Raw genomic sequence first — 70,882 nt, 5'->3', positions numbered from 1 at the left:
GAGGAACATTCCCGCTGCTCCTCGAGAGACTCTCCCAGAGCAGAGACCCCGGCCTGTCCCCGCCCCCCACCCCCTTACTGGGACCCAGAGCCCTGCTGCCAGGCAGTGCCCCACGTGGAGAGAAGGTGAGACCTGCCCCCCTCCCCAGGGAGAGACGCTCCAGGTTGCAGCCTGTCTGCTGGGGGATGTCTCAGGCTGCTCCCAGCTGGGCTGCCTGCGATTCTCTGCATTGGGCAGAGGAAAGCTGGCTGCCAGCTCCCCTGGTTTGCAGTGAGTGTGAAGGATGGGGGTGGGACAGCGACAGGTGGGGAGCCAGAGCGGGATGGGAGCCGGAAGGGGGCTGAAGAGGGGAAGGGGTTCTGAGAGCCAGAGGGCATTGCGGGGGCAGGGATGTGTGAGGGAGCGGGATGGGGCCATCAGGATGTGGGGACGCTGAGGGAATCCACAGGAATCGAGGGGTAGGGGGAGGATTCTGGGGCTCAGGGGAACAGAGCTGTAATAGAGGGAAACTCTGAGTGGGGGGATAAAGGGAAGGAAATGCGGGATGTGGGGAGGCATGAGAGAAAGCAGAGACTGGCTGGGGAAGGGAGAGCCAGAGGGTAGGGGAAGGGAGAGGGATGGTGAAAGATACAATGGCAGCTCCCCAAGCCCATGGGGTGGGGGAGGGGGCTGTCCCGCCCAGCAGCCAGTGCGGAATCTTTTCCCCTAGATATGATCAAACAAGCAGGAGAGTAGGTAGGTGGACAGGGGATTTCCCCCTAAGAGCTCAGAATTTACAAGGCAAATACCCCCCCCCCCGCCGACCCTGCCCCCAATTTAGTCTTTAATTTTTTAAGACAATGTCACTATTTGGGGGTCTGACTCCTGAATGTTAAATGTTTGGACCTGACAGGATTGAACAGAGTCCTTGCTCTGATTTCTGTGCAGGATTCTGGGTCAAACAAATGTTACTGCTAGCAACAGCAGGCAAGGAATCCAACTGTATTTATTTTGGTTTGGTTCAGGTTCAGTTCCATTCACTATGTTCAGTTTCATTTCTGGTTCAAGCCACCCAAAAAACCAAAAATAAAACTTCAGTTACTGTTTTAAATCATCTTTCAATCTTTGTGGAGGTTAATTCAGAAAAGAGAGCTGCAACTTAAAATGGAAACTGTTTTCATTTTTGGCTCTTTATTTATTTTTTAAGTTTAACTTTACATGAGTTTTCCTAGTGTTTTTGTGTTGTCAAAAGAACACAATTTTTTTATTCACAATTTGTTTGAGCAACTTAAAATAACATCTTTGCCTTGTAATATTGGACCTCTGCAGTGAAAGGATACATTTGAGACCTGGATATTTTCTTTCAACACTCACTTGTGTTGCTGGAACTGCCTGTACAATTTTTAAGAGTTGATTTAGCTTGGGCATGACATTTTTCTGATGTTCCCAATAGTTTGCTCTGTTTTCTTTCTTATTGAGTTGTGGCTCATCTACAAATCAATCAAGAATTGTCCCAATCCTTTTTCGGGCTTTCCTCCATCCAGATATCCCTTCCTTTTTGGAGATTTCACAAACTTTCAGAAGAAGTTCTAATTCATCTTTCAATTTCAGACATGTCTGATATTGGTTCTGTGACATCATTATTCCTTACTTCTGACTGAAGTAGTTCCATCTTCTTCCATGTTTTGGTGTAATGAAATTTTGCCTTGCCTTTGTCCTCTGCTGAGAGAGGGGATTGATATCTAGCATCAAGATATATGTAAGAAAGAAATATATCTATCGGGGGGGGGAGGGTAGGAGGAGGAAGATATCAAACAGTGCCTTGGGAAAGCTGGGAGTGGGCCGTGCAGCTGGCTTCAGTGGGGAAGGGGGTTTGGACCATGAACCCTGCCTCAAGTGGGGCAACTGGAGGGAGGAGCTGCCCCAGGGGTTGGGGAGGGTGGGAGGAAGCCTGTCTAAGAGGAGAATGTTGGGGAGCCATTACTTTTGCCCCTGGACTTGAAGAGTTATGAACTTCAGGGCCCAGGGAGTATCCCACCTCTTCTCTCCCCAGGGGAGCATCTCAGAGATGGTTCCTCTACCTCTGGGCCCCCCTTCGGCCTCCCATGGTGTGCAGGCAGCTCCCAAGCTTCTCCTCTCCCTCTCTGTGCTTGTGGGATGGCCCCCTTCTATTCTCATTCTTTTCTCACTATCCTGGGGCAGGCTATTCTGGGAGCCATCACCAGCCCATTGGCTAGCTAGTTTATTGTCTTAAAATTAAAATAATATCACTGAATAATTTTTTTATATTGAGCTTAAAAAAATGAGGAATATTTATTTTAACCATCCTCCTCCCCCTTTTTTTTCAGTTCAGTCAGTAAATCAAAGTTATGAACATAAGAATGGCCATACTGGGTCAGACCAAAGGTCCATCTAGCCCAGTATCCTGTCTTCCAACAGTGGCCAATGCCAGGTGTCCCAGAGGGAATGCACAGAATAGGTAATCATCAAGTGATCCATCCCCTGTCACCCATTCCCGGCTTCTGGCAAACAGAGGCTAGGGACACCATCCCTGCCCATCCAGGCTAATACCCATTGATGGACCTATCCTCCAACCTTTTGAGCAGGGGTGGACTAGGTGACCTCCTGAGGTCTCTTCCAACCCTAATCTTCTATGATGCCATTAATTTTCAGAACCTTTTCCAATTCCAATATATATCTTTTTTTGAGATGCAGCGAACACATCTTCATGCAGTATTTAAGATGGGGGCATATCATGGATTTATATAGAGGCAGTATGATATTTTCTGTCTTATTTTCTTTCTTAATGATTCCCAACAAGTTTTTTTGACTCCCGCTGCACATTGAGTGGATGTTTTCAGAGAACTATCCGCAATGACTCCAAGATCTCTTTCTTGAGTGGTAACAGCTAATTTTATATGTATAGTTGGGATTATGTTTTCCAGTGTGCATTACTTTGGAATTCAATGTTGATAAATGTATCTGCCATTTTGTTGCCCACTCACCCAGTTTCGAGAGATCCTTTTGTTGCTCTTCGCATTCTGCCTGGGACTTAATTATCTTGAGTAGTTTTTGATCATCTGCAAATTTTGCCACCTCACTGTTTACCCCTTTTTCCAGATCATTTATGAATATGTTGAATAGGACTGGTCCCAGTACAGACTCTTGGGGGACACCACTATTTACCTCTCTCCATTCTGAAAACTGACTGTTTATTCCTACCCTTTGTTTCCTATCTTTTAACCAGTTACCAATCCATGAGAGGACCTTCCCTCTTATCCCATGACAGCTTACTTTGCTTAAGACCCTTTGGTGAGGGACCCTTGTCAAAGGCTTTCTGAAAATCTTAGTACACTATATCCACTGGATCCCCCTTGTCCACATGCTTATTGATCCCTTGAAAGAATTCTAGTAGATTGGTGAGGCATGATTTCCTTTTACAAAAACCATGTTGACGCTTCCCCAACAAATTATGTACATCTATCTATGTGTCTGACAGTTTTGTTCTTGACTATCGTTTCAACCAGTCTGCCCAGTACTGAAGTCAAGCTTACCGGCTTATAATTGCTGGGATCACCTCTGGAGCCCTTTTTAAAAATTGGTGTCACATTAGCTATCATCCAGTCATTTGGTACAGAAGCTGATTTAAATGATAGGTTGCAGACTACAATGGGGGACTTTCTCATGTGTCTGGAACCAGCCCCTAGGGCAGACCCGGGCTCTGCTGGAGACTCCAGGTGAGGAGAGAGACATGGGGGAAAGTGCTGGGGACAGGCAGGAAAGTGACTCTACACAAATGGCCCATCCTCACCCTGTCAAGGTTCCTTCCCCACTCTGAACTCTAGGGTTCAGATGTGGGGACCTGCATGAAAACCTCCTAAGCTTACTTTTACCAGCTTAGGTTAAAACTTCCCCAAGGTACAAACTATTTTACCCTTTTGCCCCTGGACTTCCACTGCCACCACCAAACTTTATCTGGGTTCCTGAAAAAACGTAGTTTAGACATGTCTTTCCCCCCAAAATCCTCCCAACCCTTGCACCCCACTTCCTGGGGAAGGTTTGGTAAAAATCCTCACCAATTTGCATAGGTGACCACAGACCCAAACCCTTGGATCTTAGAACAATGAAAAAGCATTCAGTTTTCTTACAAGAAGACTTTTAATAGAAGTAAAAAGGAATCCCCTCTGTAAAATCAGGATGGTAGATACCTTACAGGGTAATTAGATTCAAAACATAGAGAATCCCTCTAGGCAAAATCTTAAGTTACAAAAAAGACACACAGACAGGAATATTCATTCTATTCAGCACAGCTATTTTCTCAGCCATTTAAAGAAATCATAATCTAACACATACCTAGCTAGATTACTTACTAAGTTCTAAGACCATTCCTGTTCTGTCCCCGGCAAAAGCATCACACAGACAGACACAGACCCTTTGTTTTTCTCCCTCCTCCCAGCTTTTGAAAGTATCTTGTCTCCTCATTGGTCATTTTGGTCAGGTGCCAGCGAAGTTACCTTTAGCTTCTTAACCCTTTCTATGGAATCATAGAATAACAGAGTTGGAAGGGACCTCTGGAGGCCATCTAGTCCAACCCCCTGCCCAGAGCAGGACCAATCCCAACTAAATCATCCCAGCCAGGGCTTTGTCAAGCCTGACCTTAAAAACTTCTAAGGAAGGGGATTCCACCACCTCCCTAGGTAACGCATTCCAGTGTTTCACCACCCTCCTAGTGAAAAAGTTTTTCCTAATATCCAACCTAAACCTCCCCCACTGCAACTTGAGACCATTATTCCTTGTCCTGTCATCTGCTATCACTGAGAATAGTCTAGAACCATCCTCTTTGGATCCACCTTTCAGGTAGTTAAAAGCAGCTATCAAATTCCCCCTCATTCTTCTCTTCCGTAGACTAAACAATCCGAGTTCCCTCAGTCTCTCCTCATAATTCATGTGTTCCAGTCCCCTAATCATTTTTGTTGCCCTTCGCTGGACTCTCTCCAATTTCTCCACATCCTTCTTGTAGTGTGGGGCCCAAAACTGGACACAGTACTCCAGATGAGGCCTCACCAATGTCGAACAGAGGGGAACGATCACGTCCCTCAATCTGCTGGCAATGCCCCTACTTATACATCCCAAAATGCTATTGGCCTTCTTGGCAACAAGGGCACACTGACTCATATCCAGTTTCTCGTCCACTGTCCCCCCTAGGTCCTTCTCTGCAGAACTGCTGCCTAGCCATTCGGTCCCTAGTCTGTAGCGGTGCATTGGATTCTTCCGTACTAAGTGCAGGACTCTGCACTTGTCCTTGTTGAACCTCATCAGATTTCTTTTGGCCCAATCCTCCAATTTGTCTAGGTCCCTCTGTATCCTATCCCTGCCCTCCAGCGTATCTACCACTCCTCCCAGTTTAGTGTCATCCGCAAACTTGCTGAGGGTGCAATCCACACCATCCTCCAGATCATTAATGAAGATATTGAACAAAACCGGCCCCAGGACCGACCCTTGGGGCACTCCGCTAGATACCGGCTGCCAACTAGACATGGAGCCATTGATCACTACCTGTTGAGCCTGACAATCTAGCCAACTTTCTACCCACCTTGTAGTGCATCCATCCAGCCCATACTACTTTAACTTGCTGACAAGAATACTGTGGGAGACCGTGTCAAAAGCTTTGCTAACGTCAAGGAATAACACGTCCACTGCTTTCCGTTCATCCACAGAACCAGTTATCTCATCATAGAAGGCAATTAGATTAGTCAGACATGACTTGCCCTTGGTGAATCCATGCTGACTGTTCCTGATCACTTTCCTTTCGCCTAAGTGCTTCAGAATTGATTCCTTGAGGACCTGCTCCATGATTTTTCCAGGGACTGAGGTGAGGCTGACTGGCCTGTAGTTCCCAGGATCCTCCTTCTTCCCTTTTTTAAAGATGGGCACTACATTAGCCTTTTTCCAATCTTCCGGGACTTCCCCCGATTGCCATGGGTTTTCAAAGATAATGGCCAATGGCTCTGCAATCACATCTGCCAATTCCTTTAGCGCTCTCGGATGCAACGCATCCGGCCCCATGGACTTGTGCACGTCCAGTTTTTCTAAATAGTTCCGAACCACTTCTTCCTTTACAGAGGGCTGGCCACTTCCTCCCCATGCTGTGCTGCCCAGTGCAGTAGTCTGGGAGCTGACCTTGTTCGTGAAGACAGAGGCAAAAAAAGCATTGAGTACATTAGCTTTTTCCACATCCTCTGTCACTAGGTTGCCTCCCTCATTTAGTAAGGGGCCCACACTTTCCTTGGCTTTCTTCTTATTGCCAACATACCTGAAGAAACCCTTCTTGTTACTCTTAACATCCCTCGCTAGCTGCAACTCCAGGTGTGATTTAGCCTTCCTGATTCCATTCCTACATGCCCGAGCAATATTTATATACTCATCCCTGGTCATTTGTCCAATCTTCCACTTCTTGTAAGCCTCTTTTTTGTGTTTAAGATCAGCAAGGATTTCACTGTTAAGCCAAGCTGGTCGCCTGCCATATTTACTATTCTTTCTACACATCGGGATGGTTTGTCCCTGTAACCTCAATAAGGATTCTTTAAAATACAGCCAGCTCTCCTGGACTCCTTTCCCCCTCATGTTATTCTCCCAGGGGATATTGCCCATCAGTTCCCTGAGGGAGTCAAAGTCTGCTTTTCTGAAGTCCCGGGTCCGTATTCTGCTGCTTTCCTTTTTCCCTTGTGTCAGGATCCTGAACTCGACCATCTCATGGTCACTGCCTCCCAGGTTCCCATCCTTTACAGGTGAGAGGATTTTTCCTCTGGCCAGGAGGGATTTTAAAGGGGTTTACTCTTCCCTTTATATTTATGACACACCCCATCTATGCTTCCGGGGGTCTGTAAGTCCCAGAGCTGCTGCCCTCAGTACATTCTGTTTCACACTCCTGTTAGCAGTGGCAGTAGCTATTAGAGAGAAAAGCTCACAGGAATGGCAGGACAGTATCCTGCTCTTCCACGCAGAAGCGGGAGTGGAGAGACTGGAAGGGGCAGCAGGAGCAATAAATGGGGAGGGAGGTTCCAAGCTCCCTGCCCTGCCCAGCTCCATATCCTGCAGCACTTCAGGGCAGATTGACTTTGCTGGGAAGAAGGTGAGGAGCAGAGAGAGGAAAAGCCAGTTCCTGCCTCTGCCTAGTCCCCACGCTGCTAGGGGAATATGCTGCCCTGGGGACAGTGTCAGGGGGGATCCCCCAAAGTGGCTCCTTTGATTCTGCTTGTTTCTGGTGTTTGGCTCAGAGACTTGGTTACTGGGAGGGTGTAAAAAGTGTCTTGTGGGTTTAGTCCGGTGGGAGGGGTCTAGAGTGTCTGTCTGTAGGGAAAGAGCCTGGGGGGAATCAGGGTGTGAAATGGACTAACGCTAATTTCCCCAGTTGTCCTTCTCACCCTGACAGGCTGCAGAATAATGATCATGTTTTGCTCCAGATCATCCCATCTTCGTGGGGGACGGAGAAGCGAAATGGATGTGATGGATCCAGCTCAGGTAGGGGATATTTTGGGGGGAGCTGGTGGGGAGGGTTGTTGTAGAGGGGGAGGGGCAGGAAATACACAGGGTGAAGCAGGGAGAGGGACAGGGTGTGATAAACTTGCTGGGACATGCTCAGTCTAGGGCCTGATTTATGACCAGGCCCATTGGCAGGTTGAACATCCCCCCCAATTTCTGAAACAGGAAACAACCCCCCTGGATAGGGTAGGGAAAACAGACCAGAGTGCTGGAGCCTGAACCCACTACCCAGAGACTGCAGAGCAATACACAGGGAAGGTGCTGGGATTCCTGTCCCTGTCCCTGTTCCTTGTGTGGAGCTCTGCTTCCCACATCAGCCTTTGCCTAGTAGGTGTGTGGTAAATGAGAAGACCCTGCCTTCCTCCGTCTGCTGGGAGAGACGAAGAACTCTCATCTTCTCTCTGTTCCCTGAGGCTTCCTGGCCACTTTGAGCAGAGTGGGGTGGGATTCTGCTCCTCTGCCCCTCCCAGAGCTGTCCTATTTTTATGCTTCTCCCCCCATGAATAGTGAGATTGTGGCTGAGGCAGCAGGCACTAAGTGGTGAGCTCCTTTTATTTCAGATGCTGGTGACTTTTGAGGAAGTGGCTGTGTATTTCACCAAAGGGCAGGGGGCTCTGTTGGACCCCGGTCAGAGAGCCCTCTACAGGGATGTCATGCAGGAGAATTATGAGACTGTGACCTCACTGGGTAAGGATTCGTGTTTGTTGTTTGAAGCCATGGGGTCTGCATGTCTGAATCTCATCTGGGTCTTCTCAGGTCAGCTAGATTAGAGGGGAATGGGTCACATAGTCCACAGCTCCAGTGTAAGAGAGCCATTGACCTCCATACCCTCTCTAACAGGATAGGGGAGTCATGAGCTTAATGGACATGCTAATTCACACCCATCCCTCCAGCTCTCACAGGTGCAGAAGCAGTGTATTATCTTATCTCAGCAGTTCTCAAACTTCACTGCACCGTGGCCCTTCTGACAACAAACATTACTACATGACCCTGGGAAGGGGAAACAAAGCTTCAGACTGAGAACGAAGCCCACCTTCAGCCCGAGGCTCAGGCTTCAGCACAGATGAGGCGGGAGCTCGTGTTTTGGCCTCATCCCTGGACTGGGGGGACTCAGGCTTTGGCTTCAGCCCCAGGCCCTAGCAAGTCTAACGCCAGCCCTGGAGACCCCATTAAAATGGGGTTGCGACCCACTTTGGGATCCTGACCCACAATTTGAGAACCGCTGTCCTCTCTGCATTAATTCTCACTTGGACAGAATCTCTGTGCACCTCCCTTCCTGGGACTAGCTCCATCTGTGCGGAGGGCTCTGAGTTCTGGAGGTTTAGCCATAGCAGGGGTTTAACACCAGAGCTGTGTGTGTGCCTCAGCAAGTCCCCCAGAGCCCACAGATCCTGAGAACTCCTAGTGAGGGTGTGACAACTCCCCCACCCCTTCAGATATTGGGCTCTCCAAAGGGGGCTCAATGACCACGGTCCCATCAGTTCAGATCCCACTACCCCCTAGGAAATTATGGGGTCAGATTAAACTCAAGATGTGCCTTTGTGACAAATACTCCACCAATCCTCAGTGCACTCTGATCATGCCTGATTTCACCCCCTGAGCAGGATTTCCCATTCCCAAACCTGACCTGATCGCCCGGCTGGAAGCAGGGGAAGAGCCGTGGGTCCTGGATTTCCAGGCCTCGGAGGAAAGGAAACGCCCAAGAGGTACCCACACAGGTGAGGAGTCAGTGACAGGGACACAGAAAGTATCTGGCAAATGAAAAAGCTGAAAATCCCCAAAATGTGGCCTGAGGGCCCTCAGTTCTGCCTCATCTCACCCAGGTCAGTCTCTGATCAGCAGGTGTCATGTCATCATGGTAGATATCACTCATGGCTTCCCACCCACCCTGTTAGCTGTCGGAGTTTTCTTCCCAACTTCACTTCCTTGTGAGTGTTTGGATGGGATGTGGAGGCAAAATCCAATTTCTCAGTCTCCCCAACAATTACTGTGTTTTGTTTTCCCTTTTTGCTGTTCCCCTTTCTGTCCTTTCTACCAGTCCAAGCAATGACTCCTGCCTGGGTTCTCTCTCTCCCCCAGCAGGTGACGAGACAAAGAGTGAGAACGAGGAGGGGAATCCACAGCAGAAATGTCCTGAGCAAGTGGAACTGCAGGGGACATTTTTGAGAAGAGCTGAAGAGAACTTTTCCCAGTGCTTGGAACAGAGAAGAGCCTGGAGTAATTGGCGCAGGTCAGAGAGGAAGCTGGGAAACTGCCAAAGGAAGAAAGTGGATGAATCAATTGAATGTGAGGGTGCAGGCAAGGATCCCAAGGAAATCACAGCCCAGCAGACAAATCACAAGGAAAAGAAACCCTATAAATGCTTGGAATGTGGGAAAAGTTTCAGTCGGCGCTCTGGCCTTATTAACCATGGGAGAATCCACACGGGAGAGAGACCGTATAAATGCTTGGACTGTGGGAAAAGCTTCAGTCAGCGCTCAGGCCTTATTAACCACAGGAGAATCCACACAGGAGAGAGACCCTATAAATGCTTGGACTGTGGGAAAAGCTTTAGTCAGCACTCAGGCCTTATTAACCATAGTAAAATCCACACTGGAGAGAGACCCTATAAATGCTTGGACTGTGGGAAAAGCTTCGATCGGAGCTCAAATCTTACTACCCATCGGAGAGTGCACACAGGAGAGAGACCGTATAAATGCCTTGAGTGTGGGAAAAGTTTCAGTCAGCTCTCAGGCCTTATTAGCCATGGAAGAAACCACACGGGGGAGAGACCATATAAATGCCTTGAGTGTGGGAAAAGTTTTGGTGTACCATCTTCCCTTATTATACATCAGAGGACCCACACGGGAGAGAAACCCTATAAATGCTTGGACTGTGGGAAAAGCTTCAGTCAGCGCTCACGCCTTATTAGCCATGAGATAATCCACACGGGAGAGGGACCATATAAATGCCTTGAGTGTGGAAAAAGTTTCAGTGCACCATCAGTCCTTATTATACATCAGAGGACCCACACGGGAGAGAAACCCTATAAATGCTTGGACTGTGGGAAAAGCTTCAGTCAGCGCTCAGTCCTTATTACTCATAGGAGAATCCATACGGGAGAGGGACCATATAAATGTCTTGAGTGTGGGAAAAGTTTCAGTGTACCATCAGCCCTTCTCATACATCAGAGAACCCACACGGGAGAGAAACCCTATAAATGCTTGGTCTGTGGGAAAAGCTTCAGTCGGCGCTCACATCTCATTAGCCATGGGAGAATGCACACAGGAGAGGGACCATATAAATGCTTGGACTGTGGGAAAAGCTTCAGTCAGCGCTCAGTCCTTATTAACCATAGGAGAATACACACAAGAGACGGACCATATAAATGTCTCGAGTGTGGGAAAAGTTTCAGTGTACCCTCAGCCCTTCTTATACACCAGAGAACCCACACGGGAGAGAAACCCTATAAATGCCTTGAGTGTGGGAAGAGCTTCAGTCAGCGCTCAGGCCTTATTAGCCATGGAAGAATCCACACAGAGGAGAGACCCTATAAATGCTTGGACTGTGGAAAAAGCTTCAAACGGAGCTCAAATCTTATTACTCATCGGAGACTGCACACAGGAGAGAGACCCTATAAATGCTTAGACTGTGGAAAAAGCTTCAGTCAACGCTCAGGACTTATTAGCCATGGGAGAATCCATACAGGAGAGAGACCCTATAAATGCTTGGACTGTGGGAAAAGCTTCAGTCAGCGCTCAGTCCTTATTAACCATTTGAGAACCCACACAGGAGAGAGACCCTATAAATGCTTGGACTGTGGGAAAAGCTTCAATCGGCGCTCAAATCTTATTACCCATCGGAGACTGCACACAGGAGAGAGACTGTAAAAATACCTTGAGTGTGGGAAAAGCTTCAGTGAGAGCTCAAAACATCAGGAGAGGAATCATATAAGTCCCTCCACTGTGGGGTAAGTTTCATTCAAAGATCAAACCTTGCTTTATATCAGATAATACACACAAGAGAGAAACCCCGTAAGTGCTTGGATGATGGGAAAAGCTTCAGTAACTGCAGGAAAAAATTCAGTCTGAGCTCACACACTATTCCACATTCAGTAATTCACAGAAGAAAGACCTTGAATGTGACGGAAGCTTCATTTGGTGCTCACATCAGAGACTTCTCCACATAGGAGAGAAATTCTCTCACTGCCCTGACTAGGGCTGGCCTTAGTAAAAACTCCATTTCCCAATTCCCACACACCTCAGTGCATTTGACTCCCAGGTATCCTGCTGCACATCTCTGTGGGCAGGTTCCAGCAGCAGCTGACCCTGAGCTGATCAGGGACGCTCTGGCTTTGCCTTGTCTAAGCAAACCCCAGGCAGAGGAGAAGTCCCGATCAGCCCCTGCTCCCTGCTGCAGCCCTGGCTACTGAACTGATGGGCCTTCATGCCTCCTGGTAACCTGCTGGGGGAAGGGAGAGAGAAACTCCTCCAGAAGATCCCTCTGCCTGGATGAAGTTCCCCCATCTCTCTTCACTTCCCAGATGTGATGCCCCTTCCATGGAGATGAGAGGAGGGGTATTTGGGCCAGGTCCCACATTCTCTCTGGACACCTGTCCCCACTCCCCATTTTCCAGCAGTCCCTGGGCTGGATTTCCCCACTTATCTGGAGCTGGTCCCTGCAGGGTGAGTGTCCCTGGGGGTTGGCAACTCTTCCCCTCCCTAAATCCCCTAAGGTGCTGGGATCTGGGGAATCAAATGTGAAGGTACCAGGAGGGATGGGTTTTGGGGAGGAAACTGGGGGATTGTGTGGTTGGGTCTGGAGGATGTGGGATGCAGAGGATGCTGGAGAATCAAATGTTAGGGATCATGGGATAAGAGAGGAGAGTAAAGGGAAGAGAGCTGCTGCCTCTTATCACTCATCCCTCTGTCCCTTTTCCCTGCCCTCTCTGCATTCAGAAAGCACCACTGAGAGGACTGATTTCCACAGGGTCCTTTGTGGGATGCCTAAAGGCCTAGGGATCCTGTTACCCCAAAATTTAGACCCAAGGCGCCCTAATAATGGCCTCCCTATAACTGCAAATCAGTTGTGAATTTGGCTCGTCTCAATGGGTGGCCTGCCCTAGAGGAATTGCCTGCGTTTTATCAGGGAGTGAACCTCTAACCCTCAGCCAACTCCTCAGAACAAATTAGTTCTGTTAGCTCATGGGAGGATATGTAGACAGCCCTCCACACAAAGGATTGACACTCAAGCAGTAATTGAATAAAATTAAACACTGAACAACCCCTGCACTCTCCCCCAAACTCCATTTACAAACCTCCACTCAAACGCCAATGTTTTCAGCTCTGTTGGCTGACACCTGTGCTGCTGCTCACACTACAGTTCCGCAGAGGAGGCTGCCCAGAGTACTGTGGTAGGGAAGCATTGTCCAGTGCAACATTTCCGAGCTGTTGTTGAATTCTCTGTGTAATGTTACAAGCTGAGGCCTGACTGAATTTGCTGCTTGGCTGTTACTGAGGAGGCTCAGGTGAATTGAGGATGCTGAGTAGCATCAGCTTAAGTTAATGGAGTTCATGGAGTTAAAAGGGTGCAGAGGGGGGCAAATCAGGGGTGGGATGGTCAGAGTCTCTGTAGGGTGAAACTGCACAGGAGGGACAAACAGCTGGAGGCAGAGGGAAGAGAGGGGCCGAGAGGCAAAATCAGGGATGGGGTAGCAACCAGATTAGCAATGGGATACAGGTGCTGTCAGACATGGGCAGAGATGAAAAACCCTGGAGTAGGGAGGGGCAGAGGAGATAAAAGATACCCCAGATGGGCTGAGCCATTACAAAAATAGACTGTTAGAAGCAGAGGGGCTCCCCCCCAACCTTTCAGGGCCATGCTGCTCAGCAGCCACTTCCCAGGGCTGTTTTCTTAATGGCTCAGTGTATCCCAATGCCTAGACACGGCAGCTCTTCTCTGTCTGATATGATGTATTGAACTGCTAAAGGAGACTTGATTCCATGAAATAGTCTACACCCCCTCTCCAAAAAATATAATCATCAGACTTGTTTTTAGTGTTTAAATGAATCCCATATTAGCTTATATGCCAGCATAAAGCCTCATAGCAGTTCACAAATTCATCTTAGCTGCTGTTCTGATTGTCATCCTTTATAAATGTAGTTTTTTGCCTTTCAATTATCTACTTTTTTAAATGTTATTTTTATTACTCATAGCTCTTCATCATTTACCTTTGGTAACATTATGAGATGGTTGTCATTGGGCATGTTTGTAATAGCAAATATAGTAGAGAGAGCCTGTGGCACTGGGCCTGGTGCAAGATCTGAGGCCTGAACCAGAGGCAGTGAACCAAAGTCAGGCCATGTATCAAAGCAGATGCTCACAAGTTCGCTGCCCAGTACATTAACTTGACAAAGTTGTGGCTAGTGTACTAGGCACTAGAGATTTACGAAAATATATCCCAGCTAGTACAGATGGGTTAGTTTGACAAACAATGGATAGGGATGTTTTGTCCAAGATATAAGGAAAAAGGGGAGGTAAACATCTCATGAACCACATAAGGTGGTACATAAATTGTTTATCCCAGATTATGTGTCTTAGTCTATAAATGTTGGGGTACCTCACTGTAAGCCTTTGTCCAGCCTAGGGGGCAGCAGAAAGTCCTGCTGACTGGCCTGGTCCAGTGTATTGGGCATACATGTGATCGTGTACCTGTAGAATCTGTGGGGCGCTCGTGTGACACTGAGTGAGAAAGGGTTCGTCAGCTAGCAGGCTACATGACCCAAATCCAACTTTTAGAGACATATTAAAAAGTATGTAAATGGTCCTTAGGGCCATTCCATGTTAGATAAACTAGAGTTTTGAAATGTAGACTTCTATTGTTAGAGAATTAGAAGAAGATAGTGATTGTATTTGTCTGTGTTCACCTATATCTTGATAGAGGTTAACAATGTAACCTGTCTGGCACTATGTTCTATTGATTCAGAGATCAAAAGGGAATTTTAACATTTTGATGAAGCTTGGGTGTAACAATATCGTTATCTATATTTCTCTTTGAAATCTGTAGTAATCTGTCTATGAACTGCTTAATGGATAATTAATTACCTTATGCTGATGAATGCAACTAGTTACCTGTGTATACATAGAAAATAGGAGGTTTTACTTCAAAGCCACAATGCTTCACCCAAGGAATACCTGCTGCCAGAGAACTGTAAAAGGAACTCTTGGGCCCTGATCCTGTTATCTCAGATCTGCTTAAGCTTTGTCAGGGGAAGTTTGACTCGCAAGCCTGAGGTATCCATCTCCAGTCTGGATCCATCTCCATCCTGACATTGGACTATAACCTATGGAACTAATTCTGAAAATAACTTTTTGCAACTCTGAAGCTTACCATCTCTACTATGAAACTGACTTTAGACCTCTATTCATATCTGCATGTATAGTGATCTTTTAACCTATACACTCTTTTTTTTTTTTTTTTAATAAATTTTAGTTTAGATAATAAGAATTGGCTGTAAGTGTGTATTTGGGTAAGATCTGAAATATTCTTTATCCTGGTGAGTGATGTGTCCAATCCTTTGAGATTGGTAGAACTTTTTATATGATGAACAAGATTTTCAGTAATCCTCATCGTATTTAACTTGGGTGTCTGGGTAGGAGCCCAAGGCTGGGTTGCTTTAAGGGAACTGTATTTCTGGGTAACCAGTAAGGTATTGTAGAAGTTGTTTTGTTGTTGGCTTGGTGACTCTAGGTATTAGAATAACCACCTGTTTGGGGGATTGTCTACTCCAATCTTTGCAGTTTGCCCTGATTAAGCAATCTCAGTGTCGACCCCTGAGACTCTGGTGACAGCATCATTGACAATGAACCTGGCTGAGCACCTTCGCCACTGAACCGAGTCTATGGTCTTTCTGGGTAGTACCATCGAGGTCTGCTGGGTCAGTTACCTCTGTAGAGCTGGAGAGAACACACCCACAAGCCAAATGACAACAGCAAATAATCATTGAAAATATGTTGCTAGTAATTTCAGCAATCACATCTTAGTTTACAGCACTTCCTGGTTTGCACTGTAACGTTCATTTTCAATTCTAATTTTTTTATATTTATACAAGTTCATTCTTTGAGTTTATCTGACATCAAGGATGACAGATCACCTGTAATGGTTTCAAAACTTTGCATGTTTCCTTTAAACCACCAATGGGGATTGCCTTGTTATTTTGCCTCTTGATCCCGCACACTAGTGCTGTTTCACACATTGCTACTTGTGAATAGAACTTGATTCCCAAATATTCACCATAGGCCAGGTTCTTAAAGGCTGAATGTACTTAGATGCTTTTGAAAATCCCACTAGTCACCTAAATACCTTTAAAAATCTTGCCCTAAGGGCACTGGACTATACTGTAGGAAATCTTTCTCAAAGGCAAATATCTACTGAAAGTTTTGCTACATAGATATACATCCATATATATATCCAAGTTTTGCTACATAGATATACATAGAAAGTTTTACATAGAAAGTTTTACATAGAAAGTTTGCTACATAGAAAGTTTTGCTACATAGATATACATCCATATATATATCCAAGATAGATTAACATCCACAGTTATGAAATTTAAAAACAAAACAACCCCCCCACCGCCCCACCAACTACTAAATACATTATGTGTTCTTGTTATTTGCCCTTTTTTGTTTGTGGGCCTTTAGAGGGCACTACTTTCATACTTCTGCTGTTATCTCTGCCAAAGAATCCATCTATCTAAAATGGTTGTACATGTCAATACAGTTTTGGACTCCAGTAACACGTGCCAAGCCCTTTCTAACTGAAAATGTATTAAAAATTCTTAATCCCCCTATCCTGCAAACACTGAAGTACACACTTAACTCTTCTATTACTTCATTTGTTGCACATATAAATGAAGTTTTTTCAACGGGATTGTTTATACTTCTAATTGCATATTTTAATTCCATAGCCTTTTATGTGTACTATTTATTTTATTATGACACACTTCAGTGATATTCTTCATTCTGTTTACTTATGTAGTAAAAACACACATTTTATCAGCATTGAGGACCCAGACTATAAAGCTGACTCAGATGTTAAATGCACCATTATTGTTCGTGTCTTGACAACTTTGATACTCCCTGTGTGGCTAACACAGAGAGTTATTTGCATCTGACTGGCTGCAGCCCCCCATTTTTGTGCATGTCATGTAAAGCCACTTAAAGTATTTTAAACTAAAGGAATTAACAGACTCCCCCATTTCCCTTATACCTTTCCCTTTATTTACTAAGGACTTCTCTACATGGTGTGACACTAAAAGTGTGAAGCTAAGAAACTTAAGTTACAGTGCTTTAAACCCTCATGTGGACATGCTGATAGGATCATGCATAAGTAGTGGCTTTAGTTTTGACAATTGGAGTCAGAGCAATCAAAAGATTTCAGGAACCCTTCCCCAAAACACTAGCAACCATCAAGCCTTTGACCAGTCTTGACCATTTAAAAAGTTTTATATAGTCCAGGTGTAACACACATTTATTTATTATTCCTGAGTGTTGCTCTGGATAGAAAAACCTTTGCAATATTTCACAGGTATCAATTTTGGCTTGGCAAAATATAAATAAATGGTTCAAGGTTAAAATTTAAGGCGACCTTGCTCCTTCTTTCTGCCCCGCTCTGATCAGAACGTCTTTCATGAGCAGGAGAATGAAGGCCTGATAGTGTCATGGTAGAGCCTATTGTGCACACAGCGTGTGTTGGCCTAGAGGTCCAGTGATCCACTCTATAAACAATGTATAGATAGTGATGGCACTCATGTCCCATTAGAATTAACCAGGTGATCCACATTTTTGGTGCTTTAAGTGTAAAGATTCTTCTTTGATCTCAGCTTCTACCTGCTCGCTAACCACATGAGATATAAATCTTATCTGTTACTATGTGCTCACAGGAAAATTTTACTCACAAACACAGCACCAGGCCCCATCACTGTGAATTGGGCTGTGAAATGTACCAGGACTGACAGAAGGAAAATAAACACAGACTCCCCTAGTACTATCATTATAGTTCAGACCTTTTTTCCAGACAGCCATTGCTGCTCCAGCTCTCTCTGTGTTCCTAGCTTGTAGCAACTTAAATCTTCTCAGCACTATGGAAACACCAATCAGTTCCTGAGAGACTGTGAACGTCAATGGGAGCCAGGCACCTTCCTGCCAGATTCATAGGTTTGTAAGGCTGCCCCTTCATCCTCCCAATCTCCCTATAGGGTGGGGGGGTGTTAATCACCTTTTTCTGAGGGGCAGAAGTGGAGGTTAATCCCAGGGGAAAGAGACTGAAAGTCTCACTGTGGATCTCAAATCACTGGGCTCTGTGATGGTGCAGCACAGTGGGGTGGGGGAGGCAGGGCCATCCCTAGGGGTGTGTGGGGCATGGACATAGATGCTTAATTTCTATCTGCCGGGGCTCCCACTCCACCCCTTTCCCCAAGGACCCACCCCCACCCCGCCTCTTCCTGCCCCCACCCTGCCTCTTCCCCACCCAGTTCTGCCCCTCCCCCTTGGTCCTCTCCCCTCCACCCCAGTGCCACCGCGAAACAGCTGATCGGCAGTAAGTGCTGGGAGGGAGGGGGAGGTTGGTAGGGCGGCTCCTCCTCACGCTTTCCTGCCTCACCTCACCACCCACCTCCCCACAAAAAGCAGGGCCCGGGGCAGTCACCCCAATTAACTGTACCCTAGGGATGGCTCTGCGGGGAGGTGAAATCCACCCCACATCCCAGGGCAAGAGCATGGGCTTCCAGCTCACCCCCTTGATTGGCAATCACTGCTAGCATGGCCACTGGGTGGAAGTGCTGGATGCAGCCCCTCTGCATCACTTGCTCACTGGAGATTCCTGTCATGGTACCCAGGGAAGTGGCTGCACTGCATGGTCATGCTGTACATCCCTCCTCCATGCTCTCATAGGGGTATTTTATTTGCTGTGGGTGGGTTTCACCCAGAGAGAGGGAGAGGCAGTGGGAACTAGCTGTCAGGGGATCCCAGCTCCTTAACCCTATATCCAGGGAAATACTATGCTACTTCCTGAAGGTAACACACAGAGACATGAAAACAATGTAAATACAGTTCGAAAGGGGAGAACTTCAGTTACCACAAGAATAAGGTAGAATTCACAATGTTGCCAACTCATGATTTTTGTCATGAGTCTCATGTTACTTATTGTTTTCCTTAAAGCCCCAGCTCCTGGAGTCAAGTGGATATGTGACAATTTCAGCCTTCAGTCTTAAAGAAAAAGTATGTTTCTAGCCCTCGTGGCTGCGGAGAACGCTTCAAAATGTGACCCCAGTGCACCCTAAAGCGCAAAATGTGGAAGGCAAATAAAGAGAACTCCAAAGCTGTTATTTTTACATAACCTCATGATTTTTGAACTTTTGGGGTTGGCAGTACTGGAGAAACTTCTCAGCAGTTCCAGGATCCTTGCTTCTGCCTACTTTAGAGTTACAGTCACTGAGCTATATTGTCTGGGCTTGTGTTGTTCTGTCCCCTTGCCGCACCACAGCCATCCCTTGGGGGCGAGGGGGACACATAGGCTCTAGCTGCAGGCTGGGAAGCAGCATCGGTCCAGGCACAGCCAGGGGAGATGCTGAAGAAGTGTCACTCCAGGTTGATGCTTTTCCCGAGTGGCTGCTGTTGTGCCCAATCTGGCAGTGCTCTGGATGCCTGCCCCTCCCTTGAACCCTCTGCCCCCCCCAGGCTCTGGCTGTCCCATTGCTCATGCTGCTACCCCAGGCTGAGTGGATGTGCTCCCTCAGGGATGGTTGCAGGGTTGGTGTGATCCCCGCCCCACTGGACTCTGGGAAGGGTCATGTCCCAGGCTGTGAGTTCCAGGCATGGGGGAGGGAAGCAGAGGAGCTGCCCCTAGGTGCCACAGACAGTGGCACTGGCCTGGATCCCCCCTTTCCTCCACCTACCCCTCTCCTTGAACTGCCCCCCTTGTCCTGCCCAGCTGTTAGAGAGGAGCCTGCCCCATTCATCTCTGTGGGTGCTTCACTCCCTGGATCTCAGTGCCAGTGACCAGATCTCAGAAAACATTTAGGCACCTAACACCATAGAAGCGAGGAGTCCAAATACCTTTGAGGATCTGGACCTATGTATCTGTTCACTTATTCTCACCTCCCACCGTCTCAGCATTATGCCCCTGTAGCATGCACCAAGCATGCCTATTCTAAACTCTTCTTCACCTCAGTATAAGCTCAACATGCACTGAGCATGCTAGTCCCTTCCCAGTCCCTGACACAGAATACGGGTCTGTAATGCTTTAGTGCAGTGAGCCTAGCCCAGCAGAGAGCTCCCTGCTCTCCACTGCTTTCTTCAGCTAATGCTTAGGCCAGGTCTACACTACAGAGCTATATCAATATAACAACATCACTCGTAAGTGTGAAAAATCCACACCTCCATGAGCAATGTAGTTATGCCAACCTAATCCCCTGTATAGACAGTGCTATGTGGATGAGAGAGCTTCTTGCCTTTTCGGTAGGTGGATTAACTATGCTGATGGGAGAAGCTTTCCCATCAGTGCAGTAGTGTCTTCACTAAGGAGCTACAGCAGCACAGCTGTAGTGCTGTACATGAAGATAACTCAAGCCCCTAGTGTCTTCCTTGGTTGGCTTTTTCTAGTACTGAGGTGAGGGGAGTCTGGGGAGTGGCTCCTGCCCTGGAGCCCAAAGAAGCAATTCTCCTGTGGCAGGAGAGGAGCACTGACAGGAGACGCTGCTGCAGTTACAGCTAGTTACAGGGGCAGCTTCTTTGAACTGGACTCAGCGGGATTGCAACCACTGAATCACACTGTGCATTGAAACATTCTGGCAGTGGTGTGGTCTGAATTAGACACCTTGCTGCAAATTAGCTTCCTCTGTTCCTGACTTTCCCTGGCAGCTGGAGGGTGTTTGCAGAGAGGATTTGCTCTCTCTCTCTCTGTCCTCCCATTGACACCATGGGATCTATGCATGATGCTTCCCCTTAATGCTGGGAGAGGCAAGTCCTGTATGCAGCCTCCCCCTCCTCACCACACCACAACCAGCAGAGGTGAAAGTAAGTGGTACGGTAAGGTATACCGGCAAGAGCTGGTACACAGCTGACTGTACTGGCAGGGGGCAGCTTCCCCAGGCCAGCAATTTAAAAGGGCCCTGGGCTCCCAGCAGTGGCTGGAGCCCCTGGCCCTTTAGATTGCTGCCAGAGCCCCACAGCCGGAGCCCCGCTGCTGCAGCCCTGGGGTAGCGGCGGCGGACAGAGCCCCTGACCCTTTAAATTGCCACCAGAGCCCTGATGCGGGAGCCCTGGGGTAGCGGTGGTGGCTGGGAGCCCCAGGGCTCTGGCAGCAATTTAAAAGGCCTGTGGCCCTGGCTGCTGCCACAGCTATAGCTACCATGGGGCTCTGGTAGTGATTTAAACGGCCCAGGCTCCCAGCTCCCTGGGCCTTTTAAATCGCTGCCAGAGACTGGGGTAGCAGCCTGACTGAAAGGGCCCAGGAATTTAAAGGCCCTACCCCTTCCTCCTGAGGCTTGCCTTCTGGTTGAGGCCTACTCCCACTTGCTCAGGACTGCAGCCCTTCATACGGGTAAGTCACTTGAGTTACTTTCACCCCTGACAACCAGTCTCAGAGCCTGGGGTGCATGGACTTGGGCTGCGGGTCTGGAAATAGCAGTGTAGACATAGGGCTCCTAGAAAAAGAGTAGCTGCCATGCAATTGGTTTATCGCTAGGACCCAGAAGGAGCTGGGGAGGAGGGAGTGATCACCAGCATCCCTCCGTCCTGGCAGCAGGAAGTGAACTGCACTGAGTCTACAGTAAGCCTTTGTTACTGTGGGGAGTCCACGCTTCTTGCAAGATCCTCGAGCCCCGGCTGCAGCCGGGAGAGGGGAATCTCGAGCAGTACCATTCCCGCTGCTCCCCAGGAGCCTCTCCCAGGGCAGAGCCCCCAGCCTGGCCAGGACACCCCTTAACGGGAAGATCCTTGCTCCCAAAGAAGGCACCACTGGGGGGGGGGGGAAGGTAAGAGAGACCTTCCCATCCTTCCCCCGCCCCCCACAGGGAGCTGTGCCAGCCCTAGGCTCGCTGCGATTCCCTGCATTGCGTATAGGAAAGATGGCCGCCACCTCTCATTGTTTGCTGTGAGAGTGAAGCCAGCCTGCTCCAGGATCAGGGTGGGACAGGGACATCCGGGGAGCAGGAGCTGGAAGGGGGCTGAAGCGGAGCAGGGGACTCTGAGAGCCGGGGGAATGGGGGGGGGCAGGGGTGTGTGAGGGACAGGAGGTGGGTGAACAGATGTGTGAGGGGGCAGGATGGGGCCATGGGGATGTGGGGCCGCTGAAGGGAGGCTGAGGGAATACACAGAAATTGGGGGTAGAGGGAGAATTCTGGGGAACAGAACTGGAACAGAGGGGAAACTGAGTGGGGGATAAAGAGAAGGAAAGGGGGGCTGTGGGGAGGCTGGAAGGAGAATATGAGAGCAAACGGAGACTGGCTAGGGAGGGGAGAGCTAGAGGTTAGCAGAAGGGAGAGTGATGGTGAGAGATACAGTGGCAGCTCCCCCCAGCCCATGGGGCAGGAGAGGGGAAGGGGGCTGCCTTAATCAGCAGCCAGTGGGTTGTTGTTTTTACTGCAAATAGTCAAAAGAAGCATGGGGGGTGGGGGGGAGACGGGATTAACCCCTAAGCATTCATACCCTACAAGGTATATATTCTCATGAAACCTGCACCGCTTGCATGCGCACCCCCCCCCTGCTGTTCCCCATTTATTATTTCATTTTTTTAAGACACTCATGATTTGGGGGGTCTGAATGTTTGGGGCTGACAGGGCTAACCAGGGTCCTGCTCTGATTTCTGTGCAGGATTCTGATCTCAGTGACACCAACGTCAAACCAGAGGCGCTGCCAGCAACAACAGGGGTGGGGCCAGGTGGGCAAATGAGATCAGCCTCTGCCTGACCGTGGGGGGCTGCAGGGGCAGTGCACAGAGGGTCAGTCATTAGTGCAGCCATCAGAGGGCTCTGGTTATTGCCAAGGAAGAGGAGGCTGTTGTTTGTCTTTCTCTGCTTATGATATCAGAGCACTAGAGTTCAGTCCCTGGGGCAGATGCTGCAGCCTCCTCCATTGTGAGCTGGGAGCCCAGACTGAGCAGTTGCCGCTCCCCTAATGGGGTGGGGTTTGCGCTTTTACAAACTGCTGCTGACACTGTTTGCTGCCAGGAGCAATTACTGATGCCTAGGGGTTCTCCTGGGCTGCCCTGTCACAATATGCTGCCTCTGCTGTTCCCCATCCTCTAGTCCAGTGGCTCTCAACCTTTCTAGACTACTGTACCCCTTTCTGGAGTCTGATTTGTCTTGTGTACCCCAAGTTTCACCTCACTTAGAAACTACTTGCTTACAAAATCAGACATAGAAATACAAAGATGTCACAGCTACTACTGAAAAATTGCTGACTTTTTCATTTTTACCATATAATTATAAAATAAATCAACTGGAATATAAATATTTGTACTTACATTTCAGTGTGTGTATATAGAGCAGTATGAATAGGGCCCTAACAAATTCCCAGCCATGAAAAATGTGTCATGGACCATGAAATCTGTTTTTTTGTGTGCTTTTACCCTATAGTATACCGATTTCAACTGGGGAGACCAGTTTTCTCAAACTGGGGGTCCTGACCCAAAAGGGAGTTGCAGGGGGGTCACAAGGTTATTTTAGGGCAGTCACAGGTGTTGCCACCCTTACTTCTGCACTGCTACCTTCAGAGCTGGGTGGCCAGAGAGCAGGGGCTGCTGACTGAGGGCCCAGCTGTGCAGGCAGCAGCGCAGAAGTAAGGGTGGTAATACCATACCAGGCCATCCTTACTTCTGCACTGCTGCTGACGGCGGCTCTGCCTTCAGAGCTGGGATCCCAGCCAGCAGCTGCCACTCTCCAGCTGCCCAGCTCTGAAGGCAGTGCCACTGCCTGCAACCCCCCACTACAATAATCTTGCAACCCCTTCCAACTCCTTTTTGGGTAAGGACCCCTCCAATTACAACACTATGAAATTTCAAATTGAAATAGCTGAAATCATGACATTTATGATTTTTAAAATCCTAGGACCATGAAATTGACCAAAATGGACTGTGAATTTGGTAGGGCCCTAAGTATAAACAAGTCATTGTATGAAATTTTAGTTTGTACTGACTTTGCTAGTGCTTTTTATGTAGCCTGTTCAAGGGCACCAGAGCCTTCCCAAAAATGGGGGGTGGGGGCAGGCCCTGCCCCTGGCCAAGCCAGAAGCTGGAGTGGGGCTGGGAGGGCCGAAAGCATCCCCCTGCCTGTGTCCCTACCCAGGGCAGGTGGAGGGACCCAGGTTCCTCACAGCTGCCCATGCGGCTCTCCCTGACCTGGTTCTGGCAGAAGGGGGATTGGGGGCTCAGAGCCACAGCCCGGCTATGATAAGAGCTGGACAAGCAGCTGTGGAGAGCTGCGGTGGACCCTCCATCTGCTCGTGGTGTGGGGGACCCGAGCAGCCCATGGTCTGTGTCCCTGCCCAGCGCAGGTGGAGGGTTCACAGCTGCCTGCAGGATGGCTCTCACCCTGGCCGGGCTGCAGCTCCGAGGCCACCCCCGGCCAGAGGCAGGTCAGGGTCAGCGGTGGGGAGCCAGCACGAAGTCGTGGACCCTCCACCTGTCCTAGGCCAGGCGGGGAATCCGGGGGGTGGAGATTTGGGCCAGAGGCGGCTCTCAAAACCCTGCCCCCACCGTGGACAGGTGGGGGGTCCACACGCAGCTCCCCACAGCTGCCTGGGCTCCCCAGCTCCAGTTGGGCTCCACTCTTGCCTGACCGGGGGGAGGGCTTTGGGGGGAAGAGGAAGGGAAGGGGGCAGGAGGGCTCTGGCTCCCTGCTCCCCTCCAATTCCAGTGCCACTGGGCCTGTAAAACTATGCAAATATCTGGATACGTTGATGTACCCCTTAGAAGTCCTCTGCATACCCCCAGGGGTACATGTACCCCTGGTTGAGAATCACTGCTGTAGTCCAGGAGTAGCTACTTCTGATGGGTGGGGACATTTTACATCACCATTTGCTACCTCTCCCCGTTCTCCATCCTCTGCTTTTCTGTATCTCCTGGCCCAGGAGATAGCAAGTTGTGATAGATGGTTGGAGTGGAGGGGCTTTCTCTCATCACAGTTTGTTACCGTTGTGAAATCTCTGTTTTAAATGTGGACATAAAGAAAGAAAGGTATTTTCTGTAACTTGGAAAAGCATTCCACAGAGTTAAACCTCAGAGAAATTATATGTAAAACTGTGAATGAAGGTATTGTTATATGTTTATGGCCTAATCTATAATGAAAAGAGACTAGTAGAGTTTCTATAGTAAACAAGCAGTTAGTGCACACAAAACAACTGGAACTAGTGTAAAGCAGTGTAAACCTTATTTTCAATACTTACAAATACCTGTTAAATAGAAGCAATTAGGCAGCAAATCTACCATTGTTCCTTTATACAGACTCTCTTCCGCGCCCCCCCCCCCATTGCCACTGTTATGCATATTGAACAAGTTTTCAACATAATATGCACATCTGTATTTTGGCGCACATCTGTGAGCATATTGCCCTCTGACCTTATTTCAGAGACATTTTCTCAGACCTTTTCCTCACTACTGAAACCAAAGTGCCTTGTCCTCGCTGTGTTTTTGTTTCAGAATAGCTCCTGTGCCTTAGTTACCCTGAGGTTAACCCCCCCCCCCCACACACACACACCTATTTTAACAGTGAGGAAAAAGGCCTCAGGGCTAGATTGACCAAGGGACTTGGGCATTGTGATACTGAGCGCTGCAATGCCTACTTTTAAGCACCTAGAATGTCACAGGAACAAAGCTGTGATCCACAAAGCCTGAGTTAGGTACTATGAATGGTGGGAAATAGGTGCCTGAGAATGCCATCCACAAAAGCCAGCCGGGAGCAACCTAAGCTAGCCCATGGGAGACGCCCATCAGAGGGAAGTTTCCTAAGTGTCACCCCTCTCACAGAGGTTGGCATCTAAGTTCCCACTGCAGGTGGGCATCTGGCTCTGCCTAGCAATCCAAAAATGGGAACCCCTCACCTGGAGCCTGAGATGTTTCTTGAGAGAATGAGCTAGGCAAGTGCCTAACTCCACACAAAACAGCCCCTGGCAGAGGTGGTGGCGCCCACCTTATAACTTTTAGCCCTGGGGTGTGAGTTAAAGGTGAGTGGTTACTCCACATCCGCCTCCTGTGGCCAGCTTTTGAATGGGACCTGATCCAATAGGCAGCCTCTGAGCTTACCTACCAGATAGGGCCCTGCATGGAATTCAGGCATTCACCCACCTATCGTCCCTGCTCTGTGAACCACTTTCTATGTATTGCTTATCGGGTCACTGTACAGCTAGGCCAATATGCTCTGCAAGCACAGCAATAGCTAGTATGACACTAGTGAAATATTGCAACGGCTTCTTTACACAGGGCAACACTCGGAATAGTTAGGCCCTTTTAGATTTGGTTTTGGTGAGTAGTGAGGAGCTCATAGAAGAAATGGTTGTAGGGGACAACCTTGGTTCAGGCAATCATGAGCTAATTCAGTTCAAACTAAATGGAAGGATAAACAAAAATAGATCTGTGACTAGGGTTTTTGATTTCAAAAGAGCTAACTTAAAAAAATTAAGGAAATTAGCTAGGGAAGTGGATTGGACTGAAGAACTTGTGGATCTAAAGGTGGAGGAGGCATGGAATGATTTCAAGTCAAAGTTGCAGAAACTATCAGAAGCCTGCATCCCAAGAAAGGGGGGGAAATTCATAGGCAGGAGTTGTAGACCAAGCTGAATGAGCAAGCATCTCAGAGAGGTGATTAAGAAAAGGCAGAAAGCCGACAAGGAGTGGAAGATGGGAGGGATCAGCAAGGAAGGCTACCTTATTGAGGTCAGAACATGTTGGGATAAAGTGAGACAGGCCAAAAGCCATGTAGAGTTGGACCTTGCAAAGGGAATTAAAACCAATAGTAAAAGGTTCTATAGCCATATAAATAAGAAGAAAACAAAGAAAGAAGAAGTGGGACCGCTAAACACTGAGGATGGAGTGGAGGTTAAGGATAATCTAGGCATGGCCCAATATCTAAACAAATACTTTGCCTCAGTCTTTAATGTGGCTAATGAGGGGCTTAGGGATAATGGTAGGACGACAAATGGGAATGAGGATATGGAGGTAGATATTACCACATCCGAGGTAGAAGCCAAACTTGAACCGTTTAATGGGACTAAATCGGGGGGGCCCAGATAATCTTCATCCAAGAATATTAAAGGAAGTGGCACATGAAATTGCAAGCCCATTAGGAAAATTTTTTTCATGAATCTGTAAACTCAGGGGTTGTACCATATGATGGGAGAATTTCTAACACAATTTTTATTTTTAAGAAAGGAGAGGAAAAAAAAGTGATCTGGGTAACTACCGGCCTGTTACTTTGACATCTGTAGTATGCAAGGTCTTGGAAAAAATTCTGAAGGAGAAAGTAGTTAAGGATATTGAGGTCAATGGTAATTGGGACAAAATACAACATGGTTTTACAAAAGGTAGACTGTGTCAAAGCAACCTGATCTCCTTCTTTGAGAAGGTAACAGATTTTTTTAAACAAAGGAAATGCAGTGGATCTAATTTATCTCGATTTCATAGAATCATAGAATATCAGGGTTGGAAGGGACCTCAGGAGGTCATCTAAGTCTAACCCCTTGCTCAAAGCAGGACCAATCCCCAATTTTTGCCCCAGATCCCTAAATGGCCCCCTCAAGCACTGAACTCACAACCCTACGTTTAGCAGGCCAATGCTCAAACCACTGAGCTATCCCTGCCCCCATTTGCCATCAAATGCTATCAGTAAAGCATTTGATATGGTTCCACATGTGGAATTATTAGCTAAATTGGAAAAGGTGGGGATCAATATGAAAATTGAAAGGTGGAAAAGGAACTGGTTAAAGGGGAGACTGCAACGGGTCACACTGAAAGGTGAACTATCAGGCTGGAAGGAGGTTACTAGTGGAGTTCCTCAGGGATCAGTTTTGGGACCAATCTTATTTAATCTTTTTATTACTGACTTTGGCACAAAAAGCGGGAATGTGCTAATAAAGTTCGTGGATGACACAAAGCTGGGAGGTATTGCCAATACAGAGAAGGACCAGGATATCATACAGGAAGATCTGAATGACCTTGTAAACTGGAGTAATAGTAATAGGATGAAATTTAATAGTGAAAAGTGCAAGGTCATGCATTTAGGGATTAATAAAAAATTTTTTATTTTAAACTGGGGACGCATCACTTGGAAGTAACAGAGGAGGAGAAGGAGTATTGGTTGATCACAGGATGACTATGAGCCGCCAATGTGATATGGCCGTGAAAAAAGCTAATACGGTTTTGGGATGCATCAGGCGAGATATTTCCAGTAGAGATAAGGAGGTGTTAGTACTGTTATACAAGGCACTGGTGAAACCTCATCTGGAATATTGTGGGTAGATCTGGTCTCCCATGTTTAAGAAAGATGAATTCAAACTGGAACAGGTACAGAGAAGGGCTACTAGAATGATACGAGGAATGGAAAACCTGTCTTATGAAAGGAGACTCAAAGAGCTTGGCTTGTTTAGCCTAACTAAAAGAAGGCTGAGAGGAGATATGATTGCTCTCTATAAATATATCAGAGGGATAAATACCACAGAGGGAGAAGAATTATTTAAGCTCAGTACCAATGTGGACACAAGAACAAATGGATATAAACTGGCCACCAGGAAGTTTAGACTTGAAATTAGATGAAGGTTTCTAACCATCAGAGGAGTGAAGTTCTGCAACAGCCTTCCAAGGGAAGCAGTGGGGGCAAAAGACACATCTGGCTTCAAGACTAAGCTTGATAAGTTTATGGAAGGGATAATATGATGGTATAGCCTAATTTTGGCAATTAATTGATCTTTAACTATTCATGGTAAATAGGCCCAATGGCCTGTGATGGAATGTTAGATGGGATGGGATCTGAGTTACTACAGAGAATTCTTTCCTGGGTGTCTGGCTGGTGAGTCTTGCCCACATGTTCAGGGTTTAGCTGATTGCCATATTTGGGGTCGGGAAGGAATTTTCCTCCTGGGCAGATTGGCAGAGGCCCTGGGGGGTTTTCACCTTCATGTGCAGCGTGGGGCATGGGTCACTTGCTGGAGGATTCTCTGCACCTTGAAGTCTTTAAACCACAATTTGAGGACTTCAGTAGCTCAGACATAGGTTAGGGGTTTGTTACAGGAGTGGGTGGGTGAGATTCTGTGGCCTGTGTTGTGCAGGAGGTCAGACTAGATGATCATAATGGTCCCTTCTGACCTCAAAGTCTATAATTCTATGATTCACTGCTTCCCTCTTTGCGCCTAAAAAAAAATCAAATATCAGAAACAACTGGACTATACAAAACTTTAAAAAAATATTCAAGACCTGTCATAAGCCTGATGATTGACAATGTTTCAGGGAAGGATTTCTGCAATCTTGTATGGTTGCCCTGACTACCACTGTCAAAACTAAGGCCTCTTGATTTCTGTATAAAAGCGTCCATGCAGGGGTTCAAAGCCCTGTAATTTGTGTGCATTAAATTCACACCTTTAGTGTCACACCATGTAGACAAGCCCTTAATAAGTAAAGGGAAGGGTGATAAGAGAAACTGAAGGGGGAAGCCTCTGTTAATATTTTTAGTTTAAAATGTTTTAGCTGGTTTTCCATGACACCCACGCAAATCGGGGGCTGCAGACATTCAGATGCAAATACTTCTGCTGGCAAAGGAATAACGATAGCCACACAATCAATATCAGAGTTTTTAAGACATAATAATGGTTTATTTAACATCTGAACCAGCGCTATTATCTGTGTCCTCAATGCTAAGAAGATGCGTGTTTTTTACCATGGGGTAACTAACCTGCATTAGCTATCCCCACTGTAAAGACAGAATGGAGACAAGGCACTTCAGTTTCACCAGAAGGCAAACAAGGTGAGGTCAGCACTATGCCTCCCACTGAACCAATGCAAAGGAGTAACCGGATCATTCATTAAAAAAGTCTTGATTTTTGGCAGGACAAAGCAGTAAACTTGTCCGAATGAAGAACATCACTGAAATGTATCATAACAAATGTATCATACATAAAAGGTTATGAAATTAAAATACACAATTAGAAGGATAAACAATTCAGTAGAAATATCAATATCTATGTATGGAACAAATGAAGTAACAGAAGAGTAAAGTGTGGACGTCAGTGTTTGCAGGATGGGATGTTACTTATAGAAATAAGGATTTTTAATAAATTTTCAGTTACAAAGGTGTGTGTGTATGGGGAGGCAGGGGAGGAAGCACAAGTTACTGGACGTCAAAAATATTATAGGATTGTACAACTGTTCTAGGATTATGGATTCTTTAGGAGAGGTAACAGCAGAAGTATGAAGCTAATGCGCCCTAAAGGCGCAGAAATCAAAACGCAAATTAAAAGAGTGCAAAATGTATTTAGTTGTTTGTTTAATTTCATGATTTTTTGTGTGTGTAATTGATGATTTTTGAATTTTTGCTTTTGTCAATCTACCTTGGAGTTGTATATCTATATTTAGTTTTAAAAACAGTAGCAATTTATCTTTGAGAAGAATTTCATAAAAGGTACTATTGTGCCCTTGGGGCCAGATTTTTAAAGGAGTTTAGGTGAGTAGCGCCTAGGTGCTTTCAACCTTTAAAAATCTGGCCTGTAGTGAATATTTGGTAACCAAGTTCTGTACATGACTGAGGCTACGTTTTAATCTCGGGTATTTTTAGTAAAAGTCATGGACAGGTCATGGGCAGTAAACAAAAATTCATGGCCTGTTACCTGTCCATGACTTTTACTATATACCTCTAACTAAAACTTAGGCCAGGGGGCTGTGAGTGCTCTGGGGGGATGGTCCGGGACCTCCGCTGGTGCTGTGGGGGGAGACAGACGGTGGTGCGCAGCCCAGGACCGCCACTGGTGCTGGGGGGAGGCGGGTGGTGGTGTGTGGCCTCGGACCCCCGCTGGTGCTGGGGGGAGGCAGGCAGTGGTTCTCAGCCTGAGACTTCCGTTGCTACTGGGGAGGGTGGGGGGAATGGCAGCGGGACCCCTGCTGTTGCTGGGCGGGGAGGGCGTTGGTGGAGCTGGCAGGCTTTCTACTTGGCTCCACGTGTCCCTGCAGCTCCTAGGGGGAGGGTGGCCAGGGGGTTCTGCACGCTGCTCCCACCACAAACGCCAGCGCTGCAGCTCCCCTTGGCCAGAAACTGCAGCCAATGGGAGGTACGGGGGTGGTGCCTGTGGATGTGGGCAGCATGTGGAGCTCCCTGGCCCCTCCGCCTAGAAGCTGCAGTGACATGCCAGTGGAAGCCGAGGAGCCGCCCCAGCCCTGAGCCCCTCCCACGCACCCAAACTGCTGTTGCTGATTGCCTCCGTGATAGACTCACAGCCTTAGTGATGACATGTGAAAATGCACTGAGGTGCTGGACAGAGAGGCAAAATAACATTACACAAAGGCATTCCTCATTGGCAGATCAAAGGAAACTGAAGAAGTTTTGACACCAACCGAGGAAATCTGTCAGCCTTGATGCCATATGATCCTAAAGAATAAACTTGTGTATTAAATTTAAAAAAGAGCAAAAATTTAGATTTGAAAAATAGTGTTGCAGTACGAACAAGAAGTGTTATAGCAGAAACACTGTGAGATGTTTCAGAGTAACAGCCATGTTAGTCTGTATTCGCAAAAAGAAAAGGAGGACTTGTGGCACCTTAGAGACTAACCAATTTATTTGAGCATAAGCTTTTGTGAGCTACAGCTCACTTCATCAGATGCATCCGATGAAGTGAGCTGTAGCTCACGAAAGCTTATGCTCAAATAAATTGGTTAGTCTCTAAGGTGCCACAAGTACTATGAGATGTGATTGCTGAAGTTACTATTAAGATATTCAATTATTATTTGTTATAAAAGTATACACAATGACATCCATCTGCACAGTTTTAACAAAGGTAAACGATGAACTGCAGCGAGCAATAAAATCAAAAATTTTAAAAGTAAATAATTGAAAGCCATGAAACACCATTTATAGCAGATGACCAGAAAAAGGCAGTACAACTCAGGCAATCGGAACAATAGCTAAGACAAAGTTGTGACCTGCTATGAGACATATGAACTGATAAGGGATTCATCTAAACTCTGACCATTATAATTTTTGGAGGGATGTTTGTAAAATATTTCATGGAATCAAGTCTCCATTCACAGATCAGTATGTCATATCAGACAGGGAAGAGCTGCCTTGTCTAGATATTGGGATGCACTGGGCCTTTAAGAACACAGCCCTGGGAAGCAATTGCTGAGCTGGATGGAGGGGGAAAAAAAACCATTTGGTTCCCCCCCCACCACCCCATTTTTGCAATCACTGCAAATAGTTCACCCCATATGGGGGAACTTTCCTCTTCTCTGCCCCTCCCTATCCTAGGGTTTTCTCCTTTGCCACACTGTCTGGCCATGCCTGTACCCGATTCTGAACTGTGGCTCTTACCCTCTGCCATTTACTTTGCTACTTGGCCCCTCTTCTTCCCCTGTCTCCAGCTGTTTGACCCTCCCGTGAAGTCCCTCCCCTCTGATTTGCCTCCTTTCCTCCTTTTACTCCTGTGAACAGCAGGGAGCAGATTGTAACCCCCCGAAAGGGCAGAGCCAGGCAGCGCCTTCAGCAGATGTTACCGAGCAGGCTCAGCTGGGATGATCCTGCTGAATAATAGGCAAGCTGCAAATTGTGTCCAAAAGTAGATTAGAATGTTACGCTAGTTTCTCCTTCTTAAAGCTTGCTCTGCACCCAACTCAGATGGGGACTTTCCCTAGTGGCTGCAGTTAGGGCAGCCCCGGTGCTGGGGAATGGCAGGAAAGTGACTCTGCACAAAGGGCCCTTTTCAGGGGCCTGCAGCTGGTGAGTTTGTACTAGAGGGTGACAGGCTTCCCATGTGTCTTTGAACAGGTGTGTCTACTAGGGAGAAAATGCCCACCTAAATTGGACAGTAACCAGTTCTCTCCGGGCAGAAAGAGAGAAGAAGAGAGAGAGAGAAGACAGAACAGTAGAGTGGAGAGACTGAAAGCGGAAGAGGGAGCAATAAATGGGAATGAGGTTTCCACACCCCAACTGTGCCAAGCTCCATTCACTGTAGCACCCCGGGAAGATTGACTTTCCAAGATAAATTCATAGAGGATAGGTCCATCAATGGCTATTAGCCAGGATGGGCAGGGATGGTGTCCATAGCCTGTTTGTCAGAAGCTGGGAATGGGCAACAGGGGATGGATCACTGGATGATTACCTGTTCTGTTCATTCCCTCTGGGGTACCTGGCATTGGCCACTGTTCGAAGACAGGATACTGGCCTAGATGGACTTTCGGTCTGACCCAGTGTGGGCATTCCTATGTTCTTATGAAGAAGGTGAGGAGCAGAAAGAGGAAAAGCCAGTTCCTGCCTCTGCCTAATCCCCATGCTGCTGGGGGAATGTGCTGCCCTGGGGACAATATCAGGAGGACCCCCCAAAGCAGCTCCATTGATTCTGCTCTTTTCTAGCATTTGGCTCAGACTCTGTTACTGGGATGCTTTAGAAGTGTTTCAAGGATTTCGTTCCAGTGGGAGGAACCAGGTTTACATTGTAATAAAGTGACTGAGCATTTTCGCAGTCTCTCTCTGCAGGGAAAGAGCCTGGGGGAATTGGGGTGTGAAATAGACTGAAACTCCTTCTGAAACCTCCCCAGTCGTCTTCTCACCCTGACAGGCTGCAGAATAACAACCACGTTTTGCTCCAGATTATCCCATCTTCCTGAGGGACAGGGAAGGGAAATGGCTGTGTTGGATCCAGCTCAGGTAAGGGATTCTGGGGATAGCTAGTGGGGAGGGTTGTTGTTCATAGAATCATAGAATATCAGGGTTGGAAGGGACCTCAGGAGGTCATCTAGTCCAACCCCCTGCTCACAGCAGGACCAATCCCCAATCAAATCATCCCAGCCAGGGCTTTGTCAAGCCTGACCTTAAAAACTTCCAAGGAAGGAGATTCTACCACCTCCCTAGGTAACGCATTCCAGTGTTTCACCACCCTCCTAGTGAAAAAGTTTTTCCTAATATCCAACCTAAACCTCCCCCACTGCAACTTGAGACCATTACTCCTTGTCCTGTCCTCTTCTACCGCTGAGAATAGTCTAGAACCATCCTCTCTGGAACCACCTCTCAGGTAGTTGAAAGCAGCTATCAAATCCCCCCTCATTCTTCTCTTCTGCAGACTAAACAATCCCAGTTCCCTTAGCCTCTCCTCATAAGTCATGTGTTCCAGACCCCTAATCATTTTTGTTGCCCTTCGCTGGACTCTCTCCAATTTATCCACATCCTTCTTGTAGTGTGGGGCCCAAAACTGGACACAGTACTCCAGATGAGGCCTCACCAATGTCGAATAGAGGGGAACGATCACGTCCCTCGATCTGCTGGCTATGCCCCTACTTATAGATCCCAAAATGCCATTGGCCTTCTTGGCAACAAGGGCACACTGCTGACTCATATCCAGCTTCTCGTCCACTGTAACCCCTAGGTCCTTTTCCGCAGAACTGCTGCCTTGCCATTCGGTCCCTAATCTGTAGCTGTGCATTGGGTTCTTCCGTCCTAAGTGCAGGACCCTGCACTTATCCTTATTGAACCTCATCAGGTTTCTTTTGGCCCAATCCTCCAATTTGTCTAGGTCCCTCTGTATCCTATCCCTACCCTCCAGCGTATCTACCACTCCTCCCAGTTTAGTATCATCCGCAAATTTGCTGAGAGTGCAATCCACACCATCCTCCAGATCATTTATGAAGATATTGAACAAAACCGGCCCCAGGACCGACCCCTGGGGCACTCCACTTGACACCGGCTGCCAACTAGACATGGAGCCATTGATCACTACCCGTTGAGCCCGACAATCTAGCCAACTTTCTACCCACCTTATAGTGCATTCATCCAGCCCATACTTCTTTAACTTGCTGACAAGAATACTGTGGGAGACCGTGTCAAAAGCTTTGCTAAAGTCAAGAAACAATACATCCACTGCTTTCCCTTCATCCACAGAATCAGTAATCTCATCATAGAAGGCGATTAGATTAGTCAGGCATGACCTACCCTTGGTGAATCCATGCTGACTGTTCCTGATCACTTTCCTCTCGTGTAAGTGCTTTAGGATTGATTCCTTGAGGACCTGCTCCATGATTTTTCCGGGGACTGAGGTGAGGCTGACTGGCCTGTAGTTCCCAGGATCCTCCTTCTTCCCTTTTTTAAAGATGGGCACTACATTAGCCTTTTTCCAGTCATCTGGGACTTCCCCGTTCGCCACGAGTTTTCAAAGATAATGGCCAATGGCTCTGCAATCACATCCGCCAATTCCTTTAGCACTCTCGGATGCAACTCGTCCGGCCCCATGGACTTGTGCACGTCCAGCTTTTCTAAATAGTCCCTAACCACCCCTTTCTCCACAGAGGGCTGGCCATCTACTCCCCATGTTGTGATGCCCAGCGCAGTAGTCTGGGAGCTGTCCTTGTTAGTGATGACAGAAGCAAAAAAAGCATTGAGCACATTAGCTTTTTCCACATCCTCTGTCACTAGGTTGCCTCCCTCATTCAGTAAGGGGCCCACACTTTCCTTGGCTTTCTTCTTGTTGCCAACATACCTGAAGAAACCCTTCTTGTTACTCTTGACATCTCTTGCTAGCTGCAGCTCCAGCTGCGATTTGGCCCTCCTGATTTCATTCCTACATGCCCGAGCAATATTTTTATACTCTTCCCTGGTCATATGTCCAACCTTCCACTTTGTTGAGGGGGAGGGGAAGGCATACATAGGGTGAAGCAGGGAGGGGGACAGGGTATAATAAACCTGCTGGGACATGCGCAGCCTAGGTCTTTGTGTGTGTGTGTGTGTGTGTGTGTGTGTGTGTGTGTGAGAGAGAATATTCCTCCATATCTGAAAGAGGAAACAATCCCCCTGGACGGGGCTGGAAAAACAAACCAGAGTGCTGGAGCCTGAACCCCCTAGGCAGAGACTGTGGTGAAATACAAAGAGAAGGTGTTGGGATTCCTGTCCCTGTCCCCATGTGGAGCTCTGCTTCCCATATCAGCCTGTGCCTAGTAGGAATGTGGTAAATGAGAAGACCGTGTCGTCCTCCGTCTGCTGGAAGGGACAAGGAGCTCTCACCTTCTCTCTGTTCCTTGGAGCCTCCTGGCCACTCTGAGCAGGGTGGGGGTGGGATTCTGCTCCTCTGTCCCTCCCAGAGCTGTCATGTCTTTGTGCTTCTTCTCCCATGAATAGTGGGATTGTGGCTGGGGCAGCAGGCACTGAGTGGGGAGCACCTGTTGTTTCAGATGTCGGTGACCTTCGAGGATGTGGCTGTGTACTTCACGGAGGGGCAGGGGACTCTGCTGGACCCCAGTCAGAGAGCCCTCTACAGGGACATCATGCAGGAGAATTATGAGATGGTGACCTCAATGGGTAAGGATTCCTGTCCCCTCAGCTATTTGAAGCCATGGGACCTGCATTTCTGAATCTGGTCAGGCTCTTCCCTGGTTAGAGGGGAATGGGTTACATAGTCCAGGGGCTCTCAACCTTTCCAGACTACTGATTTCTCATGTGTACCCCAAGTTTCACCTCGCTTAAAAACTACTTGCTTACAAAATCAGACATAAAAATAAAAAAATTGTTATAGCACACTATTACTGAAAATTGCTTACTTTCTCATTTTTACCATATACTTATAAAATAAGTCAATCGGAATATAAATATTGTACTTATATTTCAGTGTGTAGCGTATAGAGCAGTATAAACAAGTCATTGTCTGTATGAAATTTTAGTTTTTACTGACTTTTTTGCTAGTGCTTTTTATGTAGCCTCTTGTAAAACTAGGCAAATATCTAGATGAGTTGATGTACTCCTGGGAGATCTCCGCATACCTCCAACATGTACCCCGGTTGAGAACCACTGGCATTGTCCACAGCTCCAGTGTGAGAGAGCTGTTAGTCTCCAAACCTTCTTCAATGGGATAGGGGAGTCATGAACCTAATGGACTTTCTAATTTATGCCCATCACTCCAGCTTTCCTGGGGGCAGAAGCAGTGTATTATCCTATCTGCATTAATTCTCACTCACACACAGGATCTCTGTTCACCTCCCTTCATGGGATTAGCTTCATCTCTGGGGAGGGCTCTGGATGTTTAGACATAGACAGGGGTTTAACACCAGAGCTGTGTGTGCCTCAGCAAGTCCCCCAGAGCCCACAGATCCTGAAAATTCCTAGTGAGAGTGTAACAACTCCCTCCACCCCCAAACATCTGCCACTCCCAAGGGGGCTCTGTGACCACATTCCCATCTGTTCAGATCCCACAACCCCCACCACAGTACGAGGCCAGGTTAGAATCAGAGTATGTTCTTTGTGACAAACAGTTTTTGAATCCTCAATGCACCATGATCTTGTCTGATTTCACCCCCTCAGCAGGACTCCTCATTCCCAAACCTGACCTGATTGCCCGGCTGGAAAGAGGGGAAGAGCCATGGGTCCCTGATCTCCAGGCCTCTGAGGAAAGGAAGATCCCAAGAGGCACCCACACAGGTGAGGAGTCAGTGACACTGACACGGAAACCATCTGGTGAACCTATCCTCTTAGCTGTCAGGAGTTTTCTCCCCGACTTCACTTCCCTGTGAGTGTTTGAATGGGATGTGGAGGTAGAATCCAATTTCTCACTCTCCCCAATGGTTATTGGGCTGCTGTGTTTTCCCTGTTTTCCTCTTTTTTTTTTTTTTTTTTTTTCCCCTTTCTCCCCAGCACGGAATGACTCTTTTCTGGATTCTCTCTCTCCCAGCAGGTGATAGGACTATGAGTGAGAAAAGGGAGGAGAATCCACAACAGGAAACTAAAGCACTGCTGAAACCACAGGGGATGCTTTTGAGAAGAGCTAAAGGGAATTCTTCTCAATGCTTGGAAAATGTCAAAACCTGGGGAAATCAACATAAATCAGAGAGGAAGCTGGGAAACCACCTAAGGAAGAAAGTAGATGAATCCATTCAATATGGGGTAGGATGTAATGATCTCAAGGAAACCATAGCCCAGCCAAAAACCCACATGGAAGAGAGAACCTACAAGTGCTTGGACTGTGGGAAAAGTTTCAGTCGGAACTATTCCCTTCTACTACATCAGAGAATCCATTCAGGAGAGAAACCCTATAAATGCTTGCATTGTGGGAAAAGTTTCAGTCGGAACTATACCCTTATTCTACATCAGAGAACCAGTATGGGAGAAAGAACTCCTAATCACATTGATGGTGGGAAGTGTGTCAATCAGAATTCAAACCTTATTACTCATCAGAAAATCCACACAGAGGAGAGACCCCATAAGTGCTTTGAGTGTGGAAAATGTTTCACTGAGAAGTCAACCCTTGTTAAACATCAAAGACTCCACACAGGAGAGAGAGCTCATACATGCTTGCACTGTGGGAAAAGTTTCAGTCGGAACTATACCCTTATTCTACATCAGAGAATCCATACGGGAGAAAAACCCCATAAATGCTTGCACTGTGGGAAAAGTTTCAGGCGGAACTACACCCTTATTCTACATCAGAGAATTCATACAGGAGAGAAACCCTATAAATGCTTGCACTGTGGGAAAAATTACAAGCAGAAATCAAGCCTTTTTTCACATCAGAAAATCCACACAGGAGAAAAACCCCATAAATGTTTGGACTGTGGGAAAAGCTTCATTCACAGCTCACAGCTTATTAGACATGAGAGACTACACACGGGAGAGAGACCTTATAAATGCCTTGAATGTGGGAAAAACTTCAGTCGGAACCATACCCTTATTCTACATCAAAGAATCCATACAAGAGAGAGACCCCATAAGTGCCTCTACTGTGGGAAGTGTTTCAGTCGGAATTCAAACCTTGTTACTCATCAAAGAATCCACACTGGAGAGAGACCCCATAAATGCGTTGTGTGTGGGAAATGTTTCAAAGACAAGTCAAACCTTATTACACATCAGAGAATCCATACTGGGGGGAGACCCCATGCATGCTTGGACTGTGGGAAAAGCTACAGTCGGCGGTCACACCTTACTAAACATCAGAGAATCCATACAGGAGCGTGCCCCCATAAATGCTTGAGCTGTGGGAAAAGTTTCAATCAGAACTCAAACCTTGTAACACATCAGAGAATCCATATGGGAGAGAAACCCTATAAATGCTTGGACTGCGGGAAAGGCTTCGGTCAGAGCTCACACCTGACTATGCATCAGAGAATCCATACAGGGTATAAACCCTATAAATGTTCCGACTGTGAGAAAACCTTCATTCAGAGATCACATCTTCTTAGACATCAGAAAGTCCACATGGGAAAGAGACATCACAAATGCCCAGACTGTGGAAAAAGGTTTAGGAAGAACTCGCACCTTATCATGCACCAGAGAATCCATGTGGGAGAGACGTCTTGAATGTGGGTGATGTTTCAGTTGGGCACATATCGTATCCGGCATCAGCAAATCTACACAGGGAAGAGTCCTTTTAAATGTCCTTAGCATGGCGAATGCTGCAATTAGGAAGCTAAAGCCATATTGGACCTCAGACGCCTCCATACAGGAGAGAAATGCTGTTTGTGCTCTGACTAGGGCTGGTCACGGTAGTATATACATCTCCATTTCCTAATTCCCATACACAGCAGTGGCATCTGGCTCCCAAGTACCTAGCTGCCCATCTCTGGGGGGAGGTTCCAGCAGCAGCTGACCCTGAGGTGATCAGGGACCCTCTGGCTTTGCCTGCTCTAAGCAAACCCCAGGCGGAGGAGGAGAAGTCCCGATCAGCCCCTCAGCCCTGCTGCAGCCTTCGGTGCTGAACTGATGGGCCTTCTTGCTTCTTGCTAATCTGCTGGGGGAAGGGAGAGAGAAACTCCTCCAGAAGCTCCCGCTGGAGTTTTCCCCCCTCCACCCTTCCCATCCAAGATGGGGTTCCCTTTCCACTGATATTAGAGAAGTATACTTAGGTCAGGCCCCACCTTCACTCCACACACTTGTCCCCATCCTGCTTCTTCCACCAGTCCCTGGGCTCGGCTCGGCTCCCACACTTATCTGGAACTGTTCCCTGCAGGATAAGTGTCCCAGGGTGCTGGGGATCAGATGTCAAGTGATCAGGAGGGGGTTTTGCCAGGGGTCTGGGGGATTTAATATTTTGGGCTGGTGGAGAAGAGAATCAAATGGACCTCAGTGCTCAGATGATCAAGATATTGGTCATCATGGAATGAGAAGAGAGGGAGAGTGCAGGGTTAGGGAGGTTCTACCCTCTATCATTCGCCTCCTCTGCCCCTTTTCCCTGCCACCTTTACATTCAGAAGGCAACACTGAGAGGGACTAATTTCCACAGGGCCTTTTTTGGGAGGCCTAGAAATTCAACCTCACCAGGAGGCTAAGTTTTTCTAGCCTAAGAAAGTGGTCAGGAGTAGCAACCAGAATGATCATGGCTTGTTTTGTAAAGGACTTGGAGGTCTACTGATGAAAAGTTCTATCCAAGCACTACATATAATTTTTTATTTATTTTGGGCCAAGCAAAATGAGACCCGACACTCAACTCCATGGCTTTTTTTTTTTTTTGCACGTAATACAATGACTTTGAATGCTGCAACTTATCAATTCAGACATTTCGAACACCTGTGCAATGCATGGGGAAAGATAGGCACCTGAGGATAGGAGCCACAAAAGTCAGTACCCTAGGTGGGAAGTCACCTAAGCTGGCCAGTGGGACACGCCAATGAGAGAGTTCTATCCTAAATCAGTCCCTCTGACAGTTATGTACCAAAGTCTGGGCTGCTGGGAATTGCCAATTTCTGCTTGGGATGCAGGGCTGGGAACCCTGCTCCTGGACTCAGGCAACTTGTGCTGCAAGCAATTGGTTTATCACCAGGACCCTCACCCAAGCAGGCGAGGGTGGAGAGGTCAGAGCGATCGCTGGAGTCATGCAGTCCTGGCAGCAGGACGGGAATTGCACTCACTGCAGTAACTCTTTGTTGTTGTGGGTGGAATCCACATTCCTTGCAAGGTCTCAGAGCCCAGGCTGTAGATGGGAGAGGTTAGTAACTTCCCAAGAGACCCTCCCACTTCGAAGACCCCAGCCTGCCCAGGACATCGGTCAAGATTCCTTCCCCACTCTGAACTCTAGGGTACAGATGTAGGAACCTGCATGAAAGACCCCCTAAGCTTATTCTTACCAGCTTAGGTTAAAAACTTCCTCAAAGTACAAACTTTGCTTTGTCCTTGAACCCTATGATGCCACCACCAAGCGTGTTAAACAAAGAACAGGGAAAGAGCCCGCTTGGAGACGTCTTCCCCCCCAAGCCCTACACCCCCTTTCCTGGGGAAGGCTTGATAAAAATCCTCACCAGTTTGCATAGGTGAACATAGACCCAAACCCTTGGATCTTAAGAACAATGAAAAAGCAATCAGGTTCTTAAAATAAGTTGTGCTGAATGGAATGTATATTCCTGTTTTTTTGTAACTTAAGGTTTTGCCTAGAGGGATTCTCTGTGTTTTGAATATGATTACCCTGTAAGGTATTTACCATCCTGATTTTACAGAGGTGATTCTTTTACTTTTTCTTTTCTTTTATCAGCCATTTAAACAAAACAGAATCTAACGCATATCTAACTAGATTGCTTATTAGCCCTTTACAGGAGTTCTGACCTGCATTCCTGCTCTGGTCCCGGCAAAAGCATCACAAAGACAGAGCCTTTGTTTCCCCCCACCTCCAGCTTTGAAAGTATCTTGTCTCCTCATTGGTCTTTTTGGTCAGGTGCCAGCGAGGTTATCTTAGCTTCTTAACGCTTTACAGGTGAAAGGTTTTGCCTCTGGCCAGGAGGGATTTTATAGTTCTGTATACAGAAAGGTGGTTACCCTTCCCTTTATATTTATGACACGCCCCCCAAATCACAGATAGGGTGAAACACTGGCTGTGATTTCTTCCTGGAGCTCTAGGAGAAAACAGTTAATAAGACACATGCACCTCTAAATATACTATTAACTGTATAAAGACTGACAATATTTTCCACATATGAAGGATGATTTTAACCAGTTGATTCTGGGAAACTTTCACGGGAGAGTGCATCAGCCACTTTGTTAGAAGCTCCTGAGATGTGTTGCATGTCAAAATCAAAATTTTGGAGAGCTAAACTCCACCGAGTTTTTTGTTATTTCCCGTGGCGGTATGAAGCCACTTTAGCACAGCACGGTCGGTTTGCAGGTGGAAACGCTGTCCCCAAACATATGGGCGTAGCTTTTCCAGGGCTTAGACAATGGCGTAACATTCTTTTTCACTGACTCACCAGTTGCTTTCCCTCTCAGACAGCTTCTTGATGAGAAACACTACATGGTGGAATTCTTCATCCGGTCCTTCCTGCATTAAAACTGCTCCCACACCATGCTCGGACGCATCTGTGGTTACTAGGAACGGTTTGTCAAAGTCTGGCACCCTTAGCACAGGGTCAGACATGAGTGTCGCTTTAAGCTGGTTAAAGGCCTTCTGACATTCTTCGGTCCACTGAATGGCATTTGGCTGTTTCTTTTTGGTTAGGTCTGTCAGTTGGGCGGCGATTTGGCTGTATTGCGGTACAAATCGCCTGTAATAACCGGCCAAGCCTAAGAAGGATTGGACCTGTTTCTTTGACTTTGGGACAGGCCACTTTTGGATAGCATCCACTTTGGCCTGTAGGGGGTTGATAGTTCCTTGACCCACCTGGTGTCCAAGGTAAGTCACTCTGTTTAGGCCTATTTGATACTTCTTAGCCTTAACAGTTAGTCCTGCCTCCCTTATGCGCTTGAAGACTTTTTGTAGATGTTCCAGGTGTTCTGCCCAGGAATCCGAAAATGTGGCCACATCGTCAAGGTAGGCAACTGCATATTCTCCTAATCTCCTAATCCCGCTAGGAGACCATCTACAAGTCTTTGGAAGGTGGCAGGTGCATTCCGCAGCCCGAAAGGGAGTACATTAAATTCATACAGCCCGACGTGTGGTGAAGGCTGACCTTTCTTTGGCAGATTCATCTAGCGGTACCTGCCAGTACCCCTTGGTTAAGTCCAAGGTAGAGATGAACTGGGCCCATCCCAGTTTCTTCAACAGTTCATCTGTGTGTGGCATTGGATAGTTGTCTGGGCGAGTTACAGCATTTAGCTTACAGTAGTCCACGGAAAAACTTATCTCCCCATCTGGTTTGGGAACTAGAACCACTTGAGATGCCCATGCACTGCCAGAGGGGCAGATTACACCCATCTGTAGTATATCCTGGATCTCCTGTTCTATAGCAGTTTTAGCTTGAGGGGACACCCGGTAAGGTTGGACTTTTAATTGGGTGAGCATTACCTGTGTCAATGGAGTGGTATGCCCGTTCAGTCCGTCCGGGGGTGGCTGAGAATGTCGGCGCGTAGCTAGTGCACAGCTCCTTGATCTGCTGTCACTGCATATGCCCAAGAGTCATGGAGAGGTTCACCTCTTCTACGCCACCATCACTTTTCCCTTTGTAGTAGACACCTTCAGGCCACTCAGCGTCATCTCCTCCCTGGGCTGTAAACTGACAAACCTTTAACTCTCTAGAATAAAAGGGCTTTAGAGAATTAATGTGGTACACCTTAGGCTTTCGGTTGGAGGTAGGGAATGCTATGAGATAATTAACAGCTCCCAGGCGCTCCTGGACCGTGAATGGCCCTTCCCACGACCCTTCCTTTTTATGGGCCTGGAGCACCTTTAAGATCATGACCTGGTCCCCTACTTTGAAGGAACGCTCTCTGGCATGTTTATCATACCAGGATTTTTGCTCTTTTTGAGCATCCTGTAGGTTTTCTTTAGCAAGGGCTAAAGAGGTTCGGAGGGTGTTTTGTAGGTTGGTTACAAAGTCCAGAATGTTAGTTTCTGGAGAAGGTGTAAATCCCTCCCATTGCTGCTTCACCAACTGTAATGGCCCCTTAACCTCCCGGCCATATACAAATTCAAATGGTGAAAACCCTAAACTGGGATGTGGTACAGCTCTGTAGGCAAAGAGCAACTGCTACAACACTAGGTCCCAATCATTGGAGTGTTCATTGACGAATTTTCCTATCATGGCCCCCAGAGTTCCATTAAACTTCTCCACCATGCCATTTGTTTGATGCTGGTAAGGAGTGGCAACCAAGTGATTCACCCCATGAGCTTCCCAAAGGCTTTCCGTAGTTCCTGCCAAGAAATTAGTTCCTGCATCTGTGGGGATGTCAGAGGGCCAACCTGCCCTGGCAAAAATGTCTGCTACTGTCTGGCAGACGCTTTTAGCCCTAGTGTTGTTTAGAGCTGCTGCTTCCGGCCATTGGGTGGCAAAATCCATGAAAGTCAGTATGTACTGTTTTCCTCTGGGTGTCTTTTTCAGAAAAGGACCCAGAATATCCACAGCTACTTGCTGAAATGGAACCTCAATGATGGGGAGTGGCTGGAGAGGGGCTTTGACCTGGTCTTGGGGTTTTCCCACTCTTTTGGCACACCACATAAGACCATAAGTAGAAACATCCTTGCCCATTCCCTCCCAGTGGAACGACTTTCCCAAATGGTCTTTGGTTCTGTTCACCCCAGCATGGCCACTAGGATGGTCGTGGGCTAAGCTTAATAGCTTTACCCGGTACTTAGTTGGAACTACCAACTGTCTCTGAGGATGCCAGTCTTCCTGGTGTCCACCAGAAAGTTTCCATGTATAAAAGTCCTCTTTCCACAACAAACCTGGATCGATTAGAAGAGCTAAGAGGCCGTGGGCTGTTCCGTACCGCCGTCCAAGCTCTTTGGAGGTTTTCATCTGCTTCCTGTTCGGTCTGGAACTGTTCCGTTGAGACTGGAGACATCACTTCCTCATTGGATTGTGGATCTGGGCTTGGTCCCTCTGGAAGTGATGCAGGTGATGGGGCTGTTTCCATTGACTGTGAACCGCTCTCTGCTGGTGCACTATGTTGGGGTTCAGGCTCCGGCTGAGCCTCTTGTGTAGGGTTATCTGCTGCTGCCAGTGCAGGTTCAGTGGGGCCCGCTGGTTTTGGGGTTGCAAATACTGGATTCAGTGCTGGCAATGGTTCTGGTGCTGGTTGTTCCGCCGGTTCTGGTTCTGAGACTGGCTCTGTCTGGGTCTCTGTGACTGGATCCACTATTGCTGTTGCAGATATTGGCATGGGATCCGGTTCCATTACCTCGGACCGGGTCCTGGTAGAAGTTTCCAGAACAGAGGTAGGCATGACAGATTGCTTAGCCTGGCTGTGGGTGACCATTCCCACCCTCTTGGCTAGCTTCACATGATTGGCCAAGTCTTCCCCCAACAACATGGGGATGGGATAATCATCATAGACTGCAAAAGTCCACGTTCCTGACCAGCCCTTGTACTGGACAGGCAACTTGGCTGGAGGCAAGTCAAAAGAGTTTGACTTGAAGGGTTGAATCGTCACTTGGGCCTCTGGGTTGATTAAATTGGGGTCCACTAAGGAAGCATGGATAGCCAACATCTGTGCTCCAAGCGGTGACCTTCTTCCCGCCCACACTCACAGTTTCCCTCTGCTCCAAGGGTATCTGGGAGGTATCTGGGCCTGAGGACCTCTGGTGTGATTCCGGTGCAATGAACTGTAATCTGTTGGGGTTCTTGGGGCAGTTGGCCTTTACATGCCCCAGTTGATTACATTTAAAACATCATCCAGCTGACGGGTCACTGGGGTGAGGTGGGTTGCTGGAGAACGGTGTGGCAGGACAATAGGGTGTCTGGAGTGTTCCTTGGGGTGTAGTTGGGGCCTTGGGCTGCCCCTGGTAGTAGGGTGTGGTCTGAGGGTGTCCCTTCTGGTATCCGCTCCAACTGTGACCAGGGTTGTTCCTCTCTCCTCCCTCCACCCGTTTTGTTCCATTTTGCCCCTCCTCTCTGGCGGTCTGGGACTGCTTGTATTGATTAGCATAAGAAGCAAGACTTCCTGCTGAGTCCATTTTCTTATCCCATAAACACTGTTTTATTTCCTCCTTGGACATATTCAGGAATTGCTCCTGAGCCATCAAATCACACATTCCTTCAAAGCTAGTTACACCCCTTCCTTTGACCGATTTATCTAACAGATCCTTTATCTGGTTTAGATAAGCCACATTACTTAGTCCAGGTCCTCTCTTAAGGGCTCTAAATTTTACTCTGTAAGTTTCAGGTGTAACTTGAAATTGCTTTAAAACCAAATCCTTAAATTTATTATAGTTAGAAGCCTCATCAATAGGCATCTTATTGAATATGTCCAGAGCTCTTCCAGTCAATTTTGCAACCAATGTGGTCATCTTGTGAGCTTCAGGAATTTTATAGAGAGTGCACAGTCTCTCAAAGGTGAGAAAATATTCAGCAATATCACTGTTATTCATCATACTGTGGACATAGTCGCTCCCATTTGTGGATTGTTGGATAAGGATTGTTAGGGTTATCCGGTATATTCTGCTGAGCCTTTGCTTTCTCCATCTCCAGTGCATGCTTCCTCTCTTTTTTTCCTTTGCCTCCATTTATCTCCTGTGGGCAGCCTCTTTGGCTTTTTCTGCTTTGGGTTCTGTCATGTTAGCCTCTCTGTTTTTAACTAACTTTATACCCGAGAATTAAAAAAAACAAACAACTGGCTTGTAGAATTTTTGTGCTGTAATGTGATAGCTATGTTCTTTGATAGCTATTCTCAGCCTACAGAAAAATCTTTTGTTTCCAAGCAAATATGATTCCCAGGTGGCAACTACAATTACATTGTGAGGGAAACATTGCTGAATCCATTTAAGAAGTGCCTTTTTTATGTTGTAGCTTTCTAGTTTCCTCCATATTTAAAGAGCCTCCTCCCCCCCCCCCCCAATTTGGGGGAATGGTGTCTCCCAGGTGTTACAATCATCTAGCCTTTAATTGGCATCTAGCCTTTAATTGGCAGATACCCCTCTTATCCTGCATATAACAACCCTACTGCATTAACTCCTCACATTCCCACCACTGCATTCACACCAAGGGATCCCAAATGCTCTGTGACAGACTGACAATGTTCTGAACAAACCTTATGGAATTAAGATGAACTTTACTGAAATAAATCAGACCTTACTGAATTAGGTTTAATCCCTTTGGGTCCATTGTGTTAAAAATGCAATTGTGTATGTGTTTATTGTGGCATTATACATCTCTTTTTCCAGTATGAGGGAGATGTGAATGTAATTCCTTCACTTATCAGCCCTTTGAAACCACTGCCTGGAGAGTGTCGCATAAACTAATTCAAATGGGATTTTCCAGACAAAGAAAAGACTTTGGGATAACCAAGGTTTAGACCGACTCAGGGCCTTCTTCTTAACCCAGCAAATGGACAGGACCCCTGGTCCATGGAAAGCTTAAATCCTTAGGGAAGGGTTGAAAGGGCTTTGACCTACAGAGGCTCCATAAGACTGGGTGCTGGTTCTGAGCTGAAGCTGTGATGAACGTGAAGCCACAAGGAAACTTCTTGAGTGGAAGGACTAATCGCTGGCCAGAGTCCATGTTAGAGTTGGGATGATCTCTGATAAGCTTATTAGCATGCCTGTAGGTTCTTTTATTGGTTTTAATATGTTTTCGCTGTAATGCATTTTACCTTAAGAATAAAATAGGCTTGCTTAGAAAGAGCTGTGTGATAACGACTGCCCACAGTTAAAAGTTAATTGTCTGTGAAGAGAAAGCAAGCAGGCCTGCTGGGGCTGCCTGTCTCTGCTGGGACCAACACAGTAAAGGCAGGGAACTAGACCATCTAGAAATGCCCTGATCAGGAGGGAGAGAGATGCGGGTCTCCACCCAAAAGAGGCAACAGTCTGGGTGCCAGAAGCTTGAGAGTTGAGGAGATGCTTGACATGCACCTCATGGTAGGAAGTAGCCCAGGGAATGTAGTAGAAGTTGGTGCTTAAACCCTTAATGGGAAATCCCCTGGCTTCATAGCATCCTGGGTTGGAACCCAGTGGAGCAAGGTGGGCCTGGGTTGCCCCCCCCCCACACACACACACTTGCTTGTTTGCCTGCAAGCCCATCCAGGAGGCTCAGGGACCATAACCTGTTTGGTTGCTTTGCCCCACCTGGGAGCTACAAACTGACTGTTTGTCCTGCCCTACCAGAGGGTGAGAAACCCCAGTTGCTGTTGCTTGCCCCATCCAGGAGGCTCAGGGGCCATAGACTGCTTGTTCACTCGCCCTGCCTGGGGGGCTACAGACTGACTGTTCTGCTCTGCCCTGCCCAGAGGGTCAGAAACCCCCATTGTCGCTGCCTGCCACAGCCAGGAGGCTTGCAGGCGACAGACTGCTTGTTCTGCCCTACCTGGGGGCCATGGCTGGATTATTTGCTCGACCCTGCCAGGAGTTCTGAGGCCACCTTGTTACAATTATTTGATCCCACAGGGAGTCCACATAATTGAGTGATGGGGTGTACCAATCCCGCACTGGGCCAATAGGGGCAGCCCCACTCAACAAACAGGGCCCCCCATCACAGATCCCCTAAAATTTTCCTAATTTTTTATCTTAGACTGATTCTGCAAAGACTTATGTATCTGTATAACATCATATCCTGTGCTCCAAGAGTACTGTTCACAACGTACAACATGAAGCATAAGCATAAATATTTGTAGGATCAGGACCTAATTATCTATGTGATTTAATATCCCTTCTGATTTTGGCCCATTTTCTGTCATCGGATATTAACATAATATCCTCTCAGATTTTTCCAAGTTTCCTCTCTCTAATTATCGATTTTAAAAAAAATTACTTTCAGTGCTTTCCCCTTTAATTCTTGGACACCTATGTCAAATCCCCTGTAATAGAGGGAATGTTTGAATGGTAAGATACTGTGAAGAAAAGGAGGAGACCCTGGGGAGCATGGATGGAGAATATGAGTGCAAGAGAAGACTGGATGGGAAACGGGGAGAGACAAGACAGTGATAAGGGAGAGATACAATGGCAGTTACCCCACCCAATGGGATAGAAGAGGATGAGGGGGCTGCTCCACTTGGCACCTAGTGGGGAAATTGGCACCCTGACAGCAGGATTGTCTGGCTATGTAGACTCCCTCCTCAGGCCCTATGCTACCAGCACTCCCAGCTACCTTCAAGACACCACTGACTTCCTGAGGAAACTACAATCCATCGGTGATCTTCCTGATAACACCATCCTGGCCACTATGGATGTAGAAGACCTCTACACCAACATGCCACACAAAGATGGACTACAAGCCATCAAGAACACTATCCCAGATAATGTCACGGCTAACCTGGTGGCTGAACTTTGTGACTTTGTCCTTACCCATAACTATTTTACATTTGGGGACAATGTATACCTTCAAATCAGCGGCACTGCTATGGGTACCCGCATGGCCCCACAGTATGCCAACATTTTTATGGCTGACTTAGAACAACGCTTCCTCAGCTCTCGTCCCCTAACGCCCCTACTCTACTTGCGCTATATTGATGACATCTTCATCATCTGGACCCATGGAAAAGAAGCTCTTGAGGAACTCCACCATGATTTCAACAATTTCCATCCCACCATCAACCTCAGCCTGGTCCAGTCCACACAAGAGATCCACTTCCTGGACACTACAGTGCTAGTAAACGATGGTCACAAAAACACCACCCTATACCGGAAACCTACTAACCGCTATTCCTACCTACATGCCTCCAGCTTTCACCCTGACCACACCACACAATCCATTGTCTACAGCCAAGCTCTGCAATACAACCGCGTTTGCTCCAACCCCTCAGACAGAGACAAACAACCTACAAGATCTCTATCAAGCATTCTTACAACTACAATACCCACCTGCAGAAGTGAAGAAACAGATTGACAGAGCCAGAAGAGTTCCCAGAAGTAACTACTACAGGACAGGCCTAACAAAGAAAATAACAGAACGCCACTAGCTGTCACCTTCAGCCCCCAACTAAAACCCCTCCAACGCATTATCAAGGATCTACAACCTATCCTGAAGGATGACCCAACACTCTCACAAATCTTGGGAGACAGGCCAGTCCTTGCCTACAGACAGCCCCCCAAAGTGAAGCGAATACTCACCAGCAACCACATACCACACCACAGAACCACTAACCCAGGAACCTATCCTTGCAACAAAGCCCGTTGCCAACTGTGCCCACATATCTATTCAGGGGACACCATCACAGGGCCTAATAACATCAGCCACACTCTCAGAGGCTCGTTCACCTGCACATCTACCAATGTGATATATGCCATCATGTGCCAGCAATGCCCCTCTGCCATGTACATTTGGTCAAACTGGACAGTCTCTACGTAAAAGAATAAATGGACACAAATCAGATGTCAAGAATTATAACATTCATAAACCAGTCGGAGAACACTTCAATCTCTCTGGTCACGCGCTTACAGACATGAAAGTTGCGATATTACAACAGAAAAACTTCAAATCCAGACTCCAGCGAGAGACTGCTGAATTGGAATTCATTTGCAAATTGGATACAATTAACTTAGGTTACCTTGCATAATGACTTAGCCACTCCCAGTCTCTATTCAAGCCTATTTCCCCTTGTTTTCCTACCCCCCCCCCCAGACGTTCTTGATAAACCCTGGATTTGTGCTGGAAATGGCCCACCTTGATTATCATACACATTGTAAGGAGAGTGATCACTTTACATAAGCTATTACCAGCAGGAGAGTGGGGTGGGGGGAGAGAGAACCTTTTGTAGTGATAAACAGCCATTTTTTTCATGATTTGTGTGTATAAAAACAAACATCATCTGTATTTTCCACAGTATGCATCCGATGAAGTGAGCTGTAGCTCATGAAAGCTTATGCTCAAATAAATTGGTTAGTCTCTGAGGTGCCACAAGTACTCCTTTTCTTTTTGCAAACGCACACTGTGGGCAGTGGACAGATACACATACTCTGCTCCTTATTTATCATGTGAAAAATCTTTTTAAAGACAAACTTAGGGTTCAGGAGTCTGATGCCTGACTGTTTGGGGTTGACAGCATGGGAAACTTTGTATATTTTAACAACTTATAGAAGCAAGAAGTGTATGCTGAAGTACCCAAGGATATCAGGATCCAGAAGATCCTCACATAATGATCCCCAGGGAATGTGCATGTGCTACTTCTGTGAAAGACCAGGGCATACTAGCCAAGAAAGGAGGAGATCACAGTCCCAGGCACTCAAAACCAAAGGGGCATCAGGAATGGTTGGCCCATCAACAGAAGGCCAAGCAGGGGCAGGATTCCTAGGCCTGTCCTTGGTGGAAAATCAGTCTGCCTACAGTACTGAAAGGAAGTGCCAGCATATCTAGCGACTTCTGTGAATGAGCCTTTGGAGACTAACTGCTGAAGTACTTAGAGCAGGGAAGAAAACCAGTGTTGGTTTGATACTGGCTCAGAAGTCACCACCATTACTGAGTTGCCTTTTTCAAAAATGGTTTGTACATCTAACATCAGGTAATGGAATGGCAATCCCAGTGGGGGGATGCCTTGAAGTAGACATAGAGTACATGGGTCAGACGCTGCCAGGAAAAAGCATCTTCATACTGAAAGACAAAGTCTCTGAAGGAAGTAATCTGGGAGATGGAGTCCCCAGGATGGTAGGGATGTACATCATTAGTGAGCTGAAGGAGCTACTGTTGCCAGGAGAAGAAACTAGGAGGATGAAGTATCCTAGGCACTCCAGCTGAAGACAGGTTCTAGGTAATCCATATTTCTGGGTCGTGACAGCCTTCAGGGATGGGGTGTTGGTGGTGTAGTGGTTAGCAGAGCTGCCATCTAAGCAGTAGGCATGGATTCAATTCCCAGCCAACACAGTGTCGTCTTCAGCTCTTTTCCATCTTGTATCACAACAATTGTAGTGTTGCAAAGCAGAGAGAGGAGAAGAGCTCTTCAGCACCACCCCAGCTTTGTGGTTCAATGGAAAGTGTGTTGGACTTTTAAGAATAGCTTAGTGAGGAGGGCAAGTCATTCAAAAATTGTAGGTTCAAATCCCACCAGCATTTCTTTAGTGGCTACTCTGGTAGATTTTATGGAATAGGCAACCACTTGAATGTGGCCAAATGGGCCAAACACAAGGGAAGAAAGGCAGAGCTTGCAAACAGTACATGGCACCCTCCACTTTCAGAGCGATGGGCTCAGCTCTTTTCCTGCCTCAGTGTGTAGCTGAAATATATTTTGGGGAGCCCAGCAGAGCGTGTGGAATCCTGTTATGATGGAGAGCATCTTGAGAGGGCAGGGCTCAGGCAAAGACACAGCTGGAACCCTGACCCCTCATGTATAAAATGCCCCAACACTTCCCCTTCCCTTCTGGCACCACCAAAATCCAGCTGCGGGTTGAACTGGCTGTGGGATTTCCCCTTCACATCCTGTTACCCCTCTGTCCCACCCCAGAGCCAGCTGCATCTCAGCAGTGGCGAGCGAGCCCAAGGCAGCAGTGCTGTGCGGCTAGTCCCCAGCTGCCCCACCCCAGAGGCGGCTGCATTTCACTGTGAGCCTGTGACCCTGCTACCATACACCAGAGGTGCCGAATTGGGTCTCTGAGCCCGTGGGCCATGCCCTGGGATCCCACCAGCCACCTTGAACCTGGGTCCTATGCGTGCACAGCCCAGCAAGCTTGCTGCTGCCAGGGTAAATAACCCCAGGTGACTGATCCCTGGCTGGTGCTCTCAGCACTGTAGATGAGAACCTCTTGGCTCCAGCATCAGCAGATTCCTCCCTTGCACTGAGTTGGGAACTGCAGTAAGAGCCACAGAGCCATGCTTGCAGCAGGGAGCCGGGCAGGTGCATCTGTGTAGCTAGGGGTGTGGGGGGGTGTCCCTCAGGTTCTGCAGGTGCACCCACCGTGGAGCTGCAAGAGAGCCACTTCTTAGGCACCACCGAGAATGTGATCGTGGCCTCCATGAACTATCGGCTGAAGGCGCTGGGCCTCCTGTCCCTGCCCCAGGCTGCCCTGGGGAACGCTGGCATGTGGGACCAGCGCCTAGTGCTGTGCTGTCTGTGGGAGAGAGCGGCCACATTTGGTGGGGACCCAGCCCATTTGACGCTCTTCAGCCAGAGTGCTGGGGCTGCCTCAGTCGGCTTCCATCTCCTCTTGCTGGGGAGCCGCTCCCCTCTTTGCCCATGCCATTCTGCAGCGTGGTGCCCCCGGCTCTTCCTGGGCCTGATTTAGCCCAGAAGCCACCAAGGAGGTAGGCCGTGTGTTGGGCCGTGACCTAGGCTGTAGGGTGACCAGACAGCAAATTTAAAAAATCAGGACAGGGAGTGGGGGGTAATAGGAGCCTATATAAGAAAAAGACCCCAAAATTGGGACTGTCCCTATAAAATCAGGACATCTGGTCACCCTACTAGGCTGTGCCGATCTCAATGACACTGCCCACGTGGGCAGCCTGTGGGGGAAGGAGCCATGAGACTTTGGGAAACACAGTTGTCCATGCCAACTGTAGACAGGGATTTCCTGCCCTATGTGCCACCGAGACTCTTGGAGTCTATACCCCTCCTGGCCGGCGTCACAGCCAACGAAGGCTCCTGGAGGTGCTGTGACGCCAACGAAGGCTCCTGGAGGTGCTGAGCGTGACAACGCCGGGGCTGCCATGGGACCCTGTCCAGGCAGTGGTACAGCTAGGAGGAGCAGTGCCCACCGTGGTGCCGCTGCACCATGGCTCACATCATCAGTGATGATCACGTGGTGTTCCCCATAGTCAAGATGGCCAGGTGGATGGCGGAGGCTGGTGGTCCCATGTACATTTACACCTTCACCCTCTGCCCCGGCAGCTTGTCTTCCCGCAAACGGATGGGGGTGCCGCACGGCTCTGAGGTTCCCTACCTGTTTGGGACCCTGGCGTCCATGGTGGGAGCCAACCACATGCACGGAGGCCAAGGCCAGGCTGAGCCTCAGGGTGATGCGGTACTGGGCGGAGTTCGCCCAGAGCAGGTAAGGGAACCTCTAAGAAGTGTGACCCTGAGTGCTGCCCTTGGGTTTCAACTCCCAAGCCACCAGCCCCTGTTTGTCTTACAGCTGATGCTACTGCCAACCAGCCTGGATCCAACTGCACTTTCAGCCTCTCTCCACAAACCCACCTTCAGCTTACATCAGGGGAGGGCAAACTACGGCCCGTGGGCCACATCCAGCTCGCTAGCCGATTCAGTCCGGCCCTCAAGCTCTTGCTGGGGAGCGGGGTCAGGGGCTGCTTTGCGCGCATGCCGCAGCTCCGTGTGGTTCCCAGAAGCAGCGGCATGTCCCCCTTCCAGCTCCACAGGCTGCCCCTGCCCCAAGAGCCACTCCTGCAGGTCCTACTGGCTGGGAACTATGGCCAATGGAAGCTGCAGGGGTGGCGCCTGTGGACTGGGCAGCACACAGAGCCGCCTGGCTGCGCCTCAGCATAGGAGCTGGAGAGGGAAACATGCCACTGCTTCCGGGAGCTGCTTGAGGTAAGTGCCACCCAGAGCCTGCACCCTTAACCCCCTCCTGGGCCCCAAGCCCCTGCACTCTGGCCCTGATCCCCCTCCCACCCTCCAAACCCCTGGCCCCATCCCAGAGCACCCTCCTGCACCCCTCATCCCTAGCCTCACCCCAGAGCCTGCACCCTCAGACGGAGCCCTCACCCCCCCGTGCCCCAATCCCCTCCCTCAGCCTGGAGCCTCCTCCCACATTCTGAACCCCTTAGCCCCAGCCTGGAGCACCCTCCTTCACCCCAAACTCCTCATCCCCAGCCCCACCCCAGAGCCTGCACCTCCAGCTGGAGCCCTCATCCACCCTGCACACCAACCCCCTGCCCCAACCCAGAGCCCTCTCCCGCAACCTGAACACTTCATTTCTGGCCCTAGCCCAGAGCCTGCACCCCCAGCCAGAACCCTCACACCATCCAGCACCCCAACCCCAATTTTGTGAGCATTCATGGCCCGCTATACAATTTCCATACCCAGATGCAGGCCTTAGGCCAAAAAGGTTGCCCACCCTGGCTTACACTCTAATTTGGTGTCCCCAGGGCCAAGGAATAGAGTTAATTATTACTAAACCACAACATCCCTGTTCAGACTTTTGTTTTTTCCCTCAGCCCCCTACCAACCACAGCTAGTACCATGAACAAAACATTTTTTCTTCTCAGCCAGAAATCAAGCATAAGCCTGGGTCTGACTACCCAGCCTAGGCCTATTGACTCCCAGGTTAGGGTGAGCCGTGCTCCCCACTCTCTAACACCCACAGGCTCTCAGCCTTTCTGCCCCGTTTGTGACCCTGTGCTCACACAGCCAATGCGAGAAAAATTGTGAGGGTGGAAGCTGGGGAAAGCCTGATTGTGCAGCTATGGGGTACTGCATAGAGCTTGGGATATCTATGCAAATTACACTCACCAGCTGGTCCTGAGCCCTTCCCACTTCCCCATCGGAGCCAGAGAACTATTTCAGATCAAACCTGCAGCCGATATGAGGGTGGCCACCATCTCCCTGCTTTGCCTCCAGAGGGCAGCCTGCGACTTCAGCTCTGTGAAAAAGAACATGGAGGGGTGGCCATTTTGGAAGAGGGAAAAACTGGGTTGTTTGGCTCTTGATCCTTCCTTGCTCATGGGAAGCCTCAATGAGACCTGGCTGGAGACTGTGGGTGGTTGGGTATGTCCTTGTCCCTCTCTGCTGCTACCTACTGGAGTGAAGGACACCTGGTTGGGGCATCCTCCTGTCTGCCCCCTTGTGGCTGGAATTCATTCCATTCCCCCCCACTATGCTGACCCATTATTGCATTTCCCCTCAGGAACCCCACAGGGGCGGGAAGCAGTGGGCTCTTTACAATGCCACGGAGAAGATTGTTTTCCGTATCGGAATGGAACTGCCCCAGGTGGAGGGGACATCGCTCACCCAGCTCTGTGGTTTCTTGACACCATTGGTCCCAGAGTACCAGCGGCTCAAGGGTGAGTGGCACGATTCGGGGCACAGTCTGGAGCAGTGAGGGGCTGTCACCCTGTAACCCTGAGTGCCTGAGCCAGCCAGTCCCCCGAGCCTGGGGACGGATTGGAACCAGTGCTCCCTAGAGGGAAAAGGACCCCATAATATGCTCCCATCTGCCAGTTCCTCTTTCCATAGATATGGGGGATATTCTGGCCTCCAGGCAAAACCTGGGGATAATTCTCCCATCCCTGGGCCTCTGGAATTCATATGCCATGGGCCACCTCTTGACTCTAGGCCTGGCTTTTTGGTGGTTGGACAGTAACCCCCCATGCCTCTCTTTTAGCCCAGCCCAAAGGGACCTCCAGCAGGGGAGACAGAACGTGAGGAGGACTGAGCTCTGTGGAGAAACACAGGATCTGCAGCAGGAAAAGCCCAGACCCCCCTCTCCCATCTCAGCTATGGGAGTTAGTCCCTTATTCTCATGGGTATTTGGGTGCCGAATGGGAGTTTGCTGCCTAAATAGCGTTGAGGATCTTGGCCTAACTCTTCGAGCTTGGCAGCGGTAGCGTTTTTGTTGTAGTAATGCTGGCTGGCCACTAGATGCAGACAAGATCTGGCACACTCATCCCTCTTCCTAGTATCCCTACAGTGATACATTTATGTGCAGTATATAAATATGTCCCTAGCTGTCACGGTGGAGGGGGAGCGGTCTCCTGGTCAACAGAGGAGACAAAGGAGGGATGCGATCGCATTTTCATATCCCTGCTTGCCAGTGCATCAAGTTAATAGCCGAAGTTAGCTGGCTCAAAGCCCAGCTTTGTCAGTGCAATAAATTTGTTAGACTACAACAGTGCTGCTCATTGCTGCTTTACCAGTGCATTAACGGTATTAGCTCACAACACTATGAGATAATTTTCTTTTTTGCAAGTGAGGCTCATTACAGGTTTTATTCTAAACAAATCCAAGCATAACTTAATACCAGCCATACTGGGTCAGCCCAGTGGTCCAGCTAGCCCAGTATCCTGTCTTACGACAGTGGCTGGTGCCAGATGTTTCAGAAGGAATAGACAGAAGAGGGCAATTATTGCGTGATCCATCCCCTGTTGTCTAGTCCCACGATCTGGCAGTCAGAGGTTTAGGGGCATCCAGAGCATGGGGTTGTGTCCCTGACCAGCTTGGCAAATAGCCATTGATGGACCGATCCTCCATTAACTTATCTAGTTATTTTTTTAACCCGATTATACTTCTGGACTTCACGACCTCCCCTGGCAATGAGTTCCACAGGTTGACTGTGTGTTGTGTGAAGAAATACTTCCTTTTGTTTGTTTTAAACCTGCTGCCTCTTAATTTCACTGGATGATTCCTGGATCTTGTGTTATGTAAAGGAGTAAATAATTCCTTATTCACTTTCCCCACACTGTTTCTGATTTTATAGACGGCTCTCATATCCCTCCTCAGTTGTCTCTTTCTAAGCTGAACAGTCCCAGTCTTTTTCAGTGTCGCTTCCATAAGAAGAGACTGTTCCATACCTCTAATCATTTTTGTTGCCCTTCTCTGTACCTTTTCCGGTTTTCATATATCTTTTTTGGAGATGGGGTGACCAGAACTGCACCCAATATTCAAGCTGTGAGCTCACCATGGATTTATGGAGTTATTATATTTTTTGTCTTATCTATCCCTTTCCTAATGATTCTTAACATTCTTCTGTTAGCTTTTTAAAACTGCTACTGCACATTGAGTGAATGTTTTCAGAAAATGCTCCACAATGATTCTAAGACCTCTTTCTTGACAGGTAACAGCTAATTTAGACCCTCTTATGTTAGCTATATAGTTGGGAATGTGTTTCAATGTTTATTATTTTTAGATTCATTTTTTCCACTGTATATTGTTGAACCATACCTCCTTTTAAAACATTCCTATTATTAAAACTATCAGACTACAAAACAAGCCCCCTAAAACACCTGTTAGTTGTGTCTCACTATCCAACACATGGCCACTCACTCCCAGGTTAGGGTAGACCTTTTTCACCATTCACCAGTTTTCACGTGTTCTCATCCCTCCAGTCACATGGTGAACGTGACAAAGATCATCAGTGTGGAACACAGGGAAAGCCTCAACTGTGCAGCTTTGGGTGCTTGGAGGAGATGCAAATATGGAGATCCTCGGAGGTACATGCAAATTTCACCTGCCACCTCTTCCCCCTGTACCCTCATGGGGGAGCTAGAGAACAGTGCATGAAAAGTAGCCCAGTGGCAGGTAGGAAGGTGGCTTCCACCTGCCATTTCACCTCCAGAGGGTAGTTTAGCTGCTTGTCCCACAGGCCGACTCAGCCATCTTTGCTACAGGCAACATCCCTGCTACTTGCCCATTTGCTTCTCTGGGAGAAATGGGAAGAAGTGGATGTATTTACAAGGAGCAGCCTCACTGTAGCCTGCAAGGGACCTAAGCAGATGGCAGCCATTATAACTCAGGGCAACTTGTATCTTCACTAGCATCAAGAATAATAGGACTGTGGCCATTCTGAGTGAGGGCATAGTTTCTTCAGTGTCCTTGTGAACAATGGGAGGTCGTGGCCATCTTTGCTAGGGGCAGCCTCATTTCTATCAGTAAGGACTGTAGGCAAACAGCAGGCATCATAATTCAGGACAGGTTGTGGCTTCAGTTCCACTGAGAACAATGGGAGATGGTGGCCATCTTTAGTCAGGGCAACATGTGCCTTCATCCTATGTGGAAGGATGTGAGATGGCAGCCATCTTAACTGAGGGCAAAGTGTGGCTTCAGCCTTCCTCCCAGTTTAGATCTTCCTGTCCGTGCCCCCATGTTTCCCTACCACCTTAGTATCCTTCCCTAGTCTGCCCTATCCTCTGTGTCGGAGGAGCACAGAGCTCTCAGCAGACTCTGAGGCATGGGGCTGGTTTTATCCTCCTGTGCCAGCGACCAGCCATGCAGGGAGCACAGCACAGACTGTGAGGGAAGAGCACCTCCTGCTGGGGGGAGGGATAGCTCAGTGGTTTGAGCATTGGCCTGCTAAACCCAGGGTTGTGAGTTCAATCCTTGAGGGGGCCATTTAGGGATCAGGGGCAAAAATGGGGGATTGGTCCTGCTTTGAGCAGGGGGTTGGATTAGATGACCTCCTGAGGTCCCTTCCAACCCTGATATTCTATGAGCCCCAACCCTGCTCCCTGTAGCACAGTGTCCTCTAGTGCCACACTGGGGTCAGCACTCATTGAACTGCCTCCCCCATATTCGCAAACAGCTTCCAGCACAGATCAAGCCAAACCCATTAACTGTGAGATCAAAGTGTTTGTCCTTATTAGCACGGGTTCATGAAGATCCATCCCACCTCTGCACAGGCTGGTTATAGCTCACATTGTGAGGTTACTTATTGGAAACATGTTTCATAGTCGATGCAATTAGTTTACAAATGGGGATAAGAGACTTATACAAAATCAGTCATAAGCCTGGGACTAAAACCCAGGAGTTCTGGCTCCCAGCCTCCCCTGCACTAACCTACTAGACCCCACTTTTCAGAGCAGGAGCTAGTACCCAGGAGTCCTAGCCCCACTCCCACTCTAAACACTAGACCCCACTCCCATTCCATAGCCTGGGATAGACCCTAGGTGTCCTGACTAGAGCTGACTGGAATTTTTCATCTAAACCTCTTTCTATCAGAAAGTGCTGCTCCTTTGAAAGAGACACTTTCTGCAGCATCCTGCTGGTTTTGTTAAGCTTCAGTCAGGATGGTAGCTCAGGTCCCAGGTGGAGTTTCTGGTCGACACCAGAGAGAGGGAGAGAGAGAGACCTGCACACCTGATTGAGAGCAAAGATTTGAAACTGGATCATCCACATCACAGCCATGTGCTGACTGAACTTCCCCAAGAACCGAGGCCCATCGCAAACCTCCATCCGTTCCTCTCCACGGGCAAAGTCTAGTTCTTCAGCCGGGCTTTCTCTAACAAACACATAGCAGCAGGGAGCTATGAAGTAGCTACTGAAACAAGACACTCCACAGCACCCTTCCTCCTCTGGGTAGAGGACAAGAGACCAAACCCCATGTGACGGATGCATAGAAACCTGGCTTAATGCACGATTGGGAGATGCTCAGATACTACGGTGATGAGGATGGTATCAAAACTTATACAGACTTGAATCACTTGGTTCTCTGGGAGTGGGGCAGGCTCTTCCTGTCTGGTTCTGAGTATGAATTCCAGGGTGAATCCGAATAATTTTCCCCCAAAAGCTTTGTGGAAACTGATATTTGGCTCCAATTTCAACCGGTTTCATTTTGATACAGAAGGAAAACAAGTGTCAAAACTTCCACGTGTTCTTAACAATTCAGCCAGCAACAAAGTCTGAGTTCAGCTATCTAGGGGAAATCTGTCCGAGAACTTAAGTAACCCTGGTTCATACCCTCACCCAAAAAACAGGGAAACTATATGTACCATCCTGGGTGTCCTCGCAAGGCACCGATCCTTCCCCACTTGCAAGGGCTGAATCCAGAGATTTAAAACAAAAATAATTTTATGAATGGGGGAGAGATGACAGAATGACTTTGGGAACAACCAGCGGGTGTTGCGGTCCAAATACAAGACAGAACAAGGCTTTAAGCAAGCAAGCAGGCTGGTCTGCTGACGGGCTGGTCTGCCTGTCAGCTTTCCACCCTCTCTTTTATTTCTCTCCCTCCTCCTGCACATTACATACTCCAACAGATAAAAGGAATACACTGGCTTTGTTTAATATTCTTATTTACCAATTTCTATCTACCTCATTCCTTGCTCTCGGGCCTTCAACCCAGTCCTGGGAGGCTTCCCACGGTTCATGTCATCTGGGCGAGTTTCCAAGGGTCATGCCCTTGAGAGGAACCGTGTGTGCACTGCTCCTACACAACACTCAGGGTGTGCCCTGAATGTTGCCAAGTGCATGAACCCTGCATGAATTCTACAAGCGGGTAATAAGTTACCATTCACTAAGACTCCTCTCAGGTGTCTTAACAGTTATTCCAACTTCTGTACTGCTCCTGGGGCTCTGATTTCAGTGTTGATTGCTGGGTACAGAGACCCTCCCCTAAATCTGACTGGGAGGCTAGCAGCTGCTATTCTTCCTGCTGCTTCAGCCCAAGCCATCTCAGTTCTATGTTGTCTCTTGCCTCCAAGCTTCCTCTACTCAACTCTTTGCAGAGCTCCGTGGGACACAGAACCCCTTCAGAAGCATCTACCCTGCAATTAAACCCCCTGTCAGCTGACCCAGGCTCACAGAGCTCAGGCTAAGGGGTGGTTTAAGTGCCATGTAGATGTTCTGGCTCATGGATACCATAAGAGGGTAAGGTCCCAGAACTCAAGCACAAGCTCAAACAGCTATATAGCAGTTAAACAGCTCCTTAGCCCAACAAACCTGAATCAGCTACCATAGACCAGCCACGGGTTTTTAACTGCAGTGTAGACATACCCTTAACCGCCTGGTCCATCAGAAATGGACTCACCCCAGAGAACAGAACCTTCTGTACCTTTCTCCAGGCTCTTACTAACTGTGCCTGATAGCGCTATCAATCAGGGTGACCCCTTCTGCCGCCACACAACCAGTGTCCTGCTCTTCTCCCTCAGTCTCCCACCAGTGACAATGGCACACTCAAAGTGTAACTGTATTTTAACCCAAATGATCCAAACTGTTGCATAATTGAAATGCAAATGAGGCTTGCTCCATACCAGCCATTTCCCTTTGCTCACCAACAGGTGGCAGAAGAGAGTTGCCTCCACTACGGCGCCCTGGCCCATCTGGTGTTCTCAAGTCGTTCTGGTCTACTCTTCTGTTCACAAACAGGTGTCAAAAGCAAGCTGTCGTCTCTCTAGGGCTTCACGCTGTTCACTGATCAGCATTAATACTGATTCCCATGACGCCCTAACTCTAACCGCTAGTCCCGACTCCCAGTCCCCCCTTGAACCCACTTAGACCCCACTCCCCTTTTTGCTGATCCTGAGTACACACCAGGGAGTCTAAGAAAATTGGTGGTTTATTAATGACAAGTTGCAGGCCATTATATGATACAAGCCACAGAGACAGGTTCTTGCTCAGCCAGCTGGGATTGATGGCAGCGCAGACAATTACCCCCACATTCCAGGGGAGCAGAGGTGGCTTTTTTGTAACCCTCCCCCCCGCAATGGGGATGGGAGCAGGCAGTGCGCCCCACCACAGAACACCCTGTGCTGATGAGTCCTACCCTGCAGGGATCCCACTCTGGGGGGTAGGAGGGAGCTGGCCCTTTCAGCCTTTGGCTGCCCTGCTGAGATAGCTGGCACTGGGGTGTGTCAGGGCAGGTGGGGATCAAGACTTCTCTGCTGAGACCTACCAGCTCATTACACACATGGGAGCACCAAGTGGGACGCACTCCCACCCTGCGCTAGATATGGTCAGATTGAAATGGGCACCCCCTAGAGGAGAAAGGTCCCATGTCCCATTCCCCCGACTCTGAGCCAGCCACCCACCCAAACTAATGGGGAAAGCCTCTGCGTCCCATTCTGAGCCAACCAGTCCCTGTTCTGGGCCACTAGTTACACACACAGCTAGTTAATGCATTACAAGCATGCCCCTCTCACCCCTCCTTCACACACCGCTACTTGAACAGGGAGCCTTTCAAGTGCCGCACTGCCCCTCTCTGCCTGGGGCAGAGAAGCATCTCCCCAATGAGGCTCTGCCCCCTCCTGGGCATGAATGAACCCTTGATACTCCCGCATACGCCATGAGAGTCAGGATCTGAACCCTCCATCCCAGCTCCTGCAAAATCTCCACTCCTAAAAAGCTGCCTTGCCATACCCCAGAGATGGCTGCATCTCAGTGCTGGGTGAGCACATCCTTTGCCAATTTGCTGGGTAGCTGTTACCCAGAGGTGGCTGCATGTCATGAAGCCTCACCTGAGCCTGAGCCAGACTGTTTAGATCGGCAGCTCTTTGAGGCAAGGAGTGTCTCTGTGCACATGGGCACGCAGCGCACAGCACGAAGTGGTCCTGATCTGAGTTCGGAATTAGCTACTACTGAAATAGAAATAATCATCAGCTCCTGTGTAACCCAGGCAAGAGTATTCCACTGCATAATGATCAGGCTTGGGCGTATGTTCTCAAAACACTAACCCAGTCTTGCTAAAGACTCCCAGCAATAGACACCCTCCCTTGGGAAGCGGCTCCAAGGGTTAATTGCCCGCTCTGTGGAAAATCCACACCTTGCCTCCACTCGGAATCTGTCTCACTTCAAAGCCCGGCTCTTGGCTCCCATGTGGCTGCCGATGGCTGGACTGAAAAGCCCTTGGGTGGCAGAAACCTTCATCTGGGTGGGCATTTATGTTGAGGGGGCTCCGAAGGGATGAACTCGAACTCAAAGTGGGGCAGATCTGGAGTGGCCTGTGATCATTTAACTAGCTCAACATGTGGTCTCCAGGGTGTAGTGTTTACTGTCTACATATAAGCTTCCACCACTAGGAGTTTCGCCTGTAGGCCGGTTGCTGTTCTAAAATTCGTTTCTCTCTTGATGTGCTTTGTTTCTTCTGTGAACAACAATCAATCCTTTGGTTTTGAGTCAAGGCGCAAAACGGACTGAACCTCAAGGGCCAACTTCCATAGGGCCTGCTGGAGAAGCACAGCTGATTCTTGGGGTGCTATAGCCCAGGAAATGGGCTGAGTGTGAGAATCGGGGAATGCCACCCCAGGAAAGGGAAGGGCTCAGGGGCTGGCGGGGATCCCAACCCCTCCCATTCCATCCCACTTCAGCAGCTGTGAAAATGCACCTCCATGCTTTCTTTGCCCTCCCACTCGCTCTTTAATAACCCATCAGGTGCATCCATATCTGTGCTGCTCTGTACCCTGATCTATTTTTAATATGAAATAATTGTGTGTGTGTTTTGAAGAAAAGAAAATAACTTATGGGCAATGAAGAACTCTGTTAAAGCAAGGAAGTAGACTGGGGCGACCAAAAAACTGTGTCACAGCGCAGTTACAGTTGGAAATCAACCCCATAAATCTGTTGGATCTCCGTTTATCCAATGCCCCTCAGAATGAGCTGCTGACACCACCATAGTCCTTCGCAGTCTGTCTCCCCAGTTTTAATCAAAACCCGACCCATCCTTCTCTCCAGTCCATGGTGACCTATTAGCATCTATACATACAAGAGAAATCCCTATGGGATCCCCTATGGGTTTAACCTGGGGCGGGCGGGGGGAATTTACTAGTCCCTGGGTCCAGATCCTCCTCAATGGCAGGGTCCCTCCATTCCCGAGTGGGGGTGTATCGCTCGCCCACAGAGGGAACCCAGAGTTTTGTCCTTCAGTAGTGCACGGGAGTCTGATGTCCGTACTGAGCTGGCCCCTGTTAGGGGGAGAGATGACGGTGGTGGGGGTCATCCCCCCAGCCTGAAAAGGCAATGGCGTCAGAAAGCTGTGAGATTCCCCCCACCCTTGGTCCACATGGGGGGCAGAAATGGGATCTAGCTGCTCGATGGGGATCCAGGCCAGTTCCAAGGTCTGCACCATCTCACACCTGAAGGGGGTGTCACGCAGCTAGCACCACATCAGCTGGGTCTGAGCTCCCAGGGCAGAGTTCCACGGGGCCAGAACCCTGGCCTACCCTATCCAAGCTACCTGTCTGCCCCAGTCCCATTGTGTCTGAGAGCCGCGTGGCCTGTAACATAGTTTCTGCATGGCTACGTTCCTCCTGTCTCAATTATGTATATACCGTTGGGATATTATAATATTATGAATGATGTGTTATGGGACAAAGAGCCTCAGGTAGCTGTCTTTGATTATTTTAACCTGAAGAAGAGCTCTGTGTAACTCGAAAGCTTGTCCCTCTCACCAACAAAAGATTCTCCAATAAAAGTTATTACCTCACCTATCTCCTCTCTGTAAGAGCTGTGCCATTCTTGCTATGGTGCAAAGACTGTTTGGAAGAGAAACTTTTCCCAGTGTTTTCTAAAGAAAATCCAACTTGGGCTAATGAGGCCAAGTTTGGATCCCATTGAAGTCATTGAGGTTTAGCCCCTCACTTCAAAGAAATTAGGATTTGGCCAAGAGCCTGTCTACACAAGGATCCAGAATTGCCTGACAGACACCTGGAGAAAGTATGTGTGACAGAAATGTAAGGGTCTGATATCCCAACTCATCTCAACCAGCACCAATGTAGAGTAAACACATTAACATCACCAGTTTAGTACTGATGAGGTTCTGGCCCAAAGTCTCTGGGCTACACTCAGCAGTGACATGAACACTGGCGTAAGTTACTTGTTTGGGATCATTTTGTTCTAGCCTTGATGTAAGTGGAAAAGTGCCATCACATGCACTGATCTGGTGTTCCATACGCTATCCCATGTAGATCTATTCATTTCCAAGCTGAGAAAGTATCTCAGAAGTTGTTACTATTAGAATGCCATATTTGTGCATGGTTCTGTAGACTGCATATAGACGGACAAAAACAGGCCATGTGATTAGATAGAGAGACAGACAGATAGGATCATTTCTTCTCCGAACACACAACCTCATTTAGTCATAATGACAGTTTTCTCTTTGATTGTGAATTATGATAGCTAGCTAGATAACAAATAACCTAGGATAATTATTGTACTTCTTCCTGTTAATGATTGTCTTTGTCCACATCATGATTCCCTTATAAGTACTCATTCTTCAGCATTATTTAGCAAAGATTGTTTATGACTATATCTTACTCCATCGCTCATTTACAAACAGCTCATCAAAAGTACTCCATGTTTGAGCTGTTTTGACTGGATACATTTTAAATATGCTCTGTTTTGTTTCTCTGAATAAATGGACGTATCACACACATGGGTTCCTGAAAAACCAAGGGGCTAATTCTCAGCTGATTTAAATTGTCATCACTCTGTTGAAGTCAATCGATCTCTGAGAATTTACGGAAAAGAGGCAAAGCATTTGGAGATGGAGTTAGAGCTGAAATGCTTAGAGCTGGAAAGGGCTAAGCTTGGTCCAGCAGGTAATCCCTAACAGTCTTTGTCCAGGAGCTGCCCCCATTCCAAGAAATTCCCCATATATAAGGTAGGGGATGATACCGAGGCCTTCTTAGAACATTTTGAAAGGGCCTGCCTTAGGTACAACACCCCTACAGACCAGTATATGGTGGAGCTGAGGCCACAACTCAGTGAACCCTTAGCAGAGGTGGTGGTTGAAATGCCTAAAGAACACATGAATGACTACAATTGAATGACTACGAGCATGTCTGTCGGTGGTTCAGAGCTCTAAGGTAAAAACCGGATCTGCCATTTTCCCGGCATGCCTACCACATTGTAAAAAATTGGGATGCCTGGGGTATCAGGAGCAAGTGTTAAGTCTCTGGAAGATCTGTCTTTCCTAATGCAAATGGAGCAGTGGTACATCCTATATGGGAAGTCCAACAGTGTAATCGAGGCAGGGGAGATCAGAACCAAATGGGTGGAGGTGGCGGAGAAGAAGAAAGTTGGAGTGGATATCAGAAGGGGCAACCCGAGACAACCCCTTACCTCTTGGGACACCCTATTACTTGGGGACAGCCCAAGGCCCCATCTACACCCCAAGGAAAATCCCAGACACCTTATTCTCCCACCACACCATTCTCCAACAATTCACTTTGCCCCAGTGACCAGTCAGCTGGGTGATGTTTAAAATGTAATGAGCTGGAGCATGTGAAGGCCAACTGTCCCAAGAAGCCCAACAGATTGCAGTTCATTGCACCAGAATCACACCAAAGGTCCTCTGGCTCAGATGCCTCCCAGATACCCTAAGAGCAAAGGGAAACTGGGAGAGTGGGCAGGAAGAAGGTTATCGCGTGGACAGATACCGGAGCACAAGTGTCAGCTATCCATGCTTCCTTAGCGGACCCCAATTTAATCAACCCAGAGGCCCAAGTGACGATTCAACCCTTCAAGTCAAACTCTTTAAACCTGCCTACATCCAAGTTGCCTGTCCAGTACAAGGGCTGGTCAGGAACGTGGATTTTTGCAGTCTATGATGATTATCCCATCCCCATGCTGTTGGGGGGGAGACTTGGCCAATCATGTGAACCTAGCCAAGAGGGTGGGAATGGTCACCCGCAACCAGGCTAAGGAAATCTTCACACCTATCCTTGCTCCTGAGCCTTCTACCTGGGCCCCGTCTGTATTACCAGTGGTGGAACAGGACCCCATGCCAACGTCTGTGACAGCAGTAGTGGATCCAGTCACAAAGACTCAACCAGAACCAGTCCCAGAGCTGGAACTGGTGGAGCAAGCAACACCAGAACCATTGCCAGCACTGAGTCCGGCGCTTGTAACCCCTTATCTACAGTTCGAACACCAGAGGGCACCATTGAGCCTGCACTTGCTGCAGCAGCTAAAGCTGTGCAGGAAGCTCAGCTGGAGCCTGAAATAAAACCCACTGCACCAGCGGAGGGCGGTTCACAGTCCAAGGAAACAGCGCTATCCCCTGCATCGCTTCCAGAGGGACCAAGCCCAAGTCCACAACCCAGTGAGGAACAGATGTCTCCAGCATCAAGGGAACAGTTCCAGGCCGAGCAGGACGCAGATGAAAGCCTCCAGGGAACTTGGATGTCGGCACTAATTTCTGGAACTTGTTTCCTGGCAGGGTCCATGAAAAGCCTTTGGGAAGCTCATGGGGTGAACCACTTGGTTGCCTCCCCTTACCACGATCAGACAAATGGCCTGGTGGAGAAGTTTAATGGAATTTTGGGGGGGCCAGTGATTGGAACCTAGTGTTTCAGCAGTTGCTCTTTCCCTACAGGCCTCTACCACATCCCAGTTTGGACTTTTCACCATTTACACTTGTGTATGGCTCCAAGGTTAAGGGGCCATTACAGTTGGTGCAGCAGCAATGGGAGGGGGTTACACCTTCTCCAGGAACTAACATTCTGGACTTTGTAACCAACCTACAAAACACCCTCCGAACCTCTTTAGCCCTTGCTAAAGGCACTCCAGGCCCATAGGATGGAAGCATCATGGGAAGGGCCATTTACAGTCCAAGAGCACCTGGGTGCTGTTAACTATCTCATAGCATTCCCCACCTCCAACCTAACGCCTGAAGTGTGCCATGTTAATTCTCTAAAGCCCTTTTATGACAGAGAATTAAAGGTTTGTCACTTTACAGCTCAGGGAGGAGATGACCCTGAGTGGCCTGAAGGTGTCTACTATGAAGGAAAAAGTGATGGTGGCGTAGAAGAGGTGAACCTCTCCATGATCCTCAGACATATGTAGAGACAGCAGATCAAGGCGCTGTGCACTAGCTTTACACCGATATTCTCAGCCACCCCAGGACGGACCAAACGGGCTTACCACTCCATTGTCACAGGGCTCCAGGAAGAAATCACAGCCAGTGTGGAACAGGCTGTCCAGCACTGTCTGTGATTTGGGCGGGGGGGGGGGGGGTGGCGTGTCATAAATATAAAGAAAAGGGTAGGATAAAATCCCTGCTTGGCAGCTGTACTGAATCACTTTACCTGTAAGGGGTTAAGTAGCTCAAATCACCTAGTTGGCACTGACCAAAAGGCCCAATGAAGAAAGAAGAGGAGGTTACTCACCCTGTGCAGTAACTGACGTTCTGCGAGATGAGTGTCCCTGTGGGTGATCCACTCTAGGTGTTGGTGCGTCTCTGCGCCTTCGCTCGGGGATTTTTACAGCAGTACTCGTACCGGTCGCGCATGCACCAGCGTTTGCCCCCCCGCTCTGATAGTACTCGTCCGCGACCGGTCTCCTCAGTTCCGTCTCTACAATGGAGCTACCCCAACTCCGAAGTAGCGGGGAGGAGGGTAGATACTGGAGCACCCACAGGTACACTCATCTCGAAGAACATCAGTTACAGCACAGGATGAGTAACCTCCTCTTCGAGAGAGAGAAAAAGCTGTCCCTGTGGGTGCTCCACTCTAGGTGACTTAAAAGCAGTGTATCTCAAGGAGGTAGGGACTTCGGACTTTTGGAATTAATTTGCAAATTGGACACCATTAAATTAGGCTTAAATGAAGACTGGGAGTGGATGTGTCATTACACAAAGTAAAACTATTTCCCAATGTTTATTCCCCGCCCCCCACTGTTCCTCAGACGTTCTTGTCAACTGCTGGAAATGGCCCACCTTGATTATCACTACAAAAGGTTCCCCGCCCCCGCTCTCCTGCTTACCTGATCACTCTCATTACAGTGTGTATGGTAACACTCATTGTTTCATGTTTTCTGTGTATATAAAATCTCCGTCTTGTATTTTCCACTGAATGCATCCGATGAAGTGAGCTGTAGCTCACGAAAGCTTATGCTCAAATAAATTTGTTAGTCTCGAAGATGCCACAAGTACTCCTTTTCTAATAGCAGCTAGGTGGACTTTGATGGAGCTAAAGGAAAGGCCAGATTGTTTGAGGTCCAACAGGTAGGATTGTTTGCGGTCCTCCTTATACAAGAGGAAGACAGACATAGCAGGCAGTTGTTTAGTTGAGCACCATTGTGTAAATCGCTTCCACTTTTGGAGATAGGTGGTGTGAGTAGATTGTGATCTGCTATGTAGGAGCACTCTTTGAAATTCATCAGAGTATGCTAGTTAGTTTTGGGAGAACCATGTAGGAAGCAAGCTTTGAGGTGATGCATGGACAGGTTGGGGTGGCGAAATCGGCCATGTTCCTGCCATAGGAGGTTCAGAATGAGAGGCAAGGAGATTGGTGGTTGAGTTGACATCCTGGTGAGGAATGGGAACCACGGTTGTCTGGGCCATGCTGGGGCAATCAGGATCACCTTGGCACGATCTGTTCATATTTTTGTCAGAACTCTGTGGAGAATCAGAATCAGGAGAAAAGCATACAGTAAGTTCCGGTTCCACGGAATCATAAATGCATCTCCCAGGGAGTGCTTGCCCAGTTCTGCTCTGGAGCAAAATTCAGAGCATTTCGTGTTTTTTGCCGTTGAAAAGAGGTCTATGGTCGGGTAAACCCAAATGCATTTATCTCCCATTCGTAGTCCCAGGGAAAGCGTCTGCTTAATTCATCCACTGTGGTATTCATTGCCCTGGGAAGGTAGGCAGCTGATATCCTGATATTGTACGCAAGGCATCAGTTCGAGAGTTTCATAGGTTCTGTGCAAAGCGAATGAGAGCGAGCTCCTCCCTGCTTGTTTACATAGAACATGCAGGCAGTGTTGTCTGTCATTATCCGTACATGTTGGTTCCGGATTAACGGGAGGAAGTGACGGCAGGCATTGCTTATAGCTTGAAGTTCCAGGACGTTTATGTGCAGGGAGGTTTCCATTGCAGACCATAGCCCTTGGGTTGTGTGATGTAACATGTGAGCACCCCACCCTGTCCGCGATGCATCGGTAGTCATTATGATGGCGGTGTAAGCGCTTAAGTGGGAACATTGTTTTCAAACCCTCGACCAAGGCTTCAAATCTGCTTGTTAGTTGGAGGGGGTTGAGACACTGCTATGGAATTGGGGTGGTGACGCTGGGCTGGGTCTCTGGCATTGTTGCTTTAGTTGGTCATGTGATCACTGGAAGTGCTGGGTATATGTGCGATACTGTCGATGTTGGTAAGCTTGGTATCTATATTGTCGATAACTTCTTCCTGTCCACTCTCCCAGTTTTCCTTCGCTCTGAGGGTATCTGAGAGGCATCTGAGCCAGAGGACCTTTGGTGTGATTCTGGTGCAATGAACTGCAATCTGTTGGGCTTCTTGGGACAGTTGGCTTTCACATGCTCCAGCTCATTACATTTTAAACATCACCCAGCTGACTGGTCACTGGGGCAAAGTGAGTTGTTGGAGAATGGTGTGGTGGGAGAATAAGGTGTCTGGGATTTTCCTTGGGGTGTAGATGGGGCCTTGGGCTGTCCCCAAGTAATAGGGTGTCCCAAGAGGTAAGGGGTTGTCTCGGGTTGCCCCTTCTGATATCCACTCCAACTTTCTTCTTCTCCACCACCTCCACCCATTTGGTTCTGATCTCCCCTGCCTCGATTACACTGTTGGACTTCCCATCTAGGATGTACCACTGCTCCATTTGCATTAGGAAAGACAGATCTTCCAGAGACTTAACACTTGCTCCTAATGACTAGGTGTTGTTCGTGCGCCTCACCTCCGACAATCAATCAGTAATATTATCACACTCGTGTAACCAACCACCTTGAAACTCAACAGAGCTTCATCACTTTACCCAATCTGAGGATTCGCCCAAGGTGTGGCTTGATAAAATTCAGTATGAAGGATGGAACAAAGCACACTCCAAATCCAACAATTCTTGCAAAGAAGGTCCCTCCATTGCGACCATCACCAAGCTTACCACTTGGGCATGAATCTAATAGAGTAAAATGCCAACACAGCCCCGTGTCTTCTGTGTCTTCCGTGTAAGTTCTGTCCACCCATTTACACCTTTTATACTCAGCCAGCAGCAGTGTGGAGCTAGGCCAGGAGCTCTGGGTTCTACTCCCAGCCTGCTCCCGTATGTCCTTGAACG

General features: G+C 48.1%; 2 protein-coding genes and 1 pseudogene across 5 annotated transcripts in view; all 3 read left to right on the top strand.

The window, feature by feature from the left end:
- Positions 1 to 14,930, top strand: part of LOC141998700 (uncharacterized) — a 15,042-nt gene extending 112 nt beyond the window's left edge. The window contains exons 1-5 of the mRNA XM_074971651.1: positions 1 to 125; positions 7,412 to 7,500; positions 8,082 to 8,208; positions 9,126 to 9,239; positions 9,601 to 14,930. The exon at positions 1 to 125 is cut by the window's left edge and continues 112 nt beyond it. Of these exons, the coding sequence (XP_074827752.1) occupies positions 7,423 to 7,500; positions 8,082 to 8,208; positions 9,126 to 9,239; positions 9,601 to 11,390 (2,109 nt within the window). The 5' untranslated portion in view covers positions 1 to 125; positions 7,412 to 7,422 and the 3' untranslated portion in view covers positions 11,391 to 14,930. The remainder of the gene's footprint in view (positions 126 to 7,411; positions 7,501 to 8,081; positions 8,209 to 9,125; positions 9,240 to 9,600) is intronic.
- An 18,144-nt stretch (positions 14,931 to 33,074) lies between these two features.
- Positions 33,075 to 50,120, top strand: LOC141998704 (uncharacterized). Of its 4 annotated transcripts, none has more exons than XM_074971662.1 (4): positions 33,075 to 33,395; positions 35,906 to 36,032; positions 37,032 to 37,145; positions 37,399 to 50,120. In XM_074971662.1, exons 1-4 carry the CDS (start codon positions 33,372 to 33,374, stop codon positions 39,015 to 39,017), a joined length of 1,884 nt encoding a protein of 627 aa, XP_074827763.1. In that variant the 5' UTR covers positions 33,075 to 33,371; the 3' UTR covers positions 39,018 to 50,120. The 4 variants fall into 4 exon arrangements, with proteins under 4 accessions (XP_074827763.1, XP_074827762.1, XP_074827761.1 ...); XM_074971661.1 differs by having other exon boundaries at positions 37,396 to 50,120; XM_074971660.1 differs by having other exon boundaries at positions 33,077 to 33,395; positions 37,029 to 37,145.
- A 938-nt stretch (positions 50,121 to 51,058) lies between these two features.
- On the top strand, positions 51,059 to 56,034 carry LOC141998850 (acetylcholinesterase-like; annotated as a pseudogene).
- The last annotated feature ends 14,848 nt before the right edge of the window (positions 56,035 to 70,882 follow it).

This window comes from Natator depressus, chromosome 14 (genome assembly GCF_965152275.1).
Source record: "Natator depressus isolate rNatDep1 chromosome 14, rNatDep2.hap1, whole genome shotgun sequence".
In the NCBI taxonomy this organism is placed as follows: Eukaryota; Metazoa; Chordata; order Testudines; family Cheloniidae; genus Natator; species Natator depressus.
Note: the sequence above shows the minus strand (reverse complement) of the source record. Positions and strands in the feature narration are given on the sequence as shown.

What these genes read in the sequence shown, in the direction of transcription:
- LOC141998704 (XM_074971659.1), top strand. Translation starts at nt 33,372, where the DNA reads ATGGCTGTGTTGGATCCAGCTCAG. An exon ending in CTGTGTTGGATCCAGCTCAG is followed by an intron (nt 33,396 to 35,905) that starts GTAAGGGATTCT and finishes CTGTTGTTTCAG; the next exon opens with ATGTCGGTGACCTTCGAGGA. An exon ending in TGAGATGGTGACCTCAATGG is followed by an intron (nt 36,033 to 37,028) that starts GTAAGGATTCCT and finishes TCACCCCCTCAG; the next exon opens with CAGGACTCCTCATTCCCAAA.